This window comes from Sinocyclocheilus anshuiensis, unplaced genomic scaffold (assembly GCF_001515605.1).
Source record: "Sinocyclocheilus anshuiensis isolate Anshui unplaced genomic scaffold, SAMN03320099.WGS_v1.1 scaffold306, whole genome shotgun sequence".
Taxonomy (NCBI): Eukaryota; Metazoa; Chordata; class Actinopteri; order Cypriniformes; family Cyprinidae; genus Sinocyclocheilus; species Sinocyclocheilus anshuiensis.
The window spans coordinates 2287696-2358581 of NW_015544175.1; the positions used below are offsets into that span (position 1 = coordinate 2287696).

General features: G+C 36.5%; 6 protein-coding genes, 1 long non-coding RNA gene and 1 pseudogene across 8 annotated transcripts; 3 read left to right on the forward strand and 5 right to left on the reverse strand.

Annotated features, from left to right (window-relative positions):
- Positions 1-2797: 2797 nt before the first annotated feature.
- On the reverse strand, positions 2798-6305 carry LOC107696181 (uncharacterized). Its single transcript, XR_001635062.1, has 2 exons — positions 6229-6305; positions 2798-3345 (listed from the first exon to the last, which is right to left on the reverse strand). It is a non-coding gene; the product is annotated as an uncharacterized LOC107696181 (long non-coding RNA).
- A 2-nt stretch (positions 6306-6307) lies between these two features.
- On the forward strand, positions 6308-9082 carry LOC107696165 (prepronociceptin-like). The gene is made up of 2 exons (XM_016496382.1): positions 6308-6447; positions 8179-9082. The coding sequence occupies exons 1-2, from the start codon at positions 6325-6327 to the stop codon at positions 8755-8757; spliced, it is 702 nt and encodes a 233-aa protein (XP_016351868.1). The 5' UTR covers positions 6308-6324; the 3' UTR covers positions 8758-9082.
- A 1606-nt stretch (positions 9083-10688) lies between these two features.
- Positions 10689-18081, reverse strand: LOC107696161 (zinc finger protein 395-like). Of its 2 annotated transcripts, none has more exons than XM_016496375.1 (10): positions 16843-16931; positions 16462-16572; positions 16210-16361; positions 15873-15979; positions 14808-15007; positions 14593-14693; positions 14154-14409; positions 13418-13507; positions 13204-13322; positions 10689-12027 (listed from the first exon to the last, which is right to left on the reverse strand). In XM_016496375.1, the coding sequence occupies exons 2-10, from the start codon at positions 16522-16524 to the stop codon at positions 11916-11918; spliced, it is 1200 nt and encodes a 399-aa protein (XP_016351861.1). In that variant the 5' UTR covers positions 16525-16572; positions 16843-16931; the 3' UTR covers positions 10689-11915. The 2 variants fall into 2 exon arrangements, with proteins under 2 accessions (XP_016351861.1, XP_016351862.1); XM_016496376.1 differs by lacking the exon at positions 16843-16931 and adding an exon at positions 17960-18081 and having other exon boundaries at positions 10690-12027; positions 14154-14394.
- A 3854-nt stretch (positions 18082-21935) lies between these two features.
- LOC107696167 (uncharacterized) lies at positions 21936-24825 on the reverse strand. The gene is made up of 4 exons (XM_016496384.1): positions 24810-24825; positions 24210-24380; positions 23717-23792; positions 21936-22646 (listed from the first exon to the last, which is right to left on the reverse strand). The coding sequence occupies exons 2-4, from the start codon at positions 24338-24340 to the stop codon at positions 22218-22220; spliced, it is 636 nt and encodes a 211-aa protein (XP_016351870.1). The 5' UTR covers positions 24341-24380; positions 24810-24825; the 3' UTR covers positions 21936-22217.
- Positions 24826-27562: 2737 nt separating this feature from the next.
- LOC107696090 (membrane progestin receptor beta-like) lies at positions 27563-28378 on the reverse strand (annotated as a pseudogene).
- Positions 28379-29981: 1603 nt separating this feature from the next.
- Positions 29982-38224, forward strand: LOC107696145 (zygotic DNA replication licensing factor mcm3-like). Its single transcript, XM_016496345.1, has 17 exons — positions 29982-30156; positions 30318-30430; positions 31649-31857; positions 31943-32073; positions 32504-32742; positions 32870-32978; positions 33137-33290; positions 34030-34161; positions 34265-34473; positions 34904-35078; positions 35301-35427; positions 36192-36342; positions 36468-36608; positions 36840-36940; positions 37197-37261; positions 37551-37635; positions 37824-38224. The coding sequence occupies exons 1-17, from the start codon at positions 30082-30084 to the stop codon at positions 38020-38022; spliced, it is 2415 nt and encodes an 804-aa protein (XP_016351831.1). The 5' UTR covers positions 29982-30081; the 3' UTR covers positions 38023-38224.
- A 2140-nt stretch (positions 38225-40364) lies between these two features.
- On the forward strand, positions 40365-41236 carry LOC107696178 (interleukin-17F-like). The gene is made up of 2 exons (XM_016496395.1): positions 40365-40671; positions 40853-41236. The coding sequence occupies exons 1-2, from the start codon at positions 40415-40417 to the stop codon at positions 41094-41096; spliced, it is 501 nt and encodes a 166-aa protein (XP_016351881.1). The 5' UTR covers positions 40365-40414; the 3' UTR covers positions 41097-41236.
- An 89-nt stretch (positions 41237-41325) lies between these two features.
- On the reverse strand, positions 41326-46330 carry LOC107696168 (stathmin-4-like). Its single transcript, XM_016496385.1, has 6 exons — positions 46224-46330; positions 45119-45174; positions 44376-44471; positions 44034-44239; positions 43758-43949; positions 41326-42534 (listed from the first exon to the last, which is right to left on the reverse strand). Exons 2-6 carry the CDS (start codon positions 45129-45131, stop codon positions 42475-42477), a joined length of 567 nt encoding a protein of 188 aa, XP_016351871.1. The 5' UTR covers positions 45132-45174; positions 46224-46330; the 3' UTR covers positions 41326-42474.
- Positions 46331-70886: the final 24556 nt, after the last annotated feature.

Sequence of the window (70886 nt, forward strand, 5' to 3'; positions counted from 1 at the left end):
GTGACTGTGAGGTCTCACGTCCACAGAGACTTCTTGTTGCCTCTGGGAGATTTTGTTTTTCTCCTGTATGCACCGCTCAACTGTAAATTGCATTTCGGGCTTAATTTGCAATTCGCACTCCCAAGTCAGTGCTTAGCTTGTTAAAGGTGCATTATCTTTCTGTTCATCGGTTAATTGATGGGAACCATGTTTGGACATATACAGTCAATATGCCATTGGATAAAACCAATGAATCTTTAGTCCATTACAAATTGAAAGATGTGTATTTTTAGCCCAGGTCATATCTTCTGGGGTGTGGAAAGAGAGGTGACGTTGGTAGTGTCTTGTACGTCAGCCTTGACTAAGGGTTGTATGGCTGTCCCGGTTGTGCGTAATACCATGCCTTGGTGTAGCCCCATCCACGGACACTGGGGGGGCTGAACCAGAGGAAGGGGTGTGCCGTTATAAGAGAGGAGAGAAAGGGAGCAGGCAAGCAGTTGAACAAACCTAGAAGCTGAAGATTGGACATAACCGCCACACCTCAAGACTGAAAGTGAGAGAGACTGAGAACAACCCATTATCGCAGACGGCAGGTAAAACAAGGCGTCATGGCAATACCTTCTTTCTATTTTTGTATTGATTCTAATTCCACAGTGAAAGAATGCGGATTACACCAGTTTTATTGGGTCATTTGGTTGTTGTTTTTTTTTGCCTGATTTGACAAGTATTTTGTGATTACTCACTTTTTTGCTCATCTGTTAATACTAATATTTGTTTATGCAAAAATGACTGCAGTTGCCATCACGGTCATTGTTTTTCTTATAGCAGTGCGATTAGGCTAATATTTATGTGACGAGGTCCCTGGATGCCGTTCTAATGATTAGTGCTGCTCTTCAAATAATCTTTTTTCCATTACTCATAGCTTTTCCGCATTAATCATCTTCATTGCTAGTTTTTTTTTTTTTTGCTTGTAAAGTTACGTTTTTTTTGTTTGCAGATATCGGTCTTTATTATTATTATTATTATTATTATTCAATAATTAGTTTGTTAAATAAGCTACTTTGTCAAATTAAATGTTTCTGTGTAAGAATAGAATTTTTCTGAATTGTGTTTGTTTTGGAGGTGTAGTGTAACAGACTCACAAAATTATAAGTCTGCTTACAATTGATTCAAATAGCATATAATACTCTAGACAAAAGTAATAAATGTATTTCATTCAAAGCTTTGATCACAGAGACCTGTATACACTATTTGAAGTCATTGACGAGGGAAACACAGCTATTTTGTCTCTCCATTTACTACTAATATTTTTTGCAGCTGTAATTAAACTAAACGTAACACAATGTGTACACTGAGACTCCCTTTAATCAACTAGCACAGCATTTTGCGCATAATGTTCCAATATTTCATGTTATTACAGCCTGCACAGAATAGCAACAAGTGCACTATTCATTTATATGAGTGTTTCCTGCTTCTACAGGACAACAATTCTTTTACATTAGTAAATAACAATCACTAATAAAAAGACTGTATATAACATGCTGTATATTTATGTTGCATGGTTTAATAATTTACCCATAATCCAAGTATTTTTTTGTGAAGGCAAGGCACAAATATTAACTTATATTAACCTATCAGTATGTTGATTGTATTTAACAATTTTATTTATTGTTAATTATGGTTTATTGTTTAAGTATATTTTGTGTTTTATAAACAACATATAACAATACAAAAAATAATCAAATCATATTTAAATTATGTAAATTAATATATATCAAGCTAAAGCTGAATTTCAGATTTTTTAATTTTTCCCCAAATTAAGGAGAATAATTACATATTTTTCATTTTATATTTAACTTTATTGATTTTCATATTCTGTATGAAGCACTTCATACTCTGCAAGAAGCAATCAAATCTCTTTTTAAGGCCTGCAAAATGTCTTCATAGATTCATACATGAAAATTTTACATATATTTTTAAATCAATTTATGAAAAGTTTAAATAGGTCTTTGATTTTGCTTACATCTTTTGACTAAGGCAAAGTCAAGACATACACCGCATCTAAATAAATCTTCCAAATTAAACATTATGCATGCCATAATAAATTCATGCAACAATCCTCTATGAAATAAAAAATTAAAGCTGCAATTTAGCGTAATTATTTAAAAACTTTGCACTGCATTAGGGAGACTAGTTTTCCTCAAATTAATTACCTGAGCTGTGTAAATAGATTTTTTTTACCCTAAAATCCATTCGAGCAGAAGTGTTGCAAGCTTAATTATGTACATCTATCAGAGTTGTATTCTTTTACACAGGCGAGAAAAAATCTATTAAATAAATTAATGCTCTCAATGGATTTCCAGAAGCTGACAAGATTTAAGCTTGAGCGACATATTCAATATTAATTGCAATGAAAAAAAAACAACAACTGTACAGAATCGAGGAATCACTTGGATAGAACCAGTATAAAGTCAAAGCTGCCATATCTGGTGTTCACTTTTCCTACTGTATTATGCATAATTGTGACACTTAGTTGTATTTTATTCCATCCTCATGATCTCAGCTGCTCCTGAACTTGGACTATATATACACACATAGTGTCATAGTATCTCTATCATACGATAGCCGTCCTGAATACTGCTTAGTTCCTACATTCTTATGCTGTGGATTATATGCCATGCATAGAAATTTCATACTACATCTCTGCAGCTCATTGCGAGCATTATTATTCAAATACAACTTTTTCTGAAGCCCGAGACATTTTGATTTGGAAATTGCAAACCCTGTGAAGAAATTGTGACTTTCCATGAGACAAACAGTCTATCCATCTGGCCATTTACTTTCACCACTGCTTTTGATTTAAATGATGGTGACAGTGGCATTTATTGCATTTTCTCCTCACAATTGAAATATCATACCGATAGTCCTTCAAAAATAAATAAAGAAACTTTTCACTCCCTCCCTCCATCTTTTTATGGTAAATTCTCTGCTCATTGTCATGGCCACGGGGACGATAATGCAATGATTGCTGCTGTTCTGCCAGTGAAGAGGCAGAGTGTGTGGAGGGGAGCATGATCATCTGCAACGGGACTGCAGACTCTGAGCCCTCTGGCAATCATTGTGCTCTCAATTAAAGTAACCATGCGAATCCTCCATTCCTCAATGGAAATGGTTATGACAATGAGAAGAGCCTAGATTATTTTGATACAATGCTATTACGAAGAACAAAAAAAATTGCTAGATATAGCAAACAGGTGAGCTATCATTTACAGAGTAATAAATCCAAGATGAAGAACCTTCGCATTCAGCGGATGATATTAATGTGAATGAGAAATGAGAAAGAGGTCATGGTCCTCCTTCCATCTGCTGTGGAAAAAACAAACAAAAGTAATTGTTATTTGCTCATTCTTGACATGTCATGACACAGTTGACCAACAAAAATTATAATGGGAAATGCACAAAACAGAAAGCAGAAGAAAAGCAGACGTGATTTTCCAGAATCTGGTGGTGACTCAGTTCAAGCATTTGTGTTTCAGCCACAGCGCGGGAACAGAATGAGAATGGGCTTTGGTGTTTACCGTGGAGGTGATACGATCAGGTGGCTGTAGAGGGCGAGCAGACCGGTCAAATCAGATTAGTCGCATTCCCTTAGATTAGTCAAAGACTGCGGACAGATCATCCCTCTATGAGCATTACACTAGGACTCGCAGACATTCACTCAGAAATTCATCACCCAAAATATTGTCATCATTTACTCACCCTCATGTCAATCCAAACCTTTTTGTCTAAACCATTAAAGTCACTAGGGTTCAAAACAACACTGGAGCCTAACTTTAATTATTTGGACAAAACCCCTAATTATGCACCTGTATTTTATCAATTTTTTTCTTGTTTTGTTCTATTGCTTTATCATTTATTTCTCATATTTTCCTTTTTTATTCTATACTGGACAGCACTTCAGCTTAGCCTCTGTTTATTTTAAACATGCTCTATAAATTAGTTGACTTGGCTAGAAAATGATAAATGAAAGCGCATATATATATATATATATATATATATATGTAATTACATTTAAAAAAAAATATTGCCTTTTTAATAATTTTTTGTTTTCAGCTTGATATTTAACTAAAAATTAGTAGCTTATTTTGAGCACTACAGGTAAAGTGTAGATTCAACATGAAAATGTTGTCATCATTTACTCACCCTCATGTTGTCCCAAATTTGTCTATAGAAAGAAAGTCACCAAAACAACAGTGGACCCCACTAACTTTCATTGTATGGACAAAAAACACTCAAGATAGAAAGTCATAGGGTTTGGAACAACATGTATCATATATCATTTAATAATTTTTGAAGGACATATATCCTATGAAATTAGGGTCAACAAGTACCTTACAGGTCAAACAGGACACATCTGTCTCTCTGCTAAATAATACAGGCACAGTATTAATATTGCATTTGACAGTTGCGGAGGTTGATGCTTTTGCACTTTCCCTCCAGCTGTTTTCATGTTTTCCATTATCTCCGACAAATAAGAGATTGTAGCAGGGGATGATCCTAAAAAAGTACCATCAAATCACTCTGCAAATTGAACTGTATTAATGATGCAAGGGATTTAATTGGTTGGAAAACTTTTTTTTGTGTCGAGCCTTTTGGTAGTCCAGAGTGCTCTGGATACCCATGTCCACATGAGGGGCTATAATTATACATACTCTTTGCTCTCTGAGCAGAGACATCTCAAGATGCTTTTATTGTCAACTTTTCATCACTGCTCTGGAGTTCACCGAAAGATTTTTTGTTGGCTTTCATCAAAGAAAGCTTTTAGAGATGAGTGTACATGTGTGCGTTTCTCTCCTAATGCGGTCATGACTAATGTGTGCTGGTGCAGCGCGGGAGTCAGAGTTTGATGGGAACTGCATTCCCGCTCTTTCTCTCCCGCACTCATTTCCTTCTCATGCCACAAACGCTAATTCAAACATCAATTAGGGCCTATGATGAGTTTCCTTAATGAACTTCATGATGTGTTGGCAAAAAAAAACAGATGGTGGCCTCGCCTGCAAATTTTGACATGTTTCAGTGGTGACAGTAGTGGTGGTGATCCACATCATTACGTTATATTTCATGTGTGAATGTTTAAAATATGTTTGATTCACTTCGAGGGCTCGGTCTTCATTGTGATTGTCATGAGGTGATCTTCTCTCTAGAGGGACATGTGTTTGGCTTTAGGGAAAACTGGACCCATTTCTGGGTTTATCTTTAAAATGCCTTATTATCAGACCTAATATCTGTGATTAGCAGGAATTCGTTTAGCTGACTGACAAGGCTGAAAAAAGGTGTTTCCTGAGCTGATTAGCTACAGATCAGATTGACAAATGTGCACATCCAACCCTGTGAACGTCCTTTTGAAATGTATTAAATGTGTAATGTATAAGATTTGCGTGGTAATATTTCATAATTGCTTTCATATTACTCCATTAGATCACAGATCATTACCAAATGTTAAAAAAAAAATGTATGAAAATGCAAGACTTTTTTCACTACAATTTTTTTATGTTTTTGTCTGTTATGATCACCAAGACTGCATTTGTTTGATGAAAAAAAAAATAGAAACAGTAATATTGTTAAATATTATTATAATTAAGAAATAACTGTTTTGGTATTTTAATGCATTTTAAATTGTAATTGATTCCTGTGATGGCAAAGCTGAATTTTCAGCAGCCATTATTACAGTCTTCAGTTTGAAACTATCCTTCAGAAATCATTCAAATCAAAGTGATAATTAATATAAGTATTATACAGTATATTCTAAGCTAAAAAAATTTTTTTTTTTTTTAATATAAAAAAAAAAAACCGGCCCCCAAACTTATATAGTGAGAAATGTGATAAAGTGTAAGAATCCTCTCCACAGGGTCCCTGAAGCGTTTTCCCCTGGCTGAAAACCCTGGTACTGGAGCTGTAAAATGAGTGTAAGAACTAAGCAAGATGAAGCCAAGGGGCACAATTTATTCAAATTAGAATCCCTGATGTAGCTAAATTACATTTAGCATATTCCATTAGACTTTTAGGAGTTTTTTCTGAATTTATCTTGGAACCACTTAAAATTTGCTCTGTTACTTTATGAAACTAACCACAATACATTTCTTAGAGCATCTGTAACAAAACATTCAGTTATTCTAGCCCCTGGTTTACAGCAAAAGGTTCATGTAATAAACTGAAAACTGGAGAATGATTACCAGTGAAACATCTTACCCTTCTACTCTTCTCTTTCCTTCGTCAGATATCCCATTGGTTACTCCAAGTTCCTGCTTCAGTTGTTTGTTCCGGAGTGTGTTCTCTGAAGACATCATGAAGACCCCATTTTGGACCCTGCTGCTCTTATACTTGTGCACCCCAGGTCACAGCAACTGCCAAGGGGACTGTTTAACCTGTGGACTCGTCCTACCTGAACACCAAGCGTTTAATACATTGGTAAGTGCCACGTCTAACTAATATAAAACTACAAACTCCCTATTAATGTTCATGGTTTTGAAACGAAATGCTCAGCAAGCACATGGATATAAATCAAAGATGTCTGTAAGATATCTTACAGCAAGAGTGGATGAGAAAACTGATACAAATGAACTTTGTTAAAAGTTGGTTTCTGTCACGATAGTGGGTATAATCAAGTTGCTAATGATTGTTCAGACCAAACAGCTGTGACTGGGGTGATTGGGGTAATGTCTGCCCATAATTGGCTGCTGTGGTGCCGTCAGCTGCTGATGTTGCGGGTAGGAGTGATTGACACTTGGTGGAGGTGCTCTTGCCACAGCCAGATGGGTCCCTGTGGTCATGCTTTTGCTCTGTGACACCACAGTGGTGTCAGACATTAACATTTCATCAACAGATTCATACATAGACTTATGAAGAGTGTTTTCACGCTCCCTTAGTGTGAAGAACATTTAAAAAATCGAAAGAAATTTTTTCCACTAAAGAACTTTTTGTGTAATGGATAGGTTCCATGGATGTTAAATTGATGGAGCCATGAATGCCAATAAAATAACCTTTATTTTTAAAGGTATGCATGTGTGTGTTCCGAAACACATGTAGATCTGTATTTCATAACTATCCCCATATATATTGTGTCTTCTATTTTCTGTCTGAATGTTTTTCATTTGCCATCAACATTTAATGCACAGTGGCCTATTAACTTCCATGCATTCATCTTCTAGTTTCACTCGACTGTTTTAAGTCACTACACCATTTTTGATTTTCTCCCTATAAATGGGAGATAATAAAAAATTGCTCACCTGCTGCATACCCATCCTTAAAAAGGGCATTACATTAACATTTTGTGGAAAGAACCTGCATTTGTCTACAGCTGAGGATTGCTGATCACATACAAAATGATGATTTTTATCCCATTCTATTCACTCAATTATCATATAATTTCTTGCACCAATGCCACATATCATTTCACATCTCATTGCACTGGTAAGACCATTTGCATGGAGCATTGTGCCACAAGGAATTTTTTATACTTAGCTCAAATCATTAATAAAACCATGATAAATCTCCAACAAAGGAAAAAAAATGTATTCTCTTTTTGAATGGGACATTTTCTTCTATCCATTTTTATGAAGAACAAATTACACAAGAAACTAATGAAAATATAAATAAAACATACCAAAACAGGAATAAAGACATTTTATATCATTTTAAAAAATATTTCCTTTTCAAATCAATTCTGTTCTGTCATTTGAACTTTATCAAATAATCCTGAAAAAAATTTGTTTTCCACAAAATTATTAAGCAGCACAACTGTTTTCAACATTGATAATTATAAGAAATGTTTCTTAAGCACAAAAGCAGCATATTAGCATGATTTCTGAAGGATCATGTGACACTGAAAACTGAAGTAATGGCTGCTGAAAATTCATCTTTGCCAGCACAGGAATAAATTACATTTTAAAATATATTAATAAAAAGCAGTTATTTTAAATTGTAATAATATTTCACAGTATTACTGTTTTTACTGTATTTTTGATATTATATCTATAGAGAGAGAGAGAGAGAGAGAGAGAGGAATAAAAATGGCAGTGTTTATTTTTTTTTGAGTATGTTCGGTCCAATTGGATCGATATTTGTCCATTTTATTTAATGAAATTTTCTATTATAAAAATATTTTGTCATGCAAAAAAAAAAATCTCTGCTGTTTTGCAGGTATGTATTCTGGAATGTGAATCACAGGCAACACCTGCATTGACCTGGGATTTGTGTTACCAAGCAGCAGGTCTGAAACACCTTTCACCACTGTTACAGGAGGAGGAAACTTCAAAGCGCTCTGATGATGATGAAGAGGAGCCTCTGGCCACAGTGAGCATAGAAAATGACAATGGTGTTGAGTATACTGAGGCTTTGGAGCAGTTTCGACACGCCGCGCAAGCGCTCCGCAGCCAGCAGCCTTCAGAGGAGGAGAAACTCGAAATTTCATATGACCGAGACCTTGACCCTAGGACAGAGGAGGACCAGGATAGCGTAGGAGAAGAGAAGAGCGGTGAGGCAGCTGTAAGCATATCCAAGCGATTTGGAGGCTTTATGAAAGGTCGTCACGGTTTCCGGAAGTTGGTGAGCTCCGGAAGGCCTTTGCAGAAACGCTACGGTGGCTTCATAGGGATAAGGAAATCTGCCCGCAAGTGGAACAACCAGAAGCGCGTGAGTCAGCTACTGAGGCAGTACCTGAGCTTGACGGGGCGCTCGGGGCGTTCAGGTCACACCAGCAACCTCTCCACCAGAATCTGAAGACAGAATGAAGTTTAGTTGGGCTTATAGTACAGGCCTTGGTCTTTTCACTTACCTCAACTCAACTGCTCATCAGCCATCAGTAACTGTGAATGTCTATCATGCACCACAGCCCAGAACTAGATAAATCTGTTTAATCAAAGAACAGGAATATTTTGAATAGCATTGTTTTTTTTTTATTATTGACATTTCCATGGTGCCGTTCCTGACATCAAAAACACCTCGATCAAGTCGTTAGGACAAATGTTGCTGATGAGAACTGATTGTTCATTTCAGAATCAAAACTCCTAGAATTAACCTTGAAGCATTATACAAAATAAAAAAAAGGCAGTGAAACTTGAATTGAGCACGTGAATCAGTTACAAATGAGAGCAGTGGGTTGTAGTGGAGTATTGGGTTTTCTTGTTCTGTTTGGTGATTACTGAGAGAAAAGCACTTTATATTTTAACCTTGCACACTGACTTGTGCTACGATTGGCTGTTTTGCACACATCCTTGATGTATAGAACTGTCTTAAAAATTACTAGAGCAATCAAACGAGTTATCAAAATCAATAGGTGATTAAATGTAGTACAATACTGAAAGAACGTTATTCTTTACGGGCTGTTTGGCGTTTTTTAGACCAATGCTGCCCCCTAGGGCTTACACTCCGTATTTTTGAGGAATACCACGCATAAAATCCTTACAATAGAGTGGGTGAACTATGACGTCACTTTGTAGTCATAGTCACATAGGATTTTTCCATAGGCTTTTGGATTATCGCAAAAAATAAAAATAAAAATAAAAAATAAAAAAAAGCTCTGTGTTCAACCATAGTTCATGAAACTTACATGTTTTGTCCATCAAGATAATCTTCACAAAATAATATAACTGTGATGAATTTTGAAGCCTAAAAAAAAGCGCCAGAACTTAAAAGCTAAACTTATGCTATAAACGAACTACAGCACCACGGTCGCTCGCCTTCAGCGTCACCACCACCACACTTCCCACAACTTTTTCAAATTTATTTTTAACGTGTTCAGTATGTACTCTGTATATGAATTTTAATCCATGCTACATGAACCTTTTTATATAAACTAGAATAAATACAAAACTAGAGCCAAACTAAAACTGAAATGAGACATTGATAATAAATAGTATAGTGAATAAATGAAATAATCATAACTAAAGGACTATGAAAGCACATATTTCTGTACATTCATTTAAAGTCAATAAATCCTTAATTAATATGAATATTTTAATTAAAAACGTGTCTCCACGAACTATTCACAAAAAAACAGTCGACCAACAATATAAAATGCGGGAAACTATTAATTGGTTATTCTACAATTAATTGTATTACAAATTATACTACGACTGGAAAATACTGTAAATTGGTCAACTGTTCGGCGTGATGACGTTTAATGTCTCCGACAGCGCCTGTAGTCCCATTTAGCAACTTGTTAGCAACCGTATTTTTTAAGAAACGTAACAGTTTAAACAAAATTACGAGTGGGGTGTAACTGGTGTGTTTTATGTCGTGGAATAAAACGTGAAAGTATCTTGAGCCTGTGTGAACCACGGACCTTATTTTAGCGGTTTAACCAATATCCAATTCAAAAAACCCATCGACTCTGGGACGATGGAACCGGAAGTGCTAAAATGCTAACTCGCTTCCGGGTTTTTGCCTACAAAGTGACATCATAGTTCCACCACTCTATTATCATTGAAAATAAACGACAACTTTAGGCTTTGTAAACAAAACAGCGGCCCACGCATGTTAGCCAATCAGAATACGTGGGGGCGGCTCTCTGCCAATGGCGTGAGTCTTGGGGCGGGATTACCATTTTGTCCTAACAATAAAAAATGTGGATCAGTATATGTTTAAAAACTATTCAGTCATTATTTTTGCAAATCAGTTTGGTGCTGCAGAAATGCGGCTTAGCATGTGTTCCAGCTTTCTGCATTTGTTTGTGCATGTTCATCTTAGTGCTTGACAGACTCTCCCTCACATTAATAATCAGAATGGGTTTTGAAAACTGACACCCCACATGTAAAGAAAGTACTAGCAAATAGTCTTTCGGTGTACTTTACAGTATTCTGCATATAAATGTATGGTTTTGTGTGTAGACATCTTGGCTTTGTGAATATTTTTCATTTCAAACACATTCTGCAAGCATTTTTGGAGTGTTTTTTCTTTTCTTTTCTTTTAATCCTTTCCTCTTGTACACGAAATGCACACAAAAGGCAAATAAACGAATTTTACGATTGTTCTTGTTATTTGTCATGCACAAATAACAAGCTTTTGAAATTTGCATATTTTATCTTGTGTCTTTTTAATCATACATAGTATCTTCTTCTTTTTTTCTCAATATGATGTTATACTTTCAAATCCTTTTAGATGTTCCCAAGGGGATGTTCCAGTATTGTACAAGACCTTAACACTTTTTGGAAGGATGACAAAACATACTAAAGGAAACAAGCCCAATCTATTCTATGGGCAATATTCAGTCAAGCTCCCTTTAACTCTTTGCAATAGCACTTTGGTATTCAATCAAAAGGTTATAGCTGCACTTTTATCTCCATCAGACAACATACTGTAGCCACTGATGTGGCCAACATCATTCACTCATCACCACTGTAGCTTTATATCTGGCAGTTTAGATTAGGAAGCGCTATGGCATACGACCTTAGTCAAACCTTGCGAAACTCAAAAGTTGTGACTAAATTCAGAGTAAATACGTAGAAAAAAAAGACAATACATGACATTATACTGTTACACCTTTCAGGCTAACAAAACAGCAATAGAAAAACATAATGAAAATGCTCAAAGCAATACATTGTCCACAGTATACAAAAATCAACAATCACTTAAATATCTCAGGTATGGATGAAGTGCAGGACTGGGGTAGAAAAACACCTTGATCAGATACAGGATTACACTTCAATCTCATGAGAGGGCAGAATGCAACTTTGAGGGGTTGGGATCCTACTATTCCACAGTCTCGACAGCTAGTACCAGTGTTCACTTTGTGGGAAAACATAACAAAACACTTTTAACTCTGGTAGGAAAACAAAACAAAAAAAAAAAAGTTAGAAAAGTGAAAAAAACAGGTCCTCTACAGTGCAGGGAATAGTTGGAGGTAAGAAAGAAAATGGAGATTCTTCCTTGTCTTTTTTTTAGTCTGGGAACCGCTGACAGGCTTTCTTCCAGCGGCAGGCGGTGCACCATTGGTCCCTACGCTCCACGCCATACACTTTTCGGCACTTTTTGGCCTCACCTCGGCTTTTCCTAAGGACACGAAAATAATATATATACAGTATATTGAAAATATTCAAATGTAGAGTTATCTTATTTCTGCAAGATATAACTTTTAAAAATGACTTTTGTGGAGAAACATAATGCAGTCAGAGTGACCAGTCTTATTAATATTTATGACTTCAAAACATCCCATTAATAGAAATGTATCTTTGCTTAAAGGGCTCATCGGATGAACATTTTCCACAAGTTGGCATGACTTATTAGGGTCTTCATAAAATTTCTAACTTATTTGACTTAAAAACACTCAATGGCTGTGTAAACAACACCCTTTTTGCCTTGTCAAAAACAGCTCTGCTCACACCAAACCGTTTTGGTGAATGTCTCTTTAAATGATAATGAGTTGCTGCGCACCCCACCCCCCTTCCGGGATTTCCACTAAAAATAAAATAAATCCACTCTTCTCTTGTCTACTCTGAGGCTGGGACTCTAAATGAGGTTTCATTAACAAGGTTAACAAGGAGCACGATCAGATAATCAATCAGTCTGGCCCAGGTGGATCTCGTCAGCTAATCACCTTAACAAGCACAATACGTGTATATATACAGCCAACTTACCTCTGTCCCCCGACAGTTTTCCAGCATCCCGCCTCCACCCCAACACCTCACTCTTAATCTAATTTCATCCCATTCTTGGGATGGGGGGGGGTTCTCTGGGTTCAGGCTCTATCCCGAGCTCGGAGCCCTCCCTCTGGACAGCATGCCAAATATACTACTAATTGCTCAATTATATTATATGTTACTGCGAACTCGTGAAATAATGATTTGTGTTCGTCTGTGCAGCCAACAACAGAACATTTAGCATGTTTTCTGCGGACTTTTGCGTCAGAACATGTACACCGCTGTCGCTTGTGAAAACAACAATGGCGGCTAAGTGCAGATTAATGGGCGGTAATATTATAATAAGAACCCCTTCCTACATCAGAGGGGGAGAGAAATCTGATCGGCTCATTTTCTCACATGCTTGCAGAGAAAGGCTTACAAAAGCAAACTTACTGGGTTCTTTCATGTTTTCTGAGTTGGTAGATGCACCAGACACACAATTATAGCACTTAAACACAGAAAAAGTTAGATTTTCATCTGATGAGCCCTTTAAGAGATCTTTTTCATAACTTCAGAGGGCAGCATTTAACTAAGCATGGGCAAATACCTGAATGAACAGTGCCCTCTGGAGGGAGATGTGCTCATGGTCTGGGATCTGGTGGGGGCGCTGTTCCTCTGTAGCCACTGCTCTCCAACACTCACTGACCGGCTGCGAGATGCTGGAATCTACAGATCAACATAGTAATAAAAGGACAGATCGGATAAAGTGTTTTAAAATGCTTCATCTACGATGTTAAGTGCTTTAGGAGAGGCGGACCAACCTGAGGTTTCTGCTGGAAATCACCAGATGGGGACCAGCTACAAAAGGTGGGAGAGCCTGGAGAGACCATCACCTGAACGGGTGTGCAGGCCTGCAGAAATCAACACAGTGATGGGAAAAACAAAACACACTTTAAAGTCACAACGATTTTTATATTTTTTTTTACAAGATTTTGTTTGTTTCTAAAATGAGTAATAAAGGGATAGTTCACTCATTAAATGAAATATGTTCATCATAAAAAGCCATTGTGTCTCTTTAAAAGACTTAGATTTAACTGCCCGAGTCATATGTATTTGTTTTTAGAATGCCTTTATTACCTTTTTGGATTTTCTAAGTTTTGGTTACCTGGACTTTCAATGGAGGGACAGTAACCTCTCAAGTTTCATTAAAAATAATTTGTTTTCGAAGATTAAACAGTCTTATGGGTTTGAAATGACATGAGGTTGAGTAAACAATGACAGAATTTTCTTGTCTTTTTTTGGTGAACTATATTAGGGCTGCACGATTAATCGAATGCGATTGTCATGCGCATTTTGATAGTAATGCCGGTTCTGTAATCAGCAGAAAATTATCATCATGACAATCGCAGCTTCTGTCGAATCGCGATCTCGATTCCATTTCGCTTTATCGTGCATCCCTAAACTATACCTTTAATTTCAAAACAGCATCAGATAATCTGTCAGATTATCATTATTTTCAGATTATAATCATTCATCATTATCTCATCTGATCAGTACCTGATAGAGATGTTCAGTGTGGATCTGCCACACGCTGCTTGGAGCTGATTGGCTGAGTGGGCTTGACTGGACTGGAGCATCTTGGTGTCCTGGGGTGGATTGGCTTTGTGTGGAGCTGCAGGAGGTCCAGGTCCCGCTGGAGAAGGATGGTGCAGGAGATGGAGGTGCAGTTTCCTCATCTTCAGAGGAGACCTCTGTGTAGTAGAAGTCTTCTTCCCTATGCGACTGCTCTGAGCCCCCACTGTTTGAGAGAAAACAAAATAAAGGGAAAAAATAAAACATTATTTGCAGGTTATTTGCAGACCTAGTAAATTATGTAAACTTGTAGAATTATATATGTTTTTTCAACATAATAAACACTGGCATTGCTTAAAGATGTCTCATAACTTTCCTGTGCCATCTCATTTGTTCCAAGAGTTTGGTGTGTGAGGATACTCACCCCAGGTGAAGAATGCGAATGTGCCGTTTCATTCCAACCCGGGATGTCAGCACTTTCCCGCAGCCAGGCCACAGACACCTGTATGCTCCCCTGCTCAAGCTCTGTAAATGAGAAAGAAAAACAAAGAGTGACTCACGTGTATTTTTAAAGCATCAGCTTCAAATGCTGTCTATTCACCCTTCGGTTCAGCAGTCTGACAGTCTTCTCATTCTCACCTTGCACCTCCTGGCCTTCGGCTCCTCACATGCAGCTTGGTCCAGCTCCATGTGCAGTCCTTCATCTGTCGGTTGGCCCAAGCTCCTGTCCATCTCAGTGACTGATGGAGAAGGGGCTGGGCTGACATTGCCATGGTCCCAGCTCCAGTAACCACTGCTGCCGCTGTCAGACAGCTCACCTCCGCAACACTCCATGTCCCCTATAAATCACAGTCAAAAAAGGGGAAGTGTGAATAACACATAACCGTACAATTGCTAAATTAATTGTTGGGGTGTGTGTTATACTGTTAAATAAAAAATATAATTATCTTATAATTAAATGTTAAATTAAAAAGTTAAATTAATAAAACAAATTAAAATAAATATTTGAGTGACAAAACCACAGAACTGGTAAATTAATTGTTGGGTTGCATGTTGGAGTGTATTAAAAATGTAATATAATTATTATTTACATAATTAAATTAGTCTAAATTTAAAGTGAAATTAATAGTTTTTAAAAACTTTTGACTGAAAATATTTGACTGAGAAAAATTAATTAAATTATTAATTGCTTAATTTTTGGATTGCATGTTGGACTGTATAATAAAAATGTTCTATAATAATTAAATATTTATATAATCTAATAAGTGTATAATTAAAGTCAAATTAATAAAACAAAAAATAATGAAAGAGCAAGTTGCAAATTTAATCATTAGGCTGTGTGTTATAATGTATAATAAAAAATATAATATAAAAATCAAATAAGTTTATAATTAAAAAGAGAAATTAATAAAACAAAAAAAAGAGTGACAAAACCATAAAATTGCTAAATTAATTGTTGGGTTGTGTGTTATACTAGATCATTAAAAATATATAATAAGTATATAATTAAAAAAAGTAAAATTAATAAAAAACTTTTGAAAGAGCAAAAATATAAACAAAAAGTCTACTAAAAATATACTAGTTTCTATCTAAAATCTGATGAGACTTTGTTTAAAATAAAATTGTCTGCACTAGTTTGTCCAGCATACACTACAAATTGTTCTGTGTTTGGCAAGGTGTGGTTTGCAAAAGAAACCAGTTCACCTGGTAGGAGGTCCCTCTGCGGGGGGCTTTGGACCACTGGACTGCAGGACAGACTGGTGAGCACCATAGCAGCCATGATCTCATCCATCTCCACCGACTCAGGACTTCTAAAATAAGGCAGAGACTAAAAACTGTTCAAGTCTACATTACACTGCATTACACATCTATGAAGTAAGAACATAATGCCCACAATGACATTTCACCTTGCATCACACACTATCTGTAGAGTTATTCTGCTCTAACAGACTTAGGTGTAGTCTAAAATGAAGAAGGGCTGATATTATATTATATTTAGAAGACAACAAACTAAACGGATGAAATGGATCTGTAGGTTAACCTGTAAGGTAAGTCCACACCGGAAGACCGTGGGAAGGATAAAAGGTTTGTTTGCTGTGTGTTTACATTGGCTGACCACTCTGTCCCAGGTCCTGCATTCAGCTTCCTCTGCAGACCCACCCCTTCTCCCTGCCCACAACACTGCATGTAGACCTGCATGATTGGAAACAATCAATCACATACTGACTATCCACACTTTCCATCTTCCATGTCTAAGTTACAGGGGCTATATATCATTTATTATGATACATACCAACCCGTCCTGCCCTTCTGTGACCATCGTGTCCAGTCCTGCTCTGGATCCCACCGCTGCCATGCTGTGTCTCTCAGCTAAACAATCGGCGTTGGCTCTCTGTACAACAAGCTACAAAGCAGGGAAAAGCATGTTAAAACACCGTGCGTTTACAGTACATGTTTTCATCTAATCGCCAAGCAGACTTATAACAACTCACAAGCTCAGCAATAGCGCCACGAGGCGATGAAAACGTGCAAAATAATAAATAATTAATTACATTTACAAGCAACACCCTCTATTAAAAACCAAAGCACTTATACGAGTCTTTTAGTGTAAATTAATTACTCATATTGTGAGACTTACATGAAAACGACAACAATGTAACAATCAAAAAAATACCTTTATCGAACACACGCGATAGATTTTTGCATACAGATAAGCAGCGCAGTCGGATATTGCTCTGTACCTTTACTTTTTTTTTTAGGGCAACACACCTCCTGAATGCGAGCCTCTCAGATACTGTAACTCCGGATTTGGGGAGTGAAATCACTGAGAGATCCAAATCCAGCAACGGAATTCGGATTCAATTTAGTGACTCGAGTGTTTAGAATCCTTTCACTAAAAGATTCGTTCACTGATTCGTTCAGTGGTCCTTTCTGTTGTATCATGTACTGTTGGATACACTGTAAGCGAGTCTTTTATTAGTGGCTCATATGAATCATTCACTCAACCGGTTCGTTAGAAACCACCAACTCGATGTCTCTATTGCATTTTCATCTATTTTGACAAAATACCATCCATTTGTATTTCGACTTTTTGTATTTTTGAACGTATTTACCAGCTCATATCCACCTTTACACTTATGTGTTGATTCTAGTCTCGACCACAGCTGACAGAAAATAAGATGCTTGCCTCATTCACACAAAGCCAACGCCGACAACATAGGCCTGCCTAAAATGCAAACATTTTGTATTTTCTTTCGGAAATGCTATTCTAGTTTGAATATAGCTTGAACAGCTAAATCAAGCTGTGCCATTTGTTTAATCCAGATCCATACTTTAGCTGGGACTCTCGTAATGGGCGTTCCCATCCAGCAAAAAACAACCTTCCCACTGGGGGCGGAAGCTGTGCTCTGATTGGCTGACTCGGTTCCCCGAAGGACACACCTTCGCCCAACAACGTGTGCGTACACGAGTTTCTGCTCAACCCCCGTTAATGTACACAATCCAAAACAACAGACAGTTGCTATACAATAAACCATATTTGTGCACATTATTATTGAAAATGCAGATATAAAAACCCATTAAACCTTATGCATTCGATAGCCACGCTAAAACAATTCATTTTAAACAGCGTATTTTCTCGGCACGACCGCGGTAGGATTAAAATCAGAGGAGTTCACACAAACACCGGCTACATGATTATAGTAGGAAAACTCTGTAAACATGCAGTAAAATAAATACCCTCAATATCTGATATACTGTCATTAAAAAACCGGCGTGTTTAATGATTTTACCTTGAATGTTTTCGTAGGGAGAGATGCCGCTGTCTGCTGCTCACCACGCTTCTCTGCCGGCCCGTCAGTCAGTCTGGGGGGCTGTGCGTCGCGCTAGCGCAGTTTACGTGCCCTCAGTTACGCCGAATGACAGCTGCTTGCTGCAACATCGCACAGCCTCGTTTATATAGCTTCAATATTCGTAGTATTATTACACTATTTTTTCACTGTGTGTGGTTTATTTAGTGTATTTTTACTGTTGTGGTGTCTGCGTTATATTTGATATACAAATTGCAATGTACTCAATTGTACAAAATTAAATAAAGAAGGCATAATAACTTATTTATCGTGATAACTCAGTGAATATGAGGTCATGTGACAATCTGTGTTATTTCAGTATAATTAATTTACTATAATTGTGTTTGACAATATTTTAATTTTAGTTGGTTTTAGTAATTATGCTGTGTGTTTTTGGCATTTTTTATTAGTCTCTGTTCTTTAAAACATATCTATATTGTAAATTTTTTTAATATATATATATATATATATATATATATTAGTTAACAATAACACATGTAATGGTGTTATTCTTGTTAATTAATATAAAATAATTAATAGTGTGGCATTTTATAATTATGTTATAAGAAAATAAGATAATAAAAGGGTTATTTTTACTAAAACCTGCTTCTCCTGTAATATTGGTCTGTTGCATTTTGTTTGTTTTTGTTTTTTAACTCTTACAAAAATAGAAACATAAAAAATAATGTATTATGAATCATAATAGTTTCACTTTTTTAGTTCAAAAGATTGCTTTTATTTTCAATTTAATATGCATGATAAAAAGTATTCCACAATAATAATTTTCTTTTTTATTAATATGTATATGTGTGTATTAATATGTGTATAGACAGACAGACAGACAAACAGTGGGTATATCACCCCCCTTTAACATAATTACATTTTGTTGCTTTGCAGCCTGAAATGTTTTTGTTTTATCCACCTGTATTTACTCAGTGTAATTTATAACATCCAAGTAAAAGATATAACACCGACATGTCAGAAACAAAATAACAGAATCATTGAGTTGTAAAAAGGATCACTCCCTCCTAAAAATGACTTACCTTCTCAATGGCTCACAAAGCTGTGATCAGCTGTAGTCACTTTGAATAGCTCAGCATGAAAAGCACTTTCTTGGAGCATTTCAGTCTTTGGTAGTGCAACTGAAGCAAGCAATCAACTATGTATGGGTGGTAAGGCACTGTCAAAAGATCTCCGGGAAAAAGTTGTGGACAGGCACAAGTCAGGAGATGGATACAAATATTTATAAAAAAAAAAAAGTTAAATAAAAAGGCTTTATCAATGCCTAGAAGCACAGTGAAGTCTATTATTAAGAAGTGGAAGGTATTTGGTACAGCACAGATCCTCCCTGGATCAGGACGTCTCTCCAAACTGGATGAAAGAGCCAGGAGGAAACTGGTCAGAGTGGCGACCAAGAGGCCTACAGCAACTCTGAAGCAGTTGCAGGAATTTATGACAAAGAGTGGTCATTGTGTGCATGTGACAACAATATCACAAATTCTCCACAAATGTGGCTTGTATGGAAGGGTTGCAACAAGAAAAAGCCATTCCTCAAGAAAGGCCACTTGATTCTCAAGTGGTTCTCAGGCAGATGAGACTAAAATTTTATTATTTGGCCTCAACACCAAAAGATATGTCTGGCGGAAATCCAATACAGCTCACCATCCAAATTCCTACAGTAAAGCATGGAGGTGTTTCTCTGCAGCAGGGACTGGATGGGGCAAAATACCATCAAATTCTTGAGGAAAATCTTCTGCCTTCTGCCGGAAAGTTGTCAATAGGAAGAAGGTTTATCTTCCAACATGACAATGACCCAAAAGCATACAGCAAAACTGACCACACAGTGGTTGAAGGAGAAACAGGGGAATGTCCTTGCATGGCCTAGTCAGAGCCCAGACTTAAACCCCACTGAAAATCTGTGGAATGACTTGAAGACTGCAGTCCACAAAAGGTCACCATCAAATTTAACTGAACTTGAGCAGTTCTGCAAAGAAGAGTGGATGAAGAGTCTAGATGTGCAAAGTTAGTAGAGACATATCTACAGACTAAAGGCTGTAATTAAAGCAAAAGGTGGTTCAACAAAATACTGACAAGGGCGTGATCCTTTTTCCAAATCAGTGATTCTGTTTATTCTTTTTTTTATTGACATGTTGGTGTTATATCTTTCACTTAGATGATATAAGTTCCACTGAGTAAATAAAGCTGGATAAAACAAAAACTGTGCCTGTCTTCATTTCAGGCTGCAAAGCAACAAAATGTGATTATTTTAAAGGGGGGTGATTAATTTTATACCCACTGTATAGATAGATAGATAGATAGATAAATAGATGATAGCACTGTAGCATTAACGCATAATTATTTGCTTGCAGTGTTATTTTAAGTCATTCTAAGTTAGTTGTCCAGTTTAGACAGCATTCTGCAGTTTCCAGAGCAGTCCGTTGACGTGTCACCTTTCACCTACTTCATTTGGTCTATTTCCTAAATATTCAGCATTGTGTATTTGCAAACAGACATTTGGAAGAAAGCGTTCATCATGTAATGATATCTGGGGATTATAAGCTTTCTTCTGTCGGCGGCCGTGCCCGACGGACTTCATCCTCCAAAGGGGATTTTAGGTCTGGACAGCACGAGCATGTTGGGTTTCAGTCTCTGAATCCAGTCTGGGTATTGGCTCGAGGCATTGTGTCATGTGACTCACACTGACCTACAATAACCCAGACATGGTTGGCTTCCTTTATAGTTTTATATGAAGTTGCAGCAATGAATGGATATATTTATTAGTTCACATGATAAAAATCAATAAAGGGTTGCAACAAGAAAAAGCCATTCCTCAAGAAAGGCCACTTGATTCTCAAGTGGTTCTCAGGCAGATGAGACTAAAATTTTATTATTTGGCCTCAACACCAAAAGATATGTCTGGCGGAAATCCAATACAGCTCACCATCCAAATTCCTACAGTAAAGCATGGAGGTGTTTCTCTGCAGCAGGGACTGGATGGGGCAAAATACCATCAAATTCTTGAGGAAAATCTTCTGCCTTCTGCCGGAAAGTTGTCAATAGGAAGAAGGTTTATCTTCCAACATGACAATGACCCAAAAGCATACAGCAAAACTGACCACACAGTGGTTGAAGGAGAAACAGGGGAATGTCCTTGCATGGCCTAGTCAGAGCCCAGACTTAAACCCCACTGAAAATCTGTGGAATGACTTGAAGACTGCAGTCCACAAAAGGTCACCATCAAATTTAACTGAACTTGAGCAGTTCTGCAAAGAAGAGTGGATGAAGAGTCTAGATGTGCAAAGTTAGTAGAGACATATCTACAGACTAAAGGCTGTAATTAAAGCAAAAGGTGGTTCAACAAAATACTGACAAGGGCGTGATCCTTTTTCCAAATCAGTGATTCTGTTTATTCTTTTTTTTATTGACATGTTGGTGTTATATCTTTCACTTAGATGATATAAGTTCCACTGAGTAAATAAAGCTGGATAAAACAAAAACTGTGCCTGTCTTCATTTCAGGCTGCAAAGCAACAAAATGTGATTATTTTAAAGGGGGGTGATTAATTTTATACCCACTGTATAGATAGATAGATAGATAGATAAATAGATGATAGCACTGTAGCATTAACGCATAATTATTTGCTTGCAGTGTTATTTTAAGTCATTCTAAGTTAGTTGTCCAGTTTAGACAGCATTCTGCAGTTTCCAGAGCAGTCCGTTGACGTGTCACCTTTCACCTACTTCATTTGGTCTATTTCCTAAATATTCAGCATTGTGTATTTGCAAACAGACATTTGGAAGAAAGCGTTCATCATGTAATGATATCTGGGGATTATAAGCTTTCTTCTGTCGGCGGCCGTGCCCGACGGACTTCATCCTCCAAAGGGGATTTTAGGTCTGGACAGCACGAGCATGTTGGGTTTCAGTCTCTGAATCCAGTCTGGGTATTGGCTCGAGGCATTGTGTCATGTGACTCACACTGACCTACAATAACCCAGACATGGTTGGCTTCCTTTATAGTTTTATATGAAGTTGCAGCAATGAATGGATATATTTATTAGTTCACATGATAAAAATCAATAAATACAAAAATACTTATTTCTAACAATGTTTATATGTGTTGCAAGTTTGTTTTAAGGCTTGCAAAATGTGAATAAATACAAATAATGCATTGTAAATGAAAATGTTGCCCTTTCGTCATACTAGAAATGTTTGTCTGGAATGGGAGGGACAGCCTCCATAGCAATATCACTCATATCAAGCACAGTATCCGTATCAGAGAGAGGTGTTATGTTCTTCTGACTCTTGGTTTTCCAGTTCACTGCAGCATAGACAGCAGTCGGTTCTGAGTCGGTCAAATGTTGAGGTAAAGCATCAGGCTGCTCCACTGCCTGCTTGTTTACTGCTTTGTTGAGGGCTGAGACAGAGTGATTATCATCAGGCTTTGTCATTGCTGGGGAAGGGCTCTCATTCTCCCCGTCAGCTTTGTCAGATGGAGGCTGTAACGGAGGCTCACTAATGCACTCATAAGGATTTTCCTCATTCAGTTCAGCCTCCACGAGTGAGTATATATGATCAGTTAGATCCTTGGCATCTAGCATATATTCAACACTCTGGGACTCAGGTAGTTTCTGTAATAAGGACATTAGTTCGTGAGAATATGAATTTATTTATTAGTTCATGTCACATACTAGGACTTTTATGTTGGTCCTATTAAAAATTATTATTTTTTTAAATCATTAGCTTTCTCTGTCTGCTTTCCATTAAAGTGTAATTTCCTTTAGAAGATTAATCCAATAACTATCTAGAAATTACTTATCTTATTAGATGTAGATGAGTTTGTGTCTTCATCAGAACGGATCCGGAGAAATATCTCCAAGAAAAACATTTCTTACTCACCAATAGATCCAGCAGTTCACCAATGAATGCAGTGAATGGTTAAGTTCAGAATAAGTCAGAATAAGAGTTCAAACAGCTGATAAAAACATCAAAATAATCCACAAGCAGCAAGTAATGTAAGCAATCCACAAGCTGTGTGTTTGTTATACACAAATCCATCACTAAGACATTTTGCTTCTGGCTAGAATACAAATCCTCTGAACATAATATTGCTTTCTCCATAAAAAAAAAGTCATCTAGTCTGAATCAGGAGAGAAATATGCACAGATCAAGCATAATTTACAAGCAAAAACAGTCCAAAACAGTTAACAGTCACAGGTGGAAGCATTATTATGGAATATGGACTGCGATTTTGGCCAGAAGCGATGGTTTATAGTTAAAACACTTTAATTAATTGATGCACTGGAGTCATGTGAATTACTTGTGGATTATTGTGATGAGTTTATCAGCTTTTTGAACTCTCATTATGATGGCAACCATTCACTGCAGAGGATCCATCAGTGAGCAAGTGATATAATGCTAAATTTCTCCAAATCTGTTCTGATGAAGAAACAAACTCATCTATGAAATTTTCAGCAAATGGTACGTTTTGGGAGTTAATTATTCCTTTAAATAATATTTGGACTTGAATAAAATCAAGTAATTTAGATGTTGTCAAGTGAAGCACATTTTTTAAGCAACCTGGCCATTTTTTACAGAATACATTGAACAATAATCCATTGAAGCAATAGCCAAGAGTAATACTAATTTACTGTATATATTGTATTCTGAATATGAGTTTTGTCTTATATCAGTCTCTTACATTTTGTTGAGGTGCCGATGGAATATTTGTTTTCTCTCGTCTGAGCAAATACCTGGGTGAAACACTGTCAGACATACTGGAGACATAAAAAAAGAAAAGTCACTATTTCAAATGTTACAGATATACAGTAGCATCCACCTTACATCCTGTTTATTTTCCTGATATTTTTTTGCATGGTGTCTGCATGCAAACATGATGTTATCAATCCATCTTTGTGGTTTACATAAACACAAAGGTACTGGACTTGACAAACAGGTCTCTACTTTTCTTACACAGACATTAATGTTATTCATGCTGCGTGACTTGGGCACTTGGTGACTTGTGCTTCTGAACCTGTCATTGCACATTCCACCCATTTACTCACAGCATTCTGTTACAATCACTCCCTTCTCCTGGGTGTGTTTTGAATCAGCACAAGATGTGATAATAACCAAATTCCTAAATATGCATATAAATATACATAAAAAAGAAAAAGAGAAAATGAAAGACTTACCTGAAACAGCTAGTACAAAGGCTGTAGACTGTGACATAAATGATGATGAAGATGGCTGACACAATGCTAATCTGAAGGGAGGAAGAACAACCTGATAACCAGGTGATCAGACCCTCCTCAACAGGAGCCATCACTCTTCATACAGTTTCTGTAATGACTGAACTGGAAGAACTGAAGGAAAGTAAAATCAATAATCTGTAACAGTTGATATTCTCAATGAGATGAAAGCGAATACAATGTAAGCAGTTATTACGGTTCTCACAAACACGATGACTACACAGGTGAGTACTTGTACAAGTCACACCTTCTTTCATGTTAACACAGACTGGTGTTGCTGCAATGTTAAGCATATTACTATTTTAAAAATGCAAGGAGACACAGTAGCGGTTGAAAAGTAATGCCAAAAAGTATAAATATTAAAATACTAAGAGGTAATACCCAAAGCAGTTTAAAATGTACCTTAAGCATATAAATCTTTCAAACGAATATTCATGCTCTGATATTGTACATCATCTGTGTGAGATTTTTCAGAAACTAATATCCATAAACAGCCGCCTTCTCTCAGTCTGCCTAAAAGAATGAAAGAGAATGTCCCCTTACCTTTGACCTCAGTTACACTATCATAGATCACCCATCATCATCTTGTCTTTACTGGCAGCAACACACTGATCCAACAGGGATTTGACAGAGTCACATTTCCTCATTCTGGATTTCTGTCACTCCAGTGCCTAATCCATACATCCCTTAAAACAAACCACTTCACTTGCATACTTATTCAGTTAGCTTAGTTACTCCTAGTTTCTCATTCCTTATTCAGATTTGATATATAATGGTTAGTTCTGTTTTGAATGATATCTTAATTTAAACAAACAACTTAATTAAAACAAAAAAAGTTTCAGTTCATGAATGGAACACTGCTGCCACCTAATGGACAAAGGATGTATGATAAACGCGTGGCTGATCCTTCCTTGCACAAAAACTACCGTTCTGATGCACTGAAAGTGAGATTTTTTTTTACATAGCCTACAAATAAGTCTCATTCAACTTGCTTAACTAAAATGAAAACTCACCAAAGATTTATTACATGGATTTTAATTAGGGCTGTCATGAGTCCTTGATTCAGTTTTCAAGATCCTCGATGGACCCTTTTCACAAGACTGTGATTTAACGGTCATCAGCATCGTAAATCCTCGAAAGTTTTTCATATTTGTATTTTTTTTTAAATGTATGTACATTTATAACACTATTCTTTGTATTATATCACCTTTGCATCAAATGACAAAAAAACAGTTAACGCTAATGCGAGGGTGTTTCTAATGCAGAGTCTATGGGAGGGACGGTAAATTTGACATCGTTCTCTCTTCTGACTGCCGTTATCAGTCTCTCTCAATTTTTTCCCTTTTATTGAAAGTCATGAAAACACTATCGTGGAGTTTTTCTTTTGCTATTTGAGCAAATGGGAATGCAAAAAATATTATTAATTATTATGCCTCATTGTTATTATATATGTATTTAAAAGTCATTTTAAAGACTATTGTTTGCTTGGGTCTATTTTTATTACCACGAAAAAATTAATTATAATTATCCGATTACTCGATTAATCGTCAGAATAATGGACCAATTACTCTATTACCAAAATAATCGTTAGTGACAGCCCTAATTTTAATGTAAACATTTATTGAAGTACAAAGGAATATCTAAGGCATATTTTTTGTTTAAACACCAGGGTTTAACTGAGGTTAAAATGATTTGTTATTAAATAAAGATGTTATCAGTGTTGTAAATATGTTATTATTAAATACATTTGTTATCAGTGTAACATTTTTTCGTCCCAGTGATTTGTTGCTTTACATTTTTTAAATCCTAAAACTTTATTTTTCTCTATAGGTTTAAATCAGATTTTGACTACCATATTTTCAATGTGGTCCTAGACTATTGGACCCCACAGTATATAACAGCACACCCTGACAACAAAGTATTTAAGCAGGAAATTTTTGTTCAGGCCTGCAGATGGTATTTCGATTTTATGAAGAGAGTATATATTCTACATGAATATTCTATAAGATACACAAGAAGCAAGCAAGAGTTGATCTGTTCCTCCACCACAACACCGTTGCCTGACAACGCTGAGTGCAAAATAAAAGTAGCCTCCCTTATCCCTCACCCCTCCAACTCTCCCTCATTCTAATTTGGGCCAAATCCAGCTTTATTCCTTAAAGGTAGGGTATGTAATTTTTCAAAAACACTTTAGAAAACTGATTCGGCCAAATAGCAAAACAAACTTGTAGCCAATCAACAATAAGGGGCGTGTCTACTCGTGAAGTGGAGGAGAGAGCTTTCAGTGCATGGGACGGACATTAGCCGAGCCGAGCGACAGAAAGATAGAGATGACGGATAAAAAACAAAAGAGGAAAACGTCTGCGGAACAAAAGAAGGCTTAAGGCAATAAGGCAAGAAGTAGGACCCGTGTAAATATTGGATCAGCTTTCCAGCGCTGGAGAGAACTCAAGGAGCGGAGGCCTGCGATCGGACGCCGAGGTTGCTTTGTTTCTTCTCAATAGGTGAGTAACACCGTGTCTACAACAGCTAAAGTCTGCCTACACTGGACGCGATCAAACGACCGTTGAAAACCATTTTAAATTTGTGTCAGCACGTCATAAATAGAACCCGGCAGCAGTTTTCTGTCGGGGATTTGTTGCGCTGCTCCGCGCCGCTCACGTCCAATGTAGACACGGTGTAACATTGGTTTTGCTTTGTTTCACAGAACTAATCGTTGCCTGGGTTGCGTACGTATATGTGGGGCGGAGCTATCAAAATAGGGGCAAGACCCTTTTGGGGTAGGGGCGTGTTTGTTTTGGTGAGTTCAAATATCAACATTGGCTACCAGAAATCGCTTACCCTGCCTTTAATTTGAACGCTTTTGCTTTTGAAAAACTCATGTCCCAGACTCCAAACAGTTTAATGTAAACAGGTCAGTTATGCAAAGCCATACAGTACTGGATCTCAGAGGAATGTCGGCTAAATGGTAGATTATCGTCAGCAGTGAATTCATTTGTGAAAAACCAACTTAGTATTTGTGTTTGATTTGATTTGTACAACTATTTGATAGTTAAAATATAAACTGCCTCCCTTAGACTGATATCTGGGATTTCAAAATGTGATTGTGGGACTTTTAAAATAAAAAAGTAAGAAAGAAAGAAAAGACATCCCATCACAATTCTCATAATAAATGCACTAAAAGAAAATTATTTTAATTTTAAAACTTATAATAATAAATACTTCTTAGTACTACAGCATATAACTAAGCAAATATGCTTTGTAAAATGATTTAATTTGTTTTCAGTCTTTTTTCTTTAGTTGCCTTTGCAACTCCTCTCATAAGAACTGCAGTCAGAACACTGCATAACACCAACAAGAAGAATGATCCTCCAGCCAGTAAGATGAAGCGTTCTCCATGCACATCTACAACAGACTGCTCTGGTGACCAGGCGGTGTGCTACGGAGCTAATGTCAAGCATGTACGCCAGGCTGGTGGGAATGATCTGGCAGATCTTCTGGTGGAGCGGGTACGGACGGTGGTAACGGAATTTGGCATAGCAGCAGCTGGTGTAGGACAACCAGGCCAGGACTGAGGCACCAGGCAGAAACACAACACCCACTGTGCCTCCATACTGGCTCTGAACAGTAAAAATAGTGGCCTAGCGAGCAGCCATATTGGTAAACAGCTACACCAACGTAGTCTACAAAGAAGGAATAATGAGCTAGTTCAGAGTATGACTGCAGCAGATGGGCGGCCACGCTGAAACTGAGGTAGGTAAGTGATGACAACACATACAAAAACAGAGGCAAAGACGCCATGTTGAGTGTCAGCCCCAAAATAAAGAAAATTGGAGTAGAATGGCAGGGATTGCCAGCAGGTGTGTCCATACATTGAGCAACTCATTGTGGCATTGAAAGAGGCTACAAAAGTAACTCCACCATTCCAGATGCACTGGACGATAGCCTGACAAGATATAGGGTTCACGAAACAGACTCGGCACATCAGAGGCAAGTACGGTGGCTTGAGGTAAAGGTAGACGGGGCAACCAGTTCAACAAGTGTGGTAATTGACCCAGCTGCTGTACACTCAAAGTCAGCGAACTCAGACGGCCCAAAACTCCACTTGACATGGTGAAACTCTGGATCAATGTCAAAAAATGAGCTGCAACGAGAAGCAGAAAACAGCTCGAGGATAAATTATATTGACAAATCAGCATGCCATGATTCCTACCTCTGCCAGACAAAGAGCCAATTCTTGCTGAACAGTTGTAAATAAGCATGTAAAATCAAAGATAAGAAAATTATACTTTTAAACGTGCCTGATCAGGTAAAGAGGGAGCAAGAATATGTGACATTTCATACAACAGAAAACATACTTTCAAAACGCCGGAAACTATGCGTGGAAAAATAAGAAAATCCTTACTTCCTACTTTTAAGTAAAAGGGAGTAAATAGCCTAGTTATGTTTATATATATATATATATATATATATATATAAATTAGCAGCTCCTCACCTGTGCGGAACCGGTTGAAAGCCACTCTTCGATCCTCTCTTCGTTATTTTTTTAAATATACAAGGGGTTTCATATCGATCCAAAGATTAAATCTTGCCCTCAGACTTTTTGCATTTTAACCTTGGCAACTGCGCTGTGCGCTGTGCCTGTCAAAGTCTCCAGAGACCTGTTGTGTTGGTGGCTCCTCGTGAATGTGGTTACAAATCACTCAAACGACTCAGTTCAGTTCAGTTCACAAGCAGACATCACTCAGTTCACTCTTCGAAAGAGCAAAAGTCTGAACGAAAAAACGATATAACTTCAAAAACACTAACATTGTACAGTGGGCTTACATGATTATAAAATCCAGACAATTGTACTTTGATGTCTGAAGACTCGTTTTCTCAAAATAATATTAATTAAATATTAAATTGTCCAGCAGAAGCCATGCTTGATTGAAATGAAAGGTTATTAAAAAATACAAAAATAAACAACACAGTACGGTACAGATATTCGCCGCTAGATGCCATTAAAGCATTGATGATAGATAATAAATGTTTACCTTTAAGTCTCTACTTACATTAGATTTTCTCAAATCGAAGAAATATGGCACAATGCACATGTTCTGGAAATGTACACAATTACAAGCATTTTGGAAAATATTGTACTATTCGTATCATTTATCATCAGCTATCAGAAAAAAATATATAGGGACCCTTGCAGTACTGTAGATTTAAAGGAGAAAATGTTATGTAGGATCACCACTACAACTTAAATCACCATTTATTTCATTGCATCTTTTCTATACAGTGAAAGTGAATGGTGATTGAAGCTGTCGTTCTGCGAAACATCTACTTTGAAAGTAAGAAAACTACTATTTATTATTATGCTGCTATTTATGGTGGCAACTATAAAACTTGTAGGCATGTATTTAAAAATGCAAAATAGCCTTAAACAGAACTAATGCCCCCTTTCAAACATACTGGCATTAACTTTAAAGTACGTCGACAACATGTTTGTTGTCGGCAAAGACCAACAACAACTACAACAACTCCTCTGTCCGTAAATGCTGTTTTGTTGTGAGCGCATGCGCAGCACCGCCACACTTTTCGCGCGAAACACTCAAGCGGGCCGGGCGAATTTTCATTCTGTGGATTTGATTGGACGCCGCAACCCAAGAGACCGAATATGTTGATGAGACACCGGTGTGTCGGCCAATCAGCACTCGGATTCCACAGCCAGAGAAGCCTGTGGCGCGAAAAGACACACAACAGTGCTGAGATCGACATGAGGTGCTTTGCACTGAGCATTTCTCAACACTTTTAAAAGCTATACAGAAAAATGGCCGTTGAAGTTCTGGACGATCAGGAAATGAGGGAGGCGCAGAGGGATTACCTGGATTTTCTTGACGATGATGTAAGTATAACACATTTATAATATATTTATTAACTATTAAACTACTGAAGTTAATGTGCCTTACAGGAACAAAGGCCCACTCTTATGAAGCATTATGTAAATTACTTAAAAATGTTTTTATGTGTTAACAACTTTTTTCCTGCGTTTCTACCTTTTTACAGCAAGACCAGGGCATTTATCAGAGCAAAGTACGACAGATGATCAGCGAAAACAAATCCAGGCTCACTGTGAACCTCAACGACCTCCGCCGCCGCAACGAAAAGCGAGCAGCCAAGTATGTTCAGCTTTTTAAATAGTTCTTCTACTTATACTTTACAGTAGTTTATGTACAATGCATAGTTAAATTACATTATAGTATTTAAACGTGTATGTGTATATGTACGCACATAAATGTATTTGTATGTCACGCATAATAATTTATCAGTCATTCTTGAGACGTGGGACAAGGTCCAGCAATGCTAACTGCTATTAGCTTTAAAAAATAAAAATATTTTAAATTTTAAATGTCATGAGGGATTAATAATAGAATTTATTTAACACAATTATCACCTTCAATTTAATTTTCTCATGATTATACCAAATCTGTGTTTCTTAATGTCCTCTCACTACGTCTAAAACAGTGTGTCCACAGAGAAGGGTTCAATCATTCATATGCAATAAAATGGATAAAAATGTTTTTTTAATGATGAAAAAGAGCTTGTTTTATCAAAAGCAACACTTAATAATATCTCCTATCAAAGCAAGGTTGTTTTTTTAATGACACATGCATGTTTCATAAGATTTTAAAGTTGCGTCCCCACTTTTTGTCAACACCGTCAGACATTCAATAAAATGTAATAAAATCAGGGAATATCAGGGGCAGCTGTCACTCTAAAGGAGCCCCTTGCCACAGTTCACCTCTGCAGAGTACATCAGTGTCAGACAGGCTCTGCTAAGTTTTAGTTTTAGAATATTTTAAATCCTAATGTTAATATTTCCTGTGTCACAGCCATGATATGTCAACACCATCTTCCAATTTCTGAGGAAATTATTTGAAATATTTAGATAATTTTATTCTCCTGAAGCAGGTTCCATTAGCATCTAGCATCAACAGAAAAAAATAAAATGGCTACTACATGAACTCCATTGGTTTTGTGAAAGAAATGCCAGATTTGTCAACACCGTCAGATGTCACCACCATAAGATTTTGTGTTCCAATGATATATCAAAATACTTAAATGTGACTCTTGAATAAAAGCTTTATAAACAATAACATACTCACTGTTTGTTTTAATACAGTAATTGACTGATTCAATGTATTTGATAGTTAAAATGACAAATTCAGGTTTTCGTCACCACCGTCACATATAAGATACATAAATGTAGTTTAATTTGTCTGAGTACAAGGTTTTATTTTTTCAATTTTGCACCCTGTTTTGTCCCACTTCTCAAGATTATAGTTTAAGGTTATGACATGTTTTCATTGAAATGAACTCTGGTCTCTGGTCCTCAGGCTGCTAAATAATGCTTTTGAAGAGCTCCTGGCGTTCCAGCATGCCCTGAAAGATCTGGTGGCTTCAATAGATGCCACTTATGCCAAGCAACACGAAGAGTTCTTCATCGGTCTGGAGGGCAGCTTCGGCAGCAAACACGTCTCCCCTCGAACCCTGACCTCTCGCTTGTTGGGTAGCATGGTGTGTTTGGATGGCATCGTCACCAAATGTAGGTCTAACATTACATATGTACGTAAAGAGTTAATATGTTGCATGGATGGTACCTTGATAAAATGTTCTCCTTCTATTTACAGGCTCTTTGGTGCGTCCCAAAGTAGTACGCAGTGTGCACTACTGCCCAGCCACTAAGAAGACCATGGAGCGCAAATACACCGATATGACCTCTTTGGATGCTTTTCCTTCAAGTGCCATTTATCCCACCATGGTACTGTATTTGTCCCACCTGACCACTTAGATTAGTGGAATAGCACAGGATCAGGAGATTTGAAACGTTTTAAATACCCCAAATTTGATGATGACCTTGTAAGGAACCCCTTTCTAAAATACATAGTCACTTATGTATTTACAGAGTTGTATATAAAATACAGAGTATGTATTTAATAGAGACATATTTATAGTCGGTGAGAGAAGTAGTGAGTTTGATATTGTAGAGACAGCAATGTCAGATTTTTTTTATGAAATAATAAATTTTATTAATTATAGTAAAATAATAATACAGTTATTATCATATTGTTGTTTTTTTATGCTGTACTTTTCTGTAGCAGCCTGCTGGACCTCTGTTTGATAATCCCTGCTCTAGATGGTTCATAAATGGTTTCTTTAATGTTCTCACTTTCTATATTTGATCCATTCAGGATGAGGAGAACAATCCACTTGAGACTGAGTTCGGTTTGTCCATCTATAAGGACCACCAGACCATCACAGTGCAGGAAATGCCGGAGAAAGCGCCTGCCGGTCAGCTGCCCCGCTCTGTGGACATCATCCTGGACAACGACTTGGTGGATGCTGTAAAGCCAGGGGACCGTACGCAGGTGATCGGCACCTACCGCTGCCTGCCTGGCAAGAAGGGGGGATTCACCTCGGGCACCTTCAGGTAAAGCTGTTTTAATAGAATTTTATCAGTATAAAATCAGTTTTTATTGTAGAATTGTTATTTAAAATATATAAATATTATTTGCTAAAGCTTTGATATGTTTTGTTCCCCGTGTGTGTTTGTTCAGGACCATCATGATCGCCTGCCACGTCAAACAGATGAGCAAAGAAGTCTCTCACTTCTTCTCTGCAGATGATGTGGCCAAGATCAAGAGCTTCTGCAGAACTCGCTCGAAGGTAAGAGGATGGAAGTGTAAATGTGTCTAAGATTTGGACACATAACTGTTGTGTAATAGATCTAAACATTTGTACACATGCCTAGTGCATCACTAATTTGGGCACAAGAGTTTTGTAAAGTTATGTTCCCTTAATATGAATGGTTTCTACTCCTTTAGAATTTGTTTGATCAGTTGGCTCGCTCCCTGGCCCCCAGTATTCATGGTCACGAGTACATAAAGAAGGCGATTCTGTGCATGCTTCTGGGAGGGGTGGAGAAGGTTTTGGAGAACGGCTCACGCATTAGAGGAGACATCAATGTGCTGCTCATAGGTATTTACTTGCTTAGATTTGCACAGATGATGTTCTAAAATGAGAGACATTTAAGGTAAAATAAATGATTCATATTTACAAACTGTTTTCTGTGCTGGACATCAGATTGAGAACGCCACAATATTTGTTTTTGTAACTATATAATTTGTAATTAGGTCCAAATGAAACCTGCATTTTTTTTGCTATATTCTGTAGAGATCTAGTGATAATACATATATAAAGTTTATTTGACATAAAAAAAGCTTTAGGTTTCAATGACTTTGAGGATCTAAACCAGGTGTTTCAAACGGTTTGATGCCCCAAATTTGATAATCATCTTGCAAGTACCCCCTTTCCTAAAATATAGAAGCCCTATTCATACTCTGTGAGAGAAATGGTAATAGTGATGTAATAATGTCAAATTATTATTAAAAAAACGACTTGACCTGTTTTCAGTGCTTTAATGACGTCTTTGGGTGCTGTTCTTTACAGACCCAGCAGATGGCGCAGAATTTATCCATTTACTGGATTTAAAAAAATAACAGATTAAAACAAGTGTAGATATCAGTTAATTTCTAAATAAATATATGTACTGATTATGAGGGGAAATCTGCAGAATGGATTTAAACCAAAATATATTATTAGAAAAAAAATATTATTAACAGTATTATACTCTAATTGGTAACTTCAAATAAAATCAATTTACACAACATAAGATGATAAGATGTTTAAATTCTGCATATATATCTCTATTTCTCAGGTGACCCCTCGGTGGCCAAGTCTCAGCTGCTTCGGTATGTTCTGCACACTGCTCCTCGTGCCATTCCCACCACAGGCCGAGGCTCATCAGGTGTAGGTCTGACCGCAGCCGTCACCACTGACCAAGAGACAGGTACTGCGTTTCACACACACCATCAAGACAAGAACCCATAGGTTCAATAATAACAGCTTCTTTTTTTTTGTTCTCTTAATATTAAGCTGTGTCTGTCACTCAGGTGAGCGACGTCTCGAGGCTGGTGCCATGGTTTTGGGGGATCGAGGGGTGGTCTGCATTGACGAGTTTGACAAAATGTCAGATATGGATCGCACTGCTATCCATGAGGTCATGGAACAGGGACGCGTCACCATCGCCAAGGCCGGCATCCACGCTCGACTGAACGCCCGCTGCAGCGTCCTGGCAGCTGCCAACCCTGTCTATGGCCGAGTATGTGTTTTATTTGGTGTTCGTAAGATCTTAAATATGGGCTTGCATTGTTTCATAATGTTATTCTTAACCCTCTTAGCGCCAAAGTCGCAAAATTGCGACAAGACGTCATACTTAATCAAATAGACTGTAGTTCCTAATATGGTGTAATATCTCATTTGTATTCCCTATGACTCTGAAGGGGAATATTTGCCTTTTGGAAATAACGATCGGTCGTCTAATGATCGCCTTCTCCCGGTACATCTTTGCAGCGCAATGGTGCCGCCGTGCAAGGCGCGAGTGTTCACGAAGCACAAACAAGTAATCATTTCGACCCTTTGCCCAACGGGGATGGGGGTGGCAGGGCGATATCTATTATTTCCTGAATATTACCTGATGAACTGATCAAAAAGTAGGCTACTGTTCATGGTTTCTCTCTCTTCGTCTGCAGTACGATCAGTATAAGACCCCCATGGAGAACATCGGTCTGCAGGACTCTCTGCTGTCTCGTTTTGATTTGCTCTTCATCATGCTGGATCAGATGGACCCAGAGCAGGACCGCGAGATCTCCGACCATGTCTTGCGCATGCACCGCTACAGAGATCCTCATGAGCAGGACGGAGCAGGTACAAGCTGATAGACAAACATTTTATACTATTTATTTTGTGTTAGGTGTGCCTTTTCTGTGCAATTAAGTCATCAAATAGAGTTGCTAAAAATTGAATAGGAGAAAGTATTTTAACATTGAAAATTACATTCTGTGATATATTCTGTACTACAAATGAATCATGTTGCAAATAGTCTCTGCTGTAGTGTTTATTGGACTCCCATGCATTTGTGTGTTTCAGCTTTTGCTCTTGGTGGTACAGTTGATGCACTGGCCACTGAAGACCCTGATGTAACTCAGGAGGAAGAAGAGGAGCTACAGGTGTACGAGAAACACAATCCACTCCTCCATGGCAGCAAAAAAGTCAAGTAAGGACTTGTTTCATTTACTTCTCTAATGCAAATCACAGTGGTTTACTCAGACCAGATTATGTCTGGTTTATGATATTGCCACATGGCTTCAGGCATGCCCCTATATTTGAATAGGGATGCCATGTTTTGCTTTTCTACTTTTTCAAGAAAATATATTACTGTTTAAAGGTTTGGGGTTGGTAAGATGTTTTTGAAAATCTCTTATGCTCACCTAGGGTGCATTTATTTGATCCTAAATATAGCAAAAGCAGCAATATTGTGATATATTACTGCAATTTAAAGTAAATGTTTTCAATTGTAGTAAATTTTAAAATGTAGTTTATTCCATATTTTTTAGCAGTCATTACTCCAGTATTCAGTGAGACATGATCCTTCAGAAATCATTAGAGTATGCTGATCTGGAAACATTTCTTATCATTATTATCAATGTTGAAAACAGTTGAGCTGCTTAATATTTCTTTGGGAACCGAGATATATTCAGGATTATTTAATGAATAGAAAGTTCAAAAGTACAGAATTTATTTGAAATAGTAATCTTTTGTAACATTATAAATGTCACTTTTGATATATTTAATGCATCTTTGCTGAATAAAATATTAATTTCTTTAAAAAATCTTACTGCCTTTCAACTCCAAAGGTAGTGTAGTTTAATAATGCATAAAATAAATGTGGTACATGCTAATTCTTTCTTATACATTCTTAGTTGTATGTGAACCCATTATTATACACCAAAATGTTTGTTTTTTTGTGATCTTTTTTAGGGACCGAGTGGTGAGTAAAGCATTCATGAGGAAGTACATCCATGTTGCCAAGGCTCTTTCTCCTGTTCTGACTCAAGATGCAGCCAATCGCATTGCAGAGGAGTACTCGCGTCTGCGCAACCAGGAGCAGCTCGGCTCTGACATTGCACGGGTAAATGCAGCCGCTCAACAAACTTATGAGTTGGTTTTTTGGTCAGGTATTGGTAAATAGTTGGTAAAAGTTCTTATGCTGTTAGGTAACTAATCTGAGGAATCTGTGCTGTGTTTTGTCCTCAGACGTCGCCGGTCACTGCTAGAACCCTGGAGACTTTGATCCGTCTGTCTACAGCTCACGCCAAAGCTCGCATGAGCAAAGTTGTGGAACTGGTGGACACCGATGTTGCTGTAGAGCTTGTGCAGTTTGCCTATTTCAAGAAGGTCTGTTTGTGTATATTGTAGCTCATTGGTCACAGTTGTTTACTTGATATTAGACAGATTTGAGTTCAATTATAATTACTTTTATCCTTTAGATTGGTGTTTTAAGATATAGATACCTTATAGATGGAGTTTACAGATCCCTACTTTTTAATTTATTGTACTTCTGTTGTACTTAGGTTAATTTTCTGTCAATTTAATGAATGTCTCCGTCCCTTGTTCCCCGTTTTTTAGGTTTTGGAGAAGGACCGTAAGCGCTCTAGAAATGGTGAGCAAGACGCAGAGGATGAAGAGGAGGATGAAGTACAAGACACACCTCGAAGACTGAGAAAAAGGTCTAGTGTTGTTCCACGATAACTTTGCAAAATCATTGATTATGAATTTTCCAAGATACACATACCAATCAAAAGTGTTTAAGATTCTTGAAAGAAGTCACAAAGCTGAATTTATTTGATCAAAAACACAGCAAGAACAACAATATTATGAAATATTATTACAGTTTCAAATAACTGTTTTCTGTTTTTAAATAAATGAAAATGTAATGCTCAATTTTCTGAGTGAGTTTTCTCCTTTTTGCCTTTCTGAGTGCAGACCATCTCGGGGCAGTGAGTCATATGACCCCTATGACTTTGTTACTGAGACTGAAGTACCACAAAGTAAGCTAAACCAACAACAAACATTTTATATTTGTTATGTTGAATGGGTTAAATTAATTCTACATGATTTTTTAAGTAAATACAACATATCATTATAAAAAAAAACATATTTGAAATATTTTTTAAGCATAAAAAGATGCTTTTTAAATAAATAAAATGAATGTAATTAATAAGTAAATAATTAGATTGTTTTAAAGATTAAGATATTTAGATATATAGAAAGCATCACTTTTAATCATAATGCACATAAAATGCACATTCAAATGATATGAATAATTTTTGTTCTCAGTTCATTCCCCAGCTCCTGCAAGGCAGGATGAGGAGCCAATGGACATTCCTGATCAGAACGGTCACACAGCGTTGTCTGATGACAGGTAGGCATTTAGGATTTGTCTGCTGAGATTTTGGGTATCTCTTACACTCAGCATTTTTAAAGGGCTGTCACATTCTTTTGAAGTATTGTTTCTGATTAAGTTCTAAACAGAAACTGCATGGTCTGCAGGACAGCTGATTGTTTCGGATGCTGTATGTCTGACGCACCATGTGTGTGTTTTTGCTGTAGGTTGAAAGAGTTTAAAACCGCATTGCTGGAGGTGTTCCGCTCTTCTCATGCTCAGTCAGTTGGCATGATTGCTCTGATGGAGGGCATCAACAAGAGCTGCCCATCACCATTTAAAGAATCTGAGGTTCGTGCCGCCCTCAGTCGCATGCAGGACGACAACCAGGCTATGGTGGCTGATGACATCATCTTCCTTATATAAATGCGTTTTCTGGAGAGTAAGAAAATGACAGTTCAAGTGTAGATCTATTTCAGAAGATTTGCAATGTTTATTTTCATGTTCTTGTACATGCATACACAATCACTCAAGACATTTTCAGTCGATTTTTCTTAATGTATATTTTTCACATGCTTGTTACATGCATACAAATGCATGTATTAAAAAATGTGTACTTTACATTTTTAGTTATTTTTCTCTAACATATGTTTAATGTTTATCAGCATTCTTAGATTTGGTTAACATTCTTCAGAAATTAGCCTTTTCTGTTGGCTTTTATATTTTTCTTAAGAATAGCTTGGACCAGTGCCTGCAGATTATTTAAATTTTTTGTTTTACAACTTGTAAATACTGAATTATTGTTTAAAAATTATTAAACCACTGAAAATTTAAAAAAAGGAAAGTGTCAATAATGTTCAGTAATATACTTCTGAATACAGTTGTTCTGTTAGAGTTGTGGCCTAGTACTCCACACACATTGAGCTGTGGTGCTCAAGCAGGAGATGGAGGTTTCAACTCATTCTCCCCATCCCAATATTGTCCTGTCTATTCTGCCTCTGTCAATAAAAAGTGGCAAAACCGTTTTCTCATTGACTTAATTGTATTTTTCTACAGTATACTTATACATACAAAATACTTAGAAATGCAATACATACACTGTACTTTTAATATACAGTACAAAAAGACTAATAATCAAGATCTAGCGTTACATAAATCTCTGCTCTTTTGCATAACACCAAAAAGCCACATAACCTCAAATTAGTAATGCATCAGACATTCCCAGTCATTAGTTACTGATTTCCCTCATTGCCCTTTCAGTCTAGTGTGGGTAGAGCCTGTCTGTGTATTATTATGACTGGATTGTCTCAGATGTAGAGCAAATGATGATTTAAATGCAAAGTGCAGCTCCTCATTTATAAACCTTTCTGCTCAAGCATGCAGACGCTTCAAGATGCGTCTTCTTACTGTCCAGCTTCCCGGGTTCATTAAAACTGGTAATTGTAAACTTATGATGGTGTGGGAGCTGGAGAAACCCTAGTAAGGGGATAAAACCTACAATCCTGTCATCATTTACCTCATGTCTCTCCAAACCTGCATGACTGACTTTCTTTTGCGGAAAAACGAAAATATCTTGAAGAACATTGGGAACCAAACAACATTGGACCCCACCGACTTCCATTATACAGTATGGACAAAAAGACAGCTGAGGTTTCAGGTTTGAAATGACATGAGAGTGAGTAAATGGCTGAATTTAGAGTTTTGCAACTTTTTGCAACTGGTTCTCATGCCATTCCACATTAAACATACCATTGTTGTTTTTCTCGCCTGCTTGTAATGTAATTTTCTAAGAATGACTCAGGAGATGTTATCATATGCTTGTGGTCGTGCTAGTGTTGGCTGCTGGAACATACTGTTTCAAGAACCAAGTCAGCACTTCAGTGACCTAAATTGAAACTAGTGGAGGAGTATAAGAGCACTGTGTAGGGCTACAAGTGTCAGTTGGTGTATCTGGGGCATATTTAACACTGAAATCGCCAAATGTAACCCGTTCATCATGCTCTTAATAAGCGCTAATGCTGTACAATAGGGCTCTATGTATTAAAAACTTGAAAATGAAACTTTAAGATCTCAATAAGCAGACTAGACACACTTCGATTAGACATCTTAGGTTTTTTATGTGCATGTACATGCATTTGTATTAGTTCACATATATATGGGTCACTTTGTCTCAGCTATTACCAGCAAAAACCCAGTCCTTTCAGAACACAATCAACATATCCTGTCAAAGCTGCTGACCCATATAAAATGCATCTGCTGGTGTACACATTTGTTATTCAGAAGTCTGCTGATGTGTATATGGGTGAAACGTGAGAACGTGGGAGAGCGCAGAGTTTAAGTGCCCAAGTTAAACATACAGTGAAACAAAAGAACCTCTAATGAACACCCTTCTAGCCACCTTTGATATGTGAAAAAATGCTGCACTGATATTACAAAAAGACACGCATTGCAGATTGGTCTTCATTATCAGTTTAATGTTCTCAAGATGATTATCTACAGTATTCCAGATTTGTCTCTCTACGTCAAGATCAGGAAGTTAAAGGCTTCCTCACCAGCCTATATAAAGAAGAAGAAGGTTAGATGCAGGGCTCAGACACTTGCTGTCCTTTGTGTACCAGCTCTGAACTTACATGTTTATTCTGAAGATGCAGCTCTCTTTGGTGAGTTTGTCACACCAATGAATTAAACTCTAATGATGTTCTTCTTCATTTTAGGGGAATACAAGTGAGAAATAATCTACTTGAATTTAAAAATTGACTCAGAGGACTAAAGTTTGCAAAGGCTTTTTGATGTTGATTTTCACCTTCAGAGCTTTCGGATGTTTAGGCAAATGAACGATATCAGAACAATCCGTTCAAGCAACACACTGCAGTACTCTTTGTCTCCATCTCCTCCGGTTTTCAGAGCTGTGCTGCTGCTTTACGTGCTTGCCCTGTTATTAAATGGTGCTTCTTCTCAGAAAAAGTCTAAAAGAAAATCAAAAAAAGGAAAGCGGGTCATCTTGGATGCATCTCTGAACCTCACAATGAACGTCCCTCTGTCTCCAAGCAGATCTTTGTCACCATGGACATACGAGTGAGTCTTTGATGTGATAAATCGTTACAGTTGTTCATTTTGATCTCATATTATATGTGTGATATGCGGGGGTTCTTGTGCAACAAATACGCGAATCATAGCAATGATTTGGAGTAGTTTTGGATAGTTTGGTTAATTGTAATTTTTTTGCAAGTGAATTTTTATAAATGTTTCAATTCAGAGAATCCTGGGACAATTCCCGAATCCCATCGAAAATCTCAGAGGCAAAATGTGAAAAAAAAAGCTGTTTAACCAAAGATGGTAAAGAAGACTTCGGACTGGAATCTAAACCCATCTACTACCAGATCAACGTCTTGAGGAGAGTGAAGAACAAAAATGCTATACACTATGCCCTTAAACTAGAAACTAAAATAGTTAGTCTGGGCTGTACATGTGTTCTACCCGTTGTTGTGCCTCAGAATTAGTTCTATACTGTACTCTTACTATATTATATATTGTGTATATCTATATTGTTGCATTAATCTGCCTACAGGTACAGCGAACTTCTGTGGCATTGATCAGCTTTGTATTTATTGTCTTGATGAATAAAATATATTGTAACATTTTCTTTTTAGTTTTGCTTTGTAATAGTTTGTTTCAGTGCAATAATTGTATGAATAAGACAAGTTAAAATGCACAAAAAAAAATCTTGGCTTTAGTTAAGAGAAGCATTTATTTGACTTTAACTGGAGAATTTAGTCATCTGGAAATTACAAACACAGGGAGCATTTACGTTCCATTCTTACATCAATTCTCACCATTGCACATACAGTGGCTCATTTTTGATGCTGCAGACACCAACATCAAACTCCTTTGTCTTCGTATAGAACGAGTAAAATAAACTGACTAGAATAAAGCTCAGTGACATGCCAAAGCAAAGTGCACTATTCATTTCTAAAACTTTCAAACTATTTCCCAAATCCAAACAGGATCTTTTTCTCACACCTGAGTGCTTTCATTCTTCATTTCTGAGATGCCACTATGTGTTTTCCTACTGATGAGCATCCTAATACAAATATAATGAATGAAAAAAGCTAAATGTGCTTCTGTGTTGTGCTTAAAGTGACGCTGTGCTCCACTTTTAATGTTCTGTATGTAAGAGGGATATGAGCTTTCACATTTTTCACATTTCACATTCTAATCTAACATTCATTTGATCATATTTCTACCTCCCATCATCTCAGCAGGAAATGTGATATTGTACCTCTAGCCACCTGATTACTGATGCATATTAATGCATATTGCATAAGCATGCCTGAGGTTCTATGAAACCCTGTTGATTATTGAATATTGACATCAAACGTTAATTAAAGAAGCTTGAGCCAAAGCCTCAGTAGATGGCACATGTTTTGGAAAAAGATGCTTTTGTGGTTTAGACTGTAAACAGATATTTCCATTAGTGAGGGGTGACTTTAAGATGTAGTTTTTATCTGTACTGGTTACGAAGGTTATAAAAAAGCATCTCATCAATTCTACTTCCTGTCCTCTTCTTCATGTCATTTCAAAAGATGGGTTTGGTATATTCATTCTTTTTCTCTGAAGCAGCCTTCTGGGCTCTACAAAGCAACATACCTTAGTGCACCTTGCATTGTCATCTAGACAATATCTTCCTGTTTTTAATAATATTAAGTAGTTTTGATGTTGTTAAACCCCAAAAAAGCTTGGTGTGTTGCAAATTGTCATTATCAATGTCCAATATGTCCCCTTTTTTGAGATGTATTGGCTACCGTTTGCTTTATTTTCTCTTCACCGGTTTCATCTCCCTTGACTATAGTCAAGCTGTCCAGCGCAGCAGGCGCTCCTCTACCGGCAGGCCTCCTCTTTCAGCTCTTTGTTCTTCCTCACCTCCTCTGCGTGTTTGTCCTAAATAGACACACAAAAGAAAACTTACTCGATGTGTGTTCATGCATGTATTAGTGTGCCTGAGGGAAGCTAAATACAGCGGCATAAACAAAGTAAAGGAACAATCCACCCCTTTCTAATGCAATATTCATACGGATTCTATAATTAGACTGGGAAGGGGCTCAGATGCACAAAGGCCAGGAACCCACTGAATGAGTAATTGTCACAAAAATTTGGGACATTTTATTATTATTATTTTCAATTTGTAAATATTTTTAAATATATATATATATTCAAATATATATTAAATATAAGATTTTATATTATGTTCTATATATTATAAATACTTATACATATTTTTTTTAGAGAAATTATTACTTTTATTCAGCAAGGACACATTAAATTGATCAAAATAGACAGTAAAGACATGCATAATGTTACAAAAAAAAAATAAAAAATCTGATAAATGCTGTATTTTTGAACTGGGAAAGACTGGAGTAATGGCTGCTGAAAAGTCACAGGAATAAATTACATTTTAAAATATTCTAAAATAGAAAACAGTTATTTTAAATGGTAATAATATTTCAAAATATTACTATTTTTACTATTACTTTTTTTTTTTTTTTTTTTACTATTTTTGATTAAAAAAAGCATCCTTGGTGAGCAAATATTATTATATTTTTCCTATTTCCTATATATATTTTTTTAAATATTTTTCCTATTTTTTTTTATTTAAAAAAAAAAAACAGCCTTGGTGAGCATAAGATACTTTAAAAAACATTATAAATTACTTACCGACCCCACACTTTTGAACAGTAGTATAGTTATGAATGTGTAGGTCTTATAGGCTCATTTACAGCAGAACTGTGTTAATGCCTGAACAGCCTTGGTGAGCATAAGATACTTTAAACTTTTTAAAATCCTATAAAACCTAAACTTTGGAATGGTAGTGAATTTACATGAAAAATTACATGTATGAAGGTAAAGGAAAAAAAAGTTTTCGTATTTGATTGTAATGACATTTTTAAAAGTAAAAACGTTCTTAGTAAAGTTTAATGTTTTAGCTATGCATAATCAAATGAAATAAATTTTCATCAGAAATAATCTTTAAAGTCCAGTTCTACATTTATTGTTTTTAAATATCCTGTTTCCCTCTGAATTATGTCTCATTACTTGTAAACAACAATTAGCATTTAATAAGTGCTTTAATAAAATACTTTACATGCCTGTCAGTTAGTTTGTACCTTTTCCTGTAGTCTCTCCAGCATGGCAGCAAGCAAAGCCTCTCGGTTTTCTTTGATGGCCTCCATCTTCTGCTCCAACTTTTCTTTAGCATTCTTAATGAAGTTGTTGTTCTCCTCAAACGCCTTCTGGATGACCTCTCTCTCATGCTCCCTCTTCTCAGCAAGATGCTTTAACATCTCAGCCTCCTGAAACTGGGGAGAAGAATACAGTTGCAGCATTAAAATCAGACCGAAGAGAGGAATGGTTTGGGTATTGGTTTGGGTGTAAATTCCAACCTTCCGCCTCTCCTCAGCTGCTTCCAGTTTCTTTTGGATTTCCTCCAGTGAGGGGTCCTTACGCTGGGGCATGGATGTGTTAAGCTCAGGCACGCCATCAAAAGAGGGGGGTTTCAGTATCACCTCAAATGCCTGGCCCGAGGCCCGCTTGTTCAGCTCGATGACCTCCATATCTTTGATCACACACCAGTTGAGATCCACTGCATCTTCAAGAATGATCACACACAGATTACTGTGAGCATAATGTTATCAAATCTGTATTATATTTAAGCTCATTGTATTGTAGCGATAGAGATGTGTCTATCAAGTATAAATACCGATGAGTAATGTTTTATTATTTACCCTCAGCCTTGTATGTGGGGTTTTCTGCAGGGTTTGAATTGATGCAGGAGCACAGAAGTGACACTAGAGGGAGCTCCTTCACCTTGTCTCGATATGCTGTGCGGAGAAATGTCAGGCAAGTACAAAATTCCTTGTAAACATGAACAAAGCCTGCATTCTGTCAAAGATCCTGATCATACTTGGTTTAAGTGCAGAAAATTAGACATTTTAAAAGCAATTAACTCATTTAAGCACATAAAATGTCTCAACTACCTGACAGATATCACTAAATAAACCGGGTCAAGTAAAGCGCTCCTACAGTATTTCTACTTGCTTAAGATAAAAGTACCTGTGAAATGCTTAAATATAAACAGAACAGAATCTCTTTTCGATGGGCTTGTTGGAACAAACCACGCATTTAGCCAAGTAGAAAACTTTAAGGCGGCTCTCTCACAAAATCAATTAATGGCGTGATTATGGGGGCGGGACTACATGTTTGCTTGGCCAATGGGAGTTTGGGGGGTTTGTTTGGGAAACTTGTTTGGAAACAGGTTCATTTCAAATAAATTACGTGTATTTCAAATATATAATTATAACAATTTCGAATATATAATTATGACAATACAATGTATATAACATGTCAAAAAAATATGCTTAAATATAATGTGCATGATATTTGTTACTCTGGAGAAAAATATTCAAATATTGAATTTGACAATGGGGGCTTTGGAGTTTGGGAATCCGGGCTGACTTTTGTAGCTTACCTGCCAAGGTCATGTTTATGCAGTGTTGTGTGTAGTTTACAACCCTTCACTCAGTCCTGTTTAGAGACAGGGAGAGAAAGACAGAAAGAAAGAGAGGATTAAAAAAAGAGTATGTTGTTTTTTTTACCACAAGGATAAAACACTCTGGCAAAAATGAACAAATAATTAATACAGTAGCATTTTATGTCAAATGCAGATCCATTGTGCATGAGATGTCTGAAAGGAGCTTGTTGTGTTGTGGCGGGACACTAGAGGAGCATGAATTCAGATGAGGAGCAGCAGGGAGTGTCACGCACAATCTCTGTATTGTTACTCTGCCTCAAAGCTGCCACTTATCAGTATACAAAACAATTTTAGATAACAATCGACATTACATAAATCCTAAAACCATGTGCAAAACTGACATGTTGAGCTGACTATGGAGAGACACCACTGAGAGAGAAGCATTGCCCTGCCATGTTCATAAATGAACACACACTACTTTTGTCCAAACACACACTTCCTGCATGTAGTTGTTTACTTACAGCTTGTCAGTTACCATATTTGTCGCTACATTGTCACATCACCGTTACAAAACAAATTGATATGACACCTTTATATATTGTTAAACTGTTGCCCCAAATGGCATATGTTCATAATGTCAGGCTAAACACAGGTAAAATCCGCTCTCAAATGACTACATTAATACAAAACGCAATACTAAGTAACAAAATTAATCCAAATGCAACCCTAATCACTGCAGTCAATGTGTATTTGTGCGAAAGGTTGTTTACTGACTCTTGCCTTGGAATGACATAATCTAGTACACTCTTCAATTATGTCATCTTTTAACACATTGGTTCATATCTATACACACAGATACAGATACATTTGCCAAATACATTCCCATTTTCATGCATATAAAAGTTGTTTTGAATACATTATAGATGGCAGACAGAGCATGTTATAAGAACACTGAGTTCCCTTTAGACCTCTGGTGCAGCACATTTAGTCTTAATCTCAAAGGTAACATTTTTCATTTTTAGTAATAAATGCAAGTCAGATCACAAAAACATCAGAGCACAGCAAGTCTCCTCTCATTTGATTTCGTGATGCCCACACTTACCTTTTCTCCTTGATGAGGTGGTGTCCTTATCTTCCCCCCCTCTCTCTTTCTGTCTCTTTCTCTCTCCCTGGTATCCTCTTTTTCACCTCCCTCTCTTTTGCTCCGTGCCTGCTGCTCCTCGGATACAAGAGCTCAGAAGCATCAGCAGCAGCACCCCTCCTAGCGCATGACATCATCTTCCAGTGCTGCTATTGGACGAGGTGAGTGGCAGAGAGAGGTGGGCCAGCATTTCTCCATCACAGTGTTAACTCTTTGTGCCTTACTGCAGGTGTCCATGCAAAATAGAGGATGGGTGTTTTCCAACACATAATGTAGATGACAAAAAGAATTACAAATGACAGAGATTAGAATTCACTTTACAATAATATCAAAAATAATTGTACATTAATATTAAGAAATATTAGTAATAATAATACAACAAAAGCAAAAACAAAACAAACATTTTTCTTTTTCCAAAATATAGTATATCTTTTCAAAATATATTATATTATATTAAATATATTTTAACATTTATTTAGATCACTCATTGCTCTACTGTACTATATCCTGTATTTTTCTAAAATATATTACATATATATTATACATTTAAATCAGACGTTACCCTCTGTACTATATCCTGTATTTTTCTAAAATATATTACATATATATTATACATTTAAATCAGACGTTACCCTCTGTACTATATCCTGTATTTTCATAATGTATAAACTGCATCTGTCACATTTGTGAACCACCACCTTTTCTTCTACTGCTACAGAACTCCATACCCATCCTATATGATGTCACCCAGATATGTCCACAAAGAGAGCAACAAGAGAAGACAAAAAATGAAGGGATGTCAGGAAGCTAGAAGGTCTAAATACATTTGTTAGGGAGTGATGGACTCAAGCAAGGGGTGTGTCTCTGTACCGTGCTGCAATGTAATAGAAACTAAATTGTTCTGACAGGAGCAGGAAAGATCTTCAGTCAGCCAGTGCTCCTCATCTAATGACTGAAACACTGACTGGAAAGAGAGAGGGAGATCATCACAATAAGAGATGTGATGATATAATTTAGGTGTCAGTGTAGCATGGTCTTAAGTTTTTCCTTACATACAGTATGGTCCAAAAGTATTATTTGATTTAACATGCTGTGGATCATTTGTAATTAAATGTTTTGTAACAAAGGCAAAATAACAGCATTTTCACTATGGTCTCAGACTTTCAGACCCGACTGAATATCTTCTCAACATGCCAAGCCACCTAGAATTTGGACCCCAGAGACTCAATCTGCATATGTCCCCAGGTGCTGTCTGTGTATTGATCTTAGGGGAAGGGAACAGTGGAAGCATAATGAATAAAAACCCTAATTAAATCCTACTGAGGTGTGACAGAAATCAGACAGTTACTGGAAGCACAGTCTCACTCTCTCAGCACTGCACACATTCACTGTAACTTGTTTGGGATGAAAAACACCTACTCTTTTGTATTGAAATGTGCAATATTCTGCCCACTTGCTTTTATCTATTATATACATTTCAGCCTATTAGAAACATGGAAACGCACACCTCTTATGGTTTACTCCAACACAAAGCATGACGTAAAGTAGAGCTGTGAGTATGTAATCTGTCATCATCCCGTGCCTTCTGATGACTTCACCCACATATATTGATTCTACTTGACCAATATGATCATCTTTAATAAATCCAGTTGCAATGGCTTTCAGTAATGATTACATTTTTTACTGTTTGCAATTTTCATAGTCAGCCAAACCACATTTCTCGGACCCACTTCAAAACTCTACTCGGCTTTTGTCAGATCTTTTGTCGGCCTGGTAATTTCTTCTGGTTAGGGCGTTTTTTTTTCTTCAACATTTCTCTTTCTCTGCAGTGTTTGGGTTTAGATGCCTAATCAGAGAAATGACACTGGTGATGTAATGGGACTGGACAGCAGTGGACATCGAGAGAGAGAGAGAGAGAGAGAGAGAGAGAGAGAGAGAGAGAAAGACAGATAGGATAAGATTAAAGGGCAGGAAATTGATTTTTATTTTCTTAGAGATTTGTAATTAAAATGGGGGATCTTTGTGCATACTAAACTCGCCATTCATTTTGATCTTTACTCAGGCATCGCCTATATGTAAAGCTTGAGACTATGAAAGGAAAGAGTATTTGCAAAAAAAAAAAAAAACTCAAATACTCCAACTATAATATATTCTAGAAATCTAGATGCCATTCAAAATGCATTTTTGCTTCAAAAACGTGAGACGCAGGCAGTGAAATGGCAAGAAAAGAAAGGTTTTTATTACCTTTTATTGTCATTTTTATTAAAAGATTAACATTAAAGGTTGGTTCACAAGGACACTAACTATATAGCACACACCACAACTATAACGATAATGACACAGAGGAACCATAATGGCAAATCACTTTAAGAACATTTTTTTTTCAGCTGATGATGCAAGATGCAAGTGCAACAGCCAAACATGTTCATCTTGTGTGTTTACATAGAAAAACAATTGAAAAGTAGTGCAGTGGAATGGAAAAACTCCTTATGTGAATAGCCCCTATAAGACATTTTTACTTGCTACTAACCATCCCCTTCATCCCATGTTTTGGGCCTGTTGACATGCCAGATGCTCTCTTCTCTCTTCTCAGGCTTGTTGCCATGGATACAGTCTTGCACCATCTACAACTGTCTGGACATTATTGACAGCTTTGAATTATTGGCAGCTTTTTATATGTCTGAAATCCTGAAACCAGCCGGAAACTTTTCTAAGATGATCAAACTGACTGAAAAGGTCACATATAAGGTCTGAACTTGATTAAATCTGATCCATTTACTTGATTAGTGGTTAACCTCAGACAAAGTGAAATGTTTTGCTTTTTCTACTATCCCTGTTACTGTTTCTGCATATATGAAGGTAATTTCTGTTGCGACAACAGAATTTCCATCAAATAGGAATATGAAGTATCTCATCTGGTTCCTACACAGTCTAAATGTCAGTTTTTGAGACATTATAGATTTGTTTTTTAGACATAAAAAGGAATTAAGATGACCTTACATAAGATTTTCTTGTATTGTCTCGCAATACCTTTTCCAGATGTTCATTATGACTTCCTCCTGTCTATGACCGAGGTGGTCTGAAAATGCCCCACTACTCACATAAAATGGCTTACAGGGGAATTAAGTTATTATGGGTCACTGGTTTATGGGTGAATTGAATTGCATTCAAGAATGAAGTGTTTATGGACAGTATCTCCTCAAGTTCCTTCAGATCTCTCCATGATCTCGCAGCAATGGCCTGATGCCTATGGTAAATCAAATTTCATATTTACAATTCCTTGTTGTTCAGAGGGCCTATATTTTGCTTAGTATGCACAGAACTGAAAATAATTAGCTAAAATGGGGGTGGTAGAGGATGATGGGTAATTCAGCAGCTTGTGTTTCATGTCCCCATCATGTCACGGGCAGGAGATTTGCAGATTGCAAGTATCACCATGTCCAGCACAGGCCTTAATGTTTCCACTCTGCCAACTTGGATCACAGCACCCCCTCCTTCTCTATCACTCATTGTAGACACAGAAGTCTGGAAAAACCTGCACCTCTTGCACATTATATCATACTGTTTTATATCACAAACTTCAAAATAAACACTGATTTTATTCAGTGTGTATGCATTAAATTGTTCAAAAGTGACAGTAAAGACAGTTATAAGCCTATACAAAAGACTTCCATTTCAAATTAAAGCTGTTCTTTTGAACTTTCTTTTAATCAAAGAATCCTGAAAAAATGTATCACAGTTTACACACACACACACACACACACACACACACGCACACACAATTAAGCAGCACCACTATTTTCAACATTAAACATAATATTAAATGTTTCTTGAGCACCAAATCAGCATATTAGAATGATTTCTGTAGGATCATGTGACACTGAGGACTGATGTAATGATGGAGGAATAAATTACATTTTAAAATATATTAAAATAGAAAACAGTTGTTTTAAATTATAATAATATTTCAGAATATTACTGTTTTTCTTGCTTTGATCAAATAAAAGCAGCCTTTGTGAGCATAAATCTTACACAAACTTTTGAACGGTAGTTACAAAATTTCCCCAAATTTTTGAATGGTAGTGCACTTAACACAGAAATTCACATTCAAAAGTAAATAAAATAAAATAATCTTGAATCTACACTATATAGAATAAAAATCGTTACATTTTTTTTAAAGGTGATTCTGTAAATAAAGCGATTTTTTTCCCTTTTTTTTTTTTAGTTAAATCAAAATATAAGCATTTTCGCTTGTGGAATCCACTATCATTATTTATATTTCCTAAATATATACTATAAATATATATTCACTGTATATTCATTTAGTTGTTTAATTTAAACAGGTTAAATAAAGAAACATTCATAAACTTCATAAATGCATTCATGAATGTATGTAATTGATAGTGCCCCATTGATCAACTGAGCATCTCTTGCAGTGAGCTTCAGTCACGCCTCTGAAAATCTGTCTCCACCTAGTGGAGAAAGTCAATGTGCTACATCTCTGACTACTGCGCGGAGCTGTCCCAGTTATTCAAAAGCTTACTTTGGTAGGTTGACAAATTAATTAAATACCACCATTCAGTGATTTATTTTCTTCCTTTTTTGATCTTCTTTTTTTTACAATCAGCTTTACAATGACAGAACAAAAGTAAAGCACTCTAACAAAGCGCAATGGAGTTCCAGAGAAAAGGGGGAGCATTGATGTATACAACCAGAGGAACTCCACCCGCAGACTTCTATAGAATCTAAGCCAAAATGTCATAAGGGCCACCGCAGTGGGTGATTGTGGACAATGTACCACCCTGTGACACACTGCCCTCTCTGCGTCTCAAGACACTCTAATCAGCAGAGCAGCAGATCTCTGTCTTACCAAAACTTTTACCCACAACAACTCCATATAGACTGAGGCACCTGTTCTTTTTTTCCTTCCCCTATTTTGTATAAATAAAGCATATCATTACAGCTATTAGCCCTCAATGTCACATACAAACAATAATATCATATATTTGATCCTGTTGGATGAAACATCTTTTACTGATTTAGAAGCTGATTAGAAATGATTTTAGAAAAAAGTATCTTATGCTCACCAAGGCTGCATTTCTTTGATAAGATAATACAGTAAAACAGTAATATTGTGAAATATTTTTACAACTTAAAATAACTGATTTCTATTATAATATATTTAAAAATGTAATTTATTCCTGAATTTTCACACAGTCCTTCAGAAATCATTCTAATTTCTTATTATCGTCAGTGCTGAAAATGGTTGTGAATTTAAATAATGGTCCAATTCTTGAAACGTTTTTCACCTTAAGCAGGAGCAGAAGCAGAAGCAGATCATATTGTTAGTTGACACAAGGGATCTCTTTTGGGGTTCAGGTAGCTCAGTTCACCCTCAAGACTTGTGACACTGCCCTCTTGATCAGGGTTAACAGAAACCAGATCTTTTACTTCATTCCAAGGCTGCTGTGTGGAATCTGATCATTTCAGCCTGAGGTCTAAAGTGTGTGTGTGTGTGTGTGTGTATTTTGTGTAACAAGACTCCCATGCACTAAATCAAATAAGATGTAACCCTCTTCCATTGTTCAGGTTGCGGCCCAGTGATGACAGGAATGGACAGGAGGGGAAAACCAAAAACATACAAACTCTGTGTCTTTTCTGTCCAAAAGGACATTTCTTTCACTGTTTGTGGAAACCAGTCATCCTCACTTAAGAATTCCCTACAGGAAGTCATAGGAGGAGAGCAGTTTTAACAAAAAACAAAGGAAAATTGTATGAGAGGAATTAATTGTTTAGTCCTGTACACCTTATATGTTGCAAATATCTTGAACTAAAACATGTCAAAATGCATATCTTATTTTATTAATTACTTCGCACCTTATTCTAAACATACCTTATTTGTTATTGATATATCTTATACTTATTTGTAGTTTATTTGTCATTATTTGTTTTGTGTAACAATGCGTAATGTAAATGTACACACATTCGTGCCAATACTTTAAATTGAAATTGTATTAAAACATGCAAAAATGTAGTAAAATACAACTAAAATTGTTAGATTTTCGTTTCAGTTTGAAATAAAATTGTATCATGCTACTGTCTGGCAGGATGTTGGACCAATAAATCTACATCATATATAAATACAACTTACAACTATTCAGCTAGGTGTTATGAATTTAACATCAGCAGTGTACTTCTAGTTTAACTGTATCTGGCTTGTGTTATAAATTTAATCGACTTGGGTATTCGCTGCTAATATGTCTGTAATATAATTGGAATAAATAAGCAAATACTAAAAGCATAACAATTATTCCTGCTCTCCACTGCTTGCATCATGAAAGAGCATCAAGAATCTCTCTACTTGCTAACTTTGATAATTGAAGCTGTATATGAATAATAGATTAAGCAAGGCAACTGCTGAGTTAACTGTAAACTAGGCTATATAAAAATGCTGAGTTCACTGTAAACTAAGAAGATTGGCACAGGCTCCTTTATCTCAAACAGCCTCATGGCAGCAGTGATATCCTGCTATAATTTACTCAGATGAATATCATTTTGTCTGCAGGCCGACAATACAGGCAGGAATCCCAAACTCTGTTCAATCCGTAAAGCCCCTGTGCTCACTGTTGTCTTTAGGGAAATTAATGTCCATAATTTTCAGATGCAACAGTGATATCCTCGATTTTCAAGGATAGATAAGACAGGAACTCCCTAATTGAGATGGAAGTAAATTGGTCAACTCATTACCACATCTGTATTCTGTGCATGCTGTTGAAGGTTCTCATTGACTAGATCCCAGAGCAAAGCAAGCTGTTTAGACAGATTATAGGGAGGGACAGGAAACTCGTGGAGTACAGGAACCATGCAGCCAGTATCTACAATGATTTGACCTATCAATGACATACAGATGTTGCATGCAATAGTCTGCCAGCACTCCTAAATGGATAAACCACAGTATATGATGAATTTGAAAATATTTCAGGTCTATATTTGCATCACAGCCCTGACCATTTTAATGAAATAATGTTACTTGACCATCAAATCAGCATATTAGAATGATTTTTGAAGAATCGTGTGACACTGAAGACTGGAGTAATTGCTGCTGACAATTAGTTATTTTAAATTATAATAATATTTAATAATATTACAGTTTTTACTGTATTTTTGAACAAAATACAGAAGTGCACAAGAAACATTGTTTTGATTTATAGTAGATGGAGAAACAAAAACATAACAGGGGCCAAAATGTTTGGGTTCAATGAGACCTTAGTGGAGCATTTGGATTAGATCAGGAAGCATAAGTGTTGTTTTGATCATAAAACACACTGCACATTCCTAATGCACATTCTCATAAAGGGTTAAAAAATGTGAGCACCACTACACATGAAAGAAAGCAAATGTATAGGTTTTATATTTCCTATCCTCCTTGCTCATCCTGGGAATCTGCAGCTACTGAAAACAATATGGATCATAACTCATAGACTATATGAGCTTCATAAAGGACTTTAAACAGACTGATGAGCCTGTATGGAATGTATGGTGCAGGATTAAGGGGAACCTGGAAGGGAAAAACAGACGGAAGGAGGCAGGGAGAGGCAGAAGATGATGGGTGACGGAGGGAAAAACATTGATCGGGGTCTCTAGTGTCATACAGGAACAAAGACAGCTACTGAAAACAATATGGATCATAACTCAAAGACTATATGAGCTTCATAAAGGACTTTAAACAGACTGATGAGCCTGTATGGAATGTATGGTGCAGGATTAAGGGGAACCTGGAAGGGAAAAACAGACGGAAGGAGGCAGGGAGAGGCAGAAGATGATGGGTGACGGAGGGAAAAACATTGATCGGGGTCTCTAGTGTCATACAGGAACAAAGACTCTACACTGTTCTGCTGCCTTTCATCATTTCTATCTTTCCCCTCTCCCACAAATGCATTCAAAACCAAACTCATTAATTACAGATTGCCTGCAAACCAAGAAAACAGAATTGAATAATAATATGGTTTAGACTGTACATGGCTTCATTATCACAGCAGAGCTCCAGACAATACAACTGACTAGGGAACCATTGGTTACTAAAATGAGACATTTAGGTACTAAACTATTTTTTGTTGACAAATTATAGAATCACTCAATAAAAATGAACTTGAGTTCATTGAGTGCATAGATAACTACTTTTGCTTTTAACAATTAACTGTGTGCTTTGATGATATGGCATTTTTGGATTTTGACTACAGCAATTTAATCATATAAACTAGGGTGTTGTATTTTTAATAAACTTGTTTCAATTTGATGCTGTCACTCTAGTGATCCTGACTGTATTTCTGTCATATGAATATTATTCTGAATGTTTTGTTGGAATTCATTTATACAGCAAAACTCTAACTCTTATTAACAACCAATCATACATATTCATCATATTTATGTGTTGAATGCACATGAAGGCCGCCATAAAGTTGTAATTTAGTGGGAAACTCAGATACATCTTTAAGCCCAGAGTTTTCAAGTTAGGACTGTGTCAGTGAGAAAATATTGTGGAAACAACAGATGCAGCATCTGTTTTGACCATAAAGGTGTTGAAACGAATGTTTTTTTTTTCTTCATTTACAATAAAACTAGCTAAGTTGCATGTACAAAATACTACAGTATTGTACAATTATGATAGATTGTATATAATGACTTATTTTAGAGCATTCATAAATCAAATAAAAAACAAAAACAAACCTAATGCACTTTTTATTCATCATTTTATAGAAGTAGAGTTAAAAATATTGCAGATTTTTTTTGTAGAAAAGGTACATCGCCATCTTGCTCCGACCACCTGTGAACTCAGTTGTGAACTAAGCAATGATTCACTGACTCATTTATTTTCATTCAAATTGCTACCATGAGCAAATTCGAGGCTGTTTTTGGAATCTTTCAGACTGATAAAAAAGAGCCAGTTCATAAAGTAATTTCTTTGCAAATTAGATTGTACGGCCTGTGCTGTGCTCATTGTTACATGCAGGTAACATTGGCGTGCACGCTGACAAAGTAATGTCTGACAAAACCGAATGCTTTTTAAAGCTTTTCCGTCAAGATTTTAAATTAATGTGGCACATTTAGTTTCTTTCCCATTTGCAAACATTTTACTCACTGGAGCACTGTAAAGTATTTATGTCTCTGTGATAATATCTTCAGTTATTAGGGCTATTTTAAAGCCATAATTTCTGCTATTGATTAAAACCATACTTTATTAATAGAAGAATGTTATGAGCAATATGAAATAATACGAGGAGTAGATAAAGACCATGTTGATGATGAGAAGATAAGTCGGCTATGAATTTGATCTATGTAAATGAATTCAAATGCCTTTCTACAAAATGCTAATTACATACATTTTTTAAATACATTTTATTTATTAAATATTTTTTCTATGAGTTTTATATTTCATGTTACTTTGTACTTCAGCTTTTGGAGGTTTTAAACAGCGAACAGTGTCTTCACTGGCTAAGCTCCAGAGATTTGGATCTCAAAGTTAAACTGCTTATATCGGCCCCTGCCTAAACGCTGTATACATGAGCCCATTTTAAAGGAATGCTGGATTAAGCATGCACTTTGCCGGGCTTTGAAAAGAGCCAACAATAAGAGCTCTTTATTTGAAAGAATCTCAGCGCTTGATGCACAGCTCCACCCAAGAAATTTCATATTTCTTTCCATCTAAGCATTCGCGTTTTTAGCCACCAGGCATTTTGGCCTGTAAGTAACGTTCTTGGGCACTGGCATATATGCTGTATGCAAAGTTTATATTTCCTACCCTTTCTGCTTCCAGATGAGTGCAAATGGGGATATAAAGTACACTTTGGAAAAATTCAGTGTCTAATAGTGAACAAAACCCGTTACCTAGATAAAAGAGATATCAAGACCTGGGATTGGCTCCAACCTTGGCATCAAAACCATGAGTGCTCACTCACTAGGAATCATAAAGAGAATGATTGTTAATAGTCGTATTTTCCTTTCACAGTGACCTTAAAGTTGTGGTATTGGTCAGTGGGTAGATCAGAATCAGCACATCCACAGTAAACTCATTTAGCCCTCTCTGAGCCGACGGCTAGCTCATGTACAGCTACATAGTGCTGGATAATTAACAGCTCAAATTGAGAGAGTTTGACAGGAGTAGGCCTGGTCTACGTCAATGTGAAGCATTCAAAGCGTTCTTTTAATACAAGGCAGCATTGCTGCACCATCTGCAGCTGATAAACATGTACTTGTAAAGGATAACATTAAGAGGACAAGTAACATATATCTAAATGTGACTGGCAGTTCATTATTGCAGTATTCAGACTTTGCCTTAAATGTACTGCACTACAGCATCCCCTTTATTGGATGGGAGGAATGGAATCCATCCAGTGTTTTGTGTAACCTTTCAAGTCATGAAATACAGAAGAAAGAACACAGGTTCAGCGACAGTCCTTTGAATGTTGTGAGGGAAACAGATCTCTGCCATCTCACAAACCATAAAACTCTTCAACACACTGACGTTCCTAATGTCACGTCTTTAAAGTGCATGTTCAGAGTTCTCCTGGATGTAAGAGCTGCATTTTTCTGAGTTTCAAAGCCGTTTACAGGTTAAGACTCTGAATATCCAACCCATCAGGATGATTTAAAGCTGTATGAAGGTTTAAATAAAGAAAGATGATCTATAGTATTTTTTTCAACTATATGGGAACGTTTGGCCTTGTGGACTTTATATAAACTCTTTTAATAACACTGCTTTTACACTCTGACTAGTTTAATGTGTCCAGTAATTTAACATGTCCAACTGTGTACTGTATATACACTCAAAGCATGATTTTAGCGGTTTGCAAAGTTAATACTTAATTACTACAATCAATAATTGGTACAATCTTATTGAATTAAGATGAAGTTTACACATCAGTACAATTAACAGTTTAAGTTCAAATAAAACTATTCAGTTGTGTGGAAATGTGTCATAATCGTATTAAGTCAAAATAAGTACACAAACTGATGAAAACACTTTATTAGGAGCAAAACTGTGGGACAGTAAAATAGATATATTTTTTCACACAATACTGTAAATATTGAGATTTATTCCATAATTAATTTGGATTATGATTTTGGATTATAAGTTTTAAAAGTAATAATTTGTATTGATTATATGATGAATTTATATGATTCATTTTCAAGATTGAAAGTCTGTGTCTTGGACAAGGGACAGTAAAATCTCTACATAAAAGGCACCTGAAAAGATTGAAAAACACCAATAATAAAAATAAATCATGAATGAATGGTAAAACATTTCAAAATCAGTTTTAAAGAGATTTTAATATAACAAAATAAAAATAAAAATGAATCTGTTACTTTTAATAAAATAACCCCTCAAGACACCTCACTGAATGATATGACAAATTAATTTTATGCTTCTGTTGTGAATCCTCTGATTGCATATGTCTTTTCTCACTAAAACGGTGTTCACCAGCTCCCCCAACCCTCTGAGACAGAACAAAACTAATGGAGATGTGAGAATGTTCATCTTCTGTGTTGTCCTTTGGCAAATGGAGAGCATTTCTTACAGTGGGGGTTTTGTCCTGCCTCAGTAAAGTAATTGGTTATTTAGTCAAGATGAATTATAAGTGTCTCTGTTTTCCAAAGAATGTCTGTGTTATCTTATGCTGTTGTGGGATGAACCAACAGATTTCTGAGAAACACGGATGCATGTTTTCTCTAAATGTGAAGAGAAATATTCTGTAAATCAAGGCAGTTTGATGAAAATTTCATTCAGATATATTTTGCTAACAGAGTCAGCGATTTAGTTTTGTAAACTGGACAAACCTGGCTCCTGTGTGCCATCGAGACAATGTAACATCACTGTGCCATGAATTCAGTCCTGGGCAATGAAAAAAAAAGAAGAAGAAATGACGCATGTTTCCTTTGGTGCTTCTTTATAAATTGTGGCAAGTGGAAGTGGGAAGGTCAAGGGCCATATTCCTATTTCACAAGGGAGCAACAAAGAGATTAAAGCTTAGAAACTAAAAGCAGGAACTCTTAGTCACGTGTTGACCTTAGCAGATCAAAAACACAGAAGTCCAAACCTACACTACATTAAATATACTTTAAAATAAAAGAATCACAATTAAAAAAAAATACACTTAATATACATAAATGCCTTGAACTAAAACACTTCCTTATGTTTCTAAGGTAACCGTTTTTATTATGAAATTACATAAAGAAAGGGGGAATGTGATTGTGTCTGCATATATCTAGATTTGTAAGTGTTTTTAAAAAGAAGTATCATATGCTCATCAAGGTTACATTTGTTTGATTAAAAATTCTGTATTATTACAATTTTAAATAACTTTTCTCTTTTAATACAGTTAAAACATTTTTTTATTTATTTCTGTCATGTCAAAGCTGAATTTTCAGCAGTCTTCAGTGTCACATGATCCTTCAGAAATCATTCTAATATGCTGATTTGGTGCTCAAGAAATATTTCTTATTGTTATTACTGATTAGACAGTCTTATTAATATTTTTGTGGAAACATGTTTTTTCAGGATTGTTTAATGAATGGAAAGTTCAAATGAACAGCATTTATTTTAAATATATATAGAATCAAACAAACCTTCAGTCTTGTAAAAACAGATGGAATGATATTCTGTATTTCATTTTTGGGAGAAACTAGTAACTTTAAAACCCTATTCCAACAATAATATTTTCCTCCAAATAAAGTCTGTGCTCCTTTACGTTATTAATGTAGGTTGTCTGACCGCAAGGCTGTTTGTGCAGAATTAGAAAAAAATGGCAGAGCTGTTAGACAGAAGTAATTGGCCTTTAATCAGCAATAAAATACACAAAGGTTATAAGCAAAACACATGCATACTGCCAAAGTCGTCCATCAAGAAATGAGACGCAAATGTTTACAATAAGCTCTCATGCTTGCCAGCACATTACACAGAACATAGCACGAGACTTTGATAATATTTTAACCTCTGTCATCCACCCGCCCCCATATTGTGCAATAAAAAAGGCAGATGGTAACAAGCTAAACTGATTATAGTCAATTAGTTCTGGTCATTCATAAAAAAGAGGCCTAACTCCTCAACTTCCATAAAACTACTCCAGCCAAGATAATGTCTTTGATCTTTTCCTTTACGATAAATTGCAGCCAATTCATCACCCCAGTAATGTTTTAAGCCTAGTTTAGCTCCATTTTATGATAAAAGTGGAGGAAGGAGAGCCAGTTCACTACAGCATTCCATGCACAAGTCATAAATTTACATCAGTCCACAGGGACCTGCAAGAGGTGCAGGGAACCTATAAATCATCTGAAGCCTGACACTTGCAAAAGATTGGGGAAATGCAGCTTACTGCTAGTTAGACTCTATAGGGAAAGTCATGAGGTTTAGAGGAGAACAATGAATCTGGAAGAGTGCCTTACAGAATTAACCCCACTGCCTTGACGCTACCCAAAGGGACACATGTCAGGGTGATCTAATGGGGTTAACTCTCACTACAAAAGCGCCCGGAGTACGCTTACAAAGAAAGTATCAGAAGATGAGAGGCATTCACTTAACAGGCATTTTTAAAGCTTCTCGGTTAGCTACTTCCACTGCTTAAGGTTTAAAAGCAAACAAAACAGAGTGGGTGCTCTCAAACAGAACAGAAGCCAAAGCAATAAGACTGTAAGCACCCAGCGAGTGCCGAAACCAACAAAGGTGAGTAGCCTGACTTAAAATGCACTGAGGAATTAAAACGTCTGGTTCTTCAAACTGAGTAAGAGGAAAAGGTGCTCCTAAATAAACATTAAACCCATTACATGTGATTGCACGCATATTTTGTAAATATTTGCATAAAAAAACTACTGTGACAGACAATAAGGTTGAAAACAACTTTTGTAGAAGTAAAACCACCTATTTAAGGGCAGCATTTTAGCGGTTTGTTTTATAACCAGAAAATGTATAACCCAAATCTGTCATTTTTGCCTAGTTTAACATTTCGAAAAGCATTCATATCAAACATATTGTGGTGTGAAAAGTATTAGTTCCAAATCTAACTCCTTCCAGCTAAAAATCCAGATTTATATGGTTTGCTGAGCACCATTTGTGCTTCAAATGCTGCAGGATGGAGGGTGTTACATGATTGTGTCTTTTTCTTAATCTGATATTTGTCACAGTGATTGGTGTGATGGGAGTGAGAACATATGAGTCTCTCACTATATGAGAAAGGCACACCAGATTCATTTTTTTTCTGGAGTGCAGTGTTTGTCTGTCCTGAAAAATCAAGCACTTGAGACCATTTGAGTAGATCTAAGGCCAACTTCTATTATTTATTTTTCAAAGAACAGTTTTGACATTGCTATGGGGCCCCTAGGTTAGGAGAGGTTAGAGATAAAAAACCCCGAAACTAAACAGTATTACTGATATCTGAGTCAGAAACAACAAATCTCAAATTAAAGTATTTAAAGATGAGGTCAATGTTAAACACTTCATATTATTTGTTTGATCGACAAATGGCAGACAGTGAGAGGTAAGGAAACTGTTTGAATAAGTAATTATTTTTCCATTTTCAGAAAACGCGATGCGCTTGTGAGACACGACGTCGGCCCGTCTTCGCATTCGCTGAGCGCACGCTGAACACCTGTGCTCATGCTGCTGTACTCAAGCATGCGATTATCAGAGTAAAAGGTATTTATAAATGGCGAAATAAGCTAACATTGTGTTCGTCAGTTTAAGTAAAGAGCGTTTAATGCAACAAATTAAACCAATACATTTGTTAGTGGAATTTATTTATAATAAATGAACTATTTCAGACAATTATCTGGAAAACTATGGACAGAAACTTGGGAGAGAAGATGGGAGGAAGATGCCTTTGCTTTCATCAGAGGTGCCTTTAAAGCTTTCAGCTTACTTACAGGAAAGGCAAGCTGTAAATAGCTCTCAGGTTGGATAGAGACAGATCATGCAGGGCTCTGGATATCTGCTGATAAGCAGGAAGGCTGCTGGTCCACATTCTTACCTGTTACCCACTGCTCTCCAGAGAGATCCTCACCCTGACTTTGACATAGAACATGACAAGCCCTGTGACCTGCTGTAAGCTGTTTGTTTGGACGCTTGAGCTATTACAAAAAGGAAATATACTTTAAACCAAGCAATGTTAAATCATGAACTGTGCAACACAGAACTCTGAAATCTATGTTCAAGTTTGCTACTGGGCCACATGAGCTTCAGTGATTTTAGCCACGTTCTCATTCTACAATGTATTGATTTGTTGCTGGAATGCTGTCAGGAACATATCAAAAATGAAGGTGCACAACTCCTCCAGTTTGCAAGGCTGGATGTGCCATTCCCTGGCAGAATGCCCAACTAGGCTGATAAAACAAGATAAATCCAGACTAGAACGCTACAGACTCCTCTCCCTTCTGGGAATGTTAATAAATACGTGGGACAGACACTATAGTGCACTATTGGTTTTAATTTACTAGTGTGAAACTCTTAGGTATAAAATACAAATACCCAATATTTATAAAATCACAAATTATATTAGGTATGATTATAAATCCATTACATTTAAAGGGATATTTCGCCTAAAAATGAATCATTTACTCACCCTCATGTTGTTCCAGACCTTTCTTTGTGATATTAAGAGATATTGCACATACAGTAAGATGAAGGCATACTGGTTTGAGGTGAGGGTGAGTAAAATATGAGTAAAATATTATTTTTTTTAATTGCAAAACACTTTCTAGTCATGAAACACAACGACTATGGTTACTTGTAATGAAATGGAGACCACTTCTCACTTTCACACCCAGTATTATGCATTTTCATGAGGATGTTTACACTCCTCGACAGTCTGTGTGTGTGAGAGCTTATGAATACTGCCCTTTATACCAGCCATGCAGTGGAGTACAGCCAACTCCCACCTTTTAATTTAAGGTGGAGGAAAAAAGAAAACAAAGTATCACATAGTCGTTGTAACTGCAGTGTGTTGCAGATGAAGGCCATTCAAGTCTTTCTAATATAAGGCTCTTTGTTTTGGGTTCCTCAAAAATAAAATATATTTATGATTGTGGTATAATAAATTTGAATGCACTCTGCTGAATTTGGATTTTACTTAAAAATATCTTAAGGGACTCATTTCTCTTTTAAATTCATGGTTTGCAATTATTTTCCTTTTAATAAATGCATTGTTTCCTTTCATTTATGACTTTAAAATTAACCCAAAATGAAGCATTTTGGCTTTTGTGGGGTTTCAGTGCATGTTCCTCCATTTACCTCGTGGTTGGTTGTGCTAGTCCAAAACAATAGTAAAGCAAGAGCTGGTGTTGGGGCGGGGGTGGAAGCAGAAGGTCGTGGATGGTCTCTCCCCTCATCCACTTGCACAAAGGAGGGCTTTCTTTCTTCATCCCTTTGCTTTCTTAACTCATACCGCCATTTAACCCCCAGCCCTCCATGGTTCATTGAGAACACAGTGAACACCAGTGGAGCACCACGGCTCTGGTTGGTTTAAAGACACAGCAGGAGCACTGCGGAGGACCTCAGCATACCACACCAAACGCCTGATCCCCTTGGGCAGGGCAACCAGAGTGTTTTACCTCTGTGCCATGTCAAACGTAAAGGGTCTGATCAAAATTGGATCATTCTGCCATTGACATTTAATCACAACATTTATATCATTAACTCTAACATTCTATTAGGACCCCATGACATGTATGTGTAAAAATATTCATAAAATAACTAACCTTTTATTGTCCCTTTAGATTATTTTAATGTTTTCCTCCGACCTAATCAAAACCAAGTAGGCAGATATTGTAACTTTATCCTTATATTATACCACAAATTAAAATTTTTCATAAATTTGACATTCTAGTATCTAAGTGTTGGGGGTAAATTTGACCCTAGTAAAAACGCATTGTGGGAAAATACAATGAAAGACCCCAAACAGAACATGAGAGTTTATCAGAGTTTATCAAGACCTTAACTGGAGACTATCAACATGAGCTGATGCTTTTCATTTTTATTAAGTTCCAGAATCAACAGTTGTAATGCGTATTTATTCTCTCAGGATCATTAGAAGGTCATAAGCATAAGCCACAAAATATTGTAGAAATGTTTTGCTTTGCATTTCCAAAATTAATAGAAAACTGTTTGCTTGTTTTAAAGCAAAAACATAGTCAAGGTTTGCGTTTCCCACATGAGAACAATGGCAACAACCAACATTTGTGACCACTAACTGCATGACTGCTCCTGAGTGCAGAGAGTAAACATTAAAAGCAATATAGCATTCTCATAAATGAACAGTTGTTTTTCTCACAGCGGTTTTCTATTAAGCCCTCACATGTAAACCATGCAGTGAATGTAATTGGCAATTAAACAGGTTAACGTAATCCTAGTGCATGTGTGTGGTTGGATACAGCATGCATAGGTTACAGGTGGCTATTGTTTTGTTTCATATAGCAGCAATGCCACAGAGATGAGTATTAATACCATCATGCTTTTCCGAAAGTCTTAAAGGGGTCATATGATGCTGCTAAAAAGAACATTATTTTGTGTATTTCACAGTTGCATCAAATATAATTTTTTTAAGTAAGCTGACAGTAAATTATCCTGCTTGTTAAATATCTACACTGTAAAAAGTAATCATTGAATCTACTTAAGAAAAGAATAAATAAACACATGGACATAGAATTTTGTTTTGGAATTTGTTTTGAAATTATTTTAGGATTTTACCTGTATATATTATAGCTTCTGAAAACGCAGTGGTGGAAGAAGTACACAAATCAAGTACCTGAGAAGAGTATAGATACGTATAGTAAAATATTACTCCAGTAAAAGGTACTCCTTTTCAATTTTACTTGAGTGAAAGTATAAAAGTACTTGATTTTTAATGTACTTCAGTAAAAAGTACTAATTGATGAATGTTTATTTTGTAATTTTATATAGGCTACTTATATAATTAAATTTTATATTTATATATTTTTTTATAATCATACTGCTCAAAATAGTTTTTTTTTTTTTTTTCAAAATAACCACTGGAGTCAAGATACTTTTTTTTTTGCTATGGACTACATTGACAAGAGTGATGTACAAGTATTCACCTTGAAGCTTACACTGCATGCACCTGAGAGAAAATTGATTTTATCATAAGTTATCTCATTTTCAGCAGTAAGAAAAAAGTGTTTTAAAGCTTGTTGTTTTGCAGAACATCACAGTTATATATGATATGAGAATAAGGCCTGTTGATAGGGATTACATTTTAAGGAAAATATAATTATACTTTCAGAATGACTTTTTCTATTTTTTTTATAGTCTGTGGGGTAAAATGCCCCCGGCCACTTGGGGTAAAATGGGCATCACTTCCCACTATGATAATTACTGTAGTTGCCATGTTCTGAACCTCACATCCTTTGTTTTTCCATCAAATGTAATCTATCTAGGTGGTTGAATAAAAATATTTGGACGTTATATATTTTTTTAAATTACCTCAAGATTTAATTTTTGTAAAAAATCTAATCAAAGATTATGATATTTCTCATACTTGGTGTATAATTTATGTAATTGTCACTGCAAACAAGGATAACTATTCTACCCTTACCAAAAAGTAGTATACTTCAAGTTTATTTTAGTAAGTATACTTAACAATTAATTTTTGATCCACAGAAAAAATGTAAACAGTCCTTAAGGTTGGCGTTTCCCCCCACGCTACCCATGAATTATTATGAATTGTCAAGTAGCCAGCACTAGTCAGTAAGAACGATTAGTGGATCCAGATACATTATGTAATGTGTGTTGATAAAAAAAAACGATAAAAACAGACGTCACATAGGGCTAAATTAATAATATTTTAATAAAAATGGCTGCAGCAGCGGGGAAGGTGAACGTGCATGCGTTATTTTAATGTGTGTGTTTTCTTTTTTACCTAAAACCTACACAGACATTGATGTGGACGTGCATTTCGGTGGGCTTAAACAGCTCGCCCTTTACATCTGATTTAGTTCACAAACAACTGACAGTTGTGACCTTACAATAATTAATCCTAAAATTCGACATTAGTAACTTACTTTTCGCGGCATCAGTCAAGCGTGCCTGTTCTTGTCAGACTTATAAATTCAGTTAACTGGAGACTCGCTCTGAACGGATCATTTGGATCAGTGGGTTGTTGACTCGAGAACAGCTGCAATCGGATCAGTCCAATTCGCGAATGAATCGTTTGGTGCGATGTGTGAAGTGCGAACCGATTTAACAGGTTCATTGAAATGAACCAGTTTGTTCATGAATCGGACACCGCTTTTGCGTCTTAGAGCGCGTGATGATTTCTTCATTTCAAAATAAGGAGTTACTGTTATGTTTTATGAAATGTTGGGGAGTAAAAAGTACGATCTTACGCATTGGAATGTAGTGAAGTAAAAGTAAAAGTTACTCAAAATAAAACCGCTCCAGTAAAGTACAGATAGCCTACTTGAAAAATGTAGGCCTACAGCTACAGTAACGAAGTAAAAATAGCCTACTTAGTTACTATCCATTAGCAGCCCACCAAAAAGATGAACACTGCAACAAATATTGCAGTATTTTTAGAAAGTAAGTCATGAGGCCATTTTCACTACTACTGTGAATCGATTTTAATTAGTGATGGGCGCTTTTGAAACACTAGCTGCTTCATGTGCCACATTTATGAATCTTTTGTTTCAGTTCAGGGGCTTGGAGCTCGTTTCTAACTCTACAAATTACGTGATTTAATCAAATAAGTCCTATTTTTCAAACTTTGGTTTGGAAACATGTAAAAATTCCAATAGTTCGCTGCTATAGCACTGATCTATGTCTATGGTGTCTATGGTTTTAACTGGTCTCCTGTCATTTTTATGGTTCATTATTAATTTATTTCATTATTTTTTATAGGTTCATTTTTAATTTATTTAATTACATTTAATATTTATGTTGTATAATACAAAAAGGAGAATGGTACTTTATTGCTTCTAATTGACCTAGTTTGCCAAGTCCTGCACAATACAGTAACACACAAAACACTATGATTCACTCTGTCTGGATCATTGAATCAGAGTTGGTATAAGGTTGACTAACATTAAAATAATATACATATTTGAAAATTTAGGCTAAGTATAATAAATGAGTGAAAATATGTGTAGGCTTATTTGCAGTCTTCCATTGGGATGTCACATAAGTAATTATGGTTCATATTCCACAGTAAGTTTCACGGTCAGCCATGAAATACATTTTTGAAAACAGAAGTATCATATATGTTAGCTGTGTTTAAGAAACACTTAAGGCTACTTACACACTTCAATCATGAGTTGAGCATTTTCCTGTGTCTGAGGAGGCAAACAGCAATGTCATGACACAGTGAAAATCCTTTCTAGTTAAAGACAGACACAATAACATGGTGCTAATCCTAGAGGCAACGAATCAAAACAGACTGGTTTTAATGGGACCGCGGTTTTACGGGAGTGCAGCTGTCATTGAGGTTGATTGAATGTATTTATGTTAACATCTGGAATGTGTGTAGGGACTAGCAGCATGTTGGAGGCAGAACACAGAGCAGTGCACTGGGCTTTAATGCCTCTTGATGACTCCTATTAAACTCTCCAGCTATGAACATGATGTTGAATTTGGGTTTTTTAAATAGTGCAACTCCTGTGATCTTGTAAAACATATATTGGAGGTGGGTGGCAATCACTGGCATTCTTGGGGTGTTTCTAAGTGTAAAATAACAACATAAAGAGAACACACACACAGCTAAACCAAACAAAACGGCATGACCCACTGGTGCTAGAATGGCAGGTCAAGACAGAAAGAATGTAAACACACTTGAACTTCAGAAAAGATTCAGGGAAAGGAGGCTGCTGTGTAGAATTTGCACTCATTTGATTAATGGGTTTGTGAAAGTACATTTTAAGGGATAGTTAAAGGGGTGGTTCATTGCGATTTCACCTTTTTAATGTTAGTTAGTGTGTAATGTTGCTGTTTGAGCATAAACAATATCTGCAAAGTTACGAAGCTGAAAGTTCAATGCAATGCAATGCATATCATCTTTTAAAATTCTGGCAGTTTAATGCCTACAAAAACGGCTGGTAGGGACTACAACAAGTTACTTCCCGGGTTTGTGATGTAACAAACCCAGATAAACCCTGCCCTCGGGAAAAGGCAGCAAAGGGGGCAAGGCCATGCTGCGCTGCTTTAGAGAAGAGGAAGAGAAAACTAGAGGTGCACGTAAAAATCTATTCATATATGAATTGCGATTCTGTCTTCTAACTATTCTAATGGATTCACAAGTTTCAAAATCAATGTTCAAAAGCAGCGGTTCTTAATACAGTTCCTCGCATCCCCCTGCTCTGCACACACTCTGCATCTCTCTCTCTCTCTCTCTCTCTCTCTCTCTCATATTCAGCTCAGCTCCAACAATGAACTGTTCCAATTATACACTTATTTTCACATAGCTATGAGAAGCGTTAAACATGGATACGCGTGCAGTTGCCGTACTGTATTAAAGCTTTAATCAGGATAAAACCGTATGTTAAAAGCTAACATAAGCAGTAGCATTTACAAATAACAGCGTATCTAAAAGTTTGAGACAACAACAAACAAAAAACATAGGCCTACCATTAAAAGCCGTGCTTGCACAAGTTCTGCACGATCATCTTCAATAATATCCTCTGCTTCTCAATCGGGCTCAAACTGATAAAGAGATATTAACTACGCCTTTGTTTACAATACAACGGGAGCACATGGCTGCTAGGCACTAGAGGCGGTTTAGCCAATCACAACACACTGGGCTAGCTAACCAAGCAGAGCCCATCGCCTATTTCTGAGGGTGGGTCTTCATAAAAGCAAGAAATGACCAGCGTGTTTCTCAGTGAAGGGACAGAGCGGTGTGGAATAAAGGTAAATTATGTGAAAAATAATGCGTTTTTAAAAAAATGAAGCATTAACATGTTAGACTGCACCCCATAAACACAATCATGCCTAGTAAAAAAACCGCTGAACCACCCCTTTTCAAGCCTAGAAAAAAAAAACAGTGAACCACCCCTTTAAATAAAATGCCAAAAATAAAATCGTGTCATAATTTATTTACCTATGATGTTCCATCCTTTGCACATTCATGAGAGCTCATGAGATGAGTAGCAATGTAGTTATGATGAATCATTTTTTTGAGTTAGATGTTTGTTCATGAATTGGACTGATCGGATTCATTTGCAATCTCCAGTTCACAGCTCCCAGGAAGGAAAGATAATGTGTTTGTTTTCAATGAAATTTCAGTCTGTTTGTCACATAAAAATATCACATGAAATATATTGGAATCTGAAAGCTTTGAGTGAGTAAATAATTACAGATTTTTACAGTTTGGTTAAACATTTTACTTATAAGACTTATTTGAATACAAACTCAGATGTTCAAAGGATGGGGTGGAAATATGTCAACAAGTGATAGCTCTACCCCAAAATAAAAATCATTTACTCACCCTCATGTTATTCCGAACCAGTATGAATTTCTTTCTTGGTAACACTTTAGAATAGGGAACACATATTCACTATTAACTAAGAATTTTTCCCTGAACAAACTCCTATTTGCTGCTTATTAATAATTAGTAAGGTAGAATGTATGGGGGTATAGGGTTAAGGGATCTAAAATATGATCATGCAGAGTAAGGCATTAATGTGCTTTATAAGTGCTAATAAACAGCCAATATGCTAATAATATGCATGCTAAGCAAGTTAATAGTGAGAATTGGTCCTTAAAATAAAGTGTTGCCTCTTTCTTCTGTGGAACAGCTAATAAACAGCCAATATGCTAATAATATGCATGCTAAGCAAGTTAATAGTGATAATTGGTCCTTAAAATAAAGTGTTGCCTCTTTCTTCTGTGGAACAAAAAATAAGATATTTTGAAGAATGTTGGTAACCAAACAGTTTTGGGTCACATTGGCTTCCATAGTGTTTTTTGTCCATAATATGGAAGTCAATGGGACCTAAAACCATTTGGCTTTCAACATTCTTCAAAATATCTTCTTTTGTGTTCCACAGAAGAACGTCATACAAATTTAGGTTAATATGAGGGGGAGTACATTTTTCATTTTTGGGAGGACTATCCCTTTAACATTGACAAAGTCTCCAAATTAACTATACCATAACCCAGTGGTTCTCAACCCGCGGCCCATCACGAATTCAAATGCGGCCCACCATGCTGAACACAATTTAAAAAATAACTTTCAGTTTTACAATTCATTTTAGTTTTTACACGAATTTAAAAATGTACTAAACAAATATAAGCTATAATGTTTTTGTTATGTAAAATAATTTTGTTTTTCATATATTATTTTCAGACATGAGCAGACCTGTACTCACGTAGACTAATTAACGTTACGCATTTAACGAAGGGCGCACTTTGGCAGAATTCTGTTCTATTCAGACTATTTTCAATTCAAATAGTCATCAGCAGCCATTAGTTCGGTAAAATTGAGCATCAGAGTGGACACATTTGTTATTAAGGGAGAAAAACGAAATGTTATATTTCGCATACAAACAAGAATAGTCGCAGCAGTGAAGGTAGGAGAGTGCTGGACTTTCGGTTTGCCCCGCCACTCACTTGAAGTTGTTCAGGCTAGAGCCCTGCATGGGCCTCAAATATATGACGTTCAGGCCCTAGCCCGGCCCTTGTCCGACAGTTTATCAGAATTACCGGCCCGAGCCCGACCAGAGCCCGTCTTTTTTCCCCCTTCTCCCAAAACAGCTTATACTACTGTTTCAGCTATATTAAAATAGTTCAGTTTTGTATGTAATGGCAAAGTGATTATATTTCGTTTCGTTTTTTTATTAAGTTAATTTAGAAAAACGTTTGGAGCATTTTTTAGGGCTGTCAAAATGGCTGAAAAACTAAAATCGAATTCTTTACTTAAATATGATAAAAATTCGAATTATATTCGACTTTTAAATGCATACTTTCAGTTAGGGTGAAGAAAAGCTTTTGGCTTCTCTCCTGAGGCCACAAGAGGGCGCATCGAGTAAATATTACTGCACGTTTATTCAAAACATAAGATAATGACTATCTGTGAAAAAAAGTGCATAATGTTTAAAATAATGTTTATAAACCAATTATAATTAAGTTGCTTAAACAACTATAAACAAAACAGCATCATGTATGTATGCATAGTTTAATACAAAGGGCCAAAAGCCAATCACACAGAGTACATTTTTCATTTAAAAACACGAGTTGCAGTCAGATGGGGAAAAAACCCGCCATAAAGTCTCGAGATATGTTTTTTCAAAGTTAAACTTGCATTAATTTTACATGGCTTTCTAAACATGCAGCTCTTTAATTTGTGTGAGACGCCAGTGCAACGGTGATAGATGTCCCTCTAGAAAATGCGTGAAATATGCGTTCTGTGTGAACGGCTTGGCTTCAGTTTTGACGTAAACAAGATCTTTTCCGCATTGATGTTCTCTTATCCCGCAATATTTGTCATTAACAACAGCAGTGCCACATCTAGTGGCTTCAACTGGATAGGCTAACAAAAACATTAAAATGCAATGACGCTTACATCGTCATCGCATCTCATGCGCCACTGATAAAGCTGAACTATGATGTGAAAATTGTCCCGAAGACCGGCCCGA

What these genes read in the sequence shown, in the direction of transcription:
- LOC107696161 (XM_016496375.1), bottom strand. Translation starts at nt 16,524, where the DNA reads ATGGCAGCGGTGGGATCCAGAGCAGGACTGGACACGATGGTCACAGAA. An exon ending in CGAAGGCCAGGAGGTGCAAG is followed by an intron (nt 14,694 to 14,807) that starts GTGAGAATGAGA and finishes TCTCATTTACAG; the next exon opens with AGCTTGAGCAGGGGAGCATA. An exon ending in AGAGGGCACTGTTCATTCAG is followed by an intron (nt 12,028 to 13,203) that starts GTATTTGCCCAT and finishes TCGTGTCCTTAG; the next exon opens with GAAAAGCCGAGGTGAGGCCA.
- LOC107696145 (XM_016496345.1), top strand. Translation starts at nt 30,082, where the DNA reads ATGGCCGTTGAAGTTCTGGACGATCAGGAAATGAGGGAGGCGCAGAGG. An exon ending in CATCAATGTGCTGCTCATAG is followed by an intron (nt 33,291 to 34,029) that starts GTATTTACTTGC and finishes TCTATTTCTCAG; the next exon opens with GTGACCCCTCGGTGGCCAAG. An exon ending in CATGGCAGCAAAAAAGTCAA is followed by an intron (nt 35,428 to 36,191) that starts GTAAGGACTTGT and finishes GATCTTTTTTAG; the next exon opens with GGACCGAGTGGTGAGTAAAG.
- LOC107696167 (XM_016496384.1), bottom strand. Translation starts at nt 24,340, where the DNA reads ATGGCTCCTGTTGAGGAGGGTCTGATCACCTGGTTATCAGGTTGTTCT. An exon ending in CTTTGTACTAGCTGTTTCAG is followed by an intron (nt 23,793 to 24,209) that starts GTAAGTCTTTCA and finishes TTATGTCTCCAG; the next exon opens with TATGTCTGACAGTGTTTCAC. An exon ending in CATCGGCACCTCAACAAAAT is followed by an intron (nt 22,647 to 23,716) that starts GTAAGAGACTGA and finishes TCCTTATTACAG; the next exon opens with AAACTACCTGAGTCCCAGAG.
- LOC107696178 (XM_016496395.1), top strand. Translation starts at nt 40,415, where the DNA reads ATGTTTAGGCAAATGAACGATATCAGAACAATCCGTTCAAGCAACACA. An exon ending in TTGTCACCATGGACATACGA is followed by an intron (nt 40,672 to 40,852) that starts GTGAGTCTTTGA and finishes GTTTCAATTCAG; the next exon opens with AGAATCCTGGGACAATTCCC.
- LOC107696165 (XM_016496382.1), top strand. Translation starts at nt 6,325, where the DNA reads ATGAAGACCCCATTTTGGACCCTGCTGCTCTTATACTTGTGCACCCCA. An exon ending in ACCAAGCGTTTAATACATTG is followed by an intron (nt 6,448 to 8,178) that starts GTAAGTGCCACG and finishes GCTGTTTTGCAG; the next exon opens with GTATGTATTCTGGAATGTGA.
- LOC107696168 (XM_016496385.1), bottom strand. An exon ending in CCCCACATACAAGGCTGAGG is followed by an intron (nt 44,240 to 44,375) that starts GTAAATAATAAA and finishes TCATTCTTGAAG; the next exon opens with ATGCAGTGGATCTCAACTGG. An exon ending in TGGAGAGACTACAGGAAAAG is followed by an intron (nt 42,535 to 43,757) that starts GTACAAACTAAC and finishes GTGTCTATTTAG; the next exon opens with GACAAACACGCAGAGGAGGT.